Below are 72,089 nucleotides of genomic sequence, written 5' to 3' on the forward strand. Positions count from 1 at the left end.
TACTTAATTCTATATATTTTAAACTTAACTATGAACCTTAGTTGTCAAAGATCAAAAAGAAGAAAAATGTTAGTGCAGGGTGCACCAGAATCAAACCTGAGTTTTAATGTTTTCAAAAGTTTAAGTTAAGTTATATTGTGATATGATGATTTAATTAAGTGTATAGGCTATTTACTCATCCGGGAAAGCTCTAGTCGTAGCTAGGAAGTAAAGTCTAAACAAATCTAGAGAACTTGATATTTGACAGGTATATTGAGGTAAGCAACTAGAGTTGAGCGACGGAGAGTGTTGGGGCAGGTAAGCCGGTAAGAGGGGGTAAATTGCCTAAAAAAGAGTTAAAAGAATCTCAAGCTAGTTTTAGCAGAGATATAATATTAGTTAACCAAATATGACATAATAAATAATAACTTAAAAAGAACTAAGTAAGAGGCTAGGATTTTACTTGGTTAGAACCTAGGTGGTTGTTAATCCAAGGTGGTTACAAAGCTTCACTAAAAATATCTCCTTTGATGAAGGCAAAGAAGCCTTTTACACTCTTTGAAAAGCTCAGAAAGTTGTTAGGAGATTAATACAGAAATTGAATATTTCCTAGCTCCAGGGTTTTTTTTTATAGTCCATGGAAAACTCTTTCTGAAGCTGGAAAGCACCTTCAATAGGATTCAAGATGCCTTCAATTAGAGAAATCTTATCGCCAAAGATAAAACTTTATCTTCAGCTAATGGCCACTGGAAGACACCTTCTATAGGCTGGAAGGTGCATTCAACATTGTTCATTGAAGGCGTCTTCCATGAGATAGATCAACTTCTTAGATGATATCTTTACGTGGGTGATGCTTCGGCTAACCAGAGTTGAGCTCACCCAAACCCAACTCCGACCTTCTCATCGAGCAAGCTTCCTTCCTGGCTTCTAGTCCCTCAAATATCGTGCACATCGTTCTCATCCACCGGTGTACTTTTCCGCAGCACCTCATTCTTCGGATGCACCGAGCCCGTCGGCTCCTTTCCCATGTCATGTTTCTCGTTAGTTACGTCTTCTGCTTGACTTATTGTGTTTCTAAGCTCTTGCACACTTAGACACAAGGATCAAATATAAATAAGACCTAACTTGACTCGGTTGATCACATCAAAATTAACTTGGGGTACTTACAATCTCTTCTTCTTTTATGTGCATCAACCTGAGTTAAGTTAGAGTTTAAACAAACATGAATTAAAGTATAACAATCGAAATTGCAATGGTATAATCAAAATTAATGCAAGTAAAAATGTACTAAAATTAATGTAATTTAAGTAAATATTTCTAAACACATGTATGTCCTCCTTTGATCACATTAGAAAAAAATTAAGAAAAAAAAACAAAAAATATAAATAAGTCTAAAATAATTTTGCCAGGTGTTTTAGAACAATATTCCATATAATTTGTATTTTCATTGACATTATTTTATTGATAAATTAATTTTTAAGAATTAAGTTTCAGATTTCTTAACAAAAATACTATAAAATTTAAAAAAATAAAGAAAATTCTTATCAATGTCAAACATAAGGGTTCAGATTAGTACAAAAGTTTTCATGAGCACGTTATTTTATTTTATTTTCAAGATTAATATTTTATGTCAGAAATATAATTTTTGAAAATATAATGATTACAAATGATTTATTATGTTAAAAATTATGCTATTTTTTTATTATGTAAAATATGATGTTTATCTTTAGAAAATTTAAATTTTACAGAAATAAAAAATTAATAATTTTTTAATAATAAAAACATTGTTTTTGTTAAAAAATTAAAATTAATTTAGATAATGATCAAAAGATCTCGAAATTTTTTTTTTGTGATAGGGAACATTATGTTTTATCACAAAAATAAATTTTTCCAAAAATAGATCTATGAAATATTTTTTAATTTTAACAATACAAATTTTGTTCAAAAATTTTAAATAAATAATATAACAATCAAATATTTTTAAATAAATTTTTTTGTTAGTAGATCAAATCTTCATATAACATGGTAAAAATTTTCAACTTGAAATAAGAGCAGTAGGCATACTAAATAATTAATTTGTTTAAACAATGTAGAAAATAAAACATATTAATTTTAAAGCATGGATGAAATTAATTTAAATTATACTAAGCATGATTTAAAAATCCAATACAAATTTTTATCTACTGGATTTATCAAATAATTTTTAATAATATAATTTCTAGCTATTTTTATAATTTAGCCCTTGTGAAATAGTAAATATCAATTAAGCCTGCTATTATATCTAACATTTGAATATTGAGAGGTATTTGAGTATGCAGAATTTTGTTTGAGTGATACTACTTTTTATCTTAATTTTTCTTTTTCTTTTTTTGATTTTATCAAACAATTCTAATGGACCTGCATTAGCTAATTTTCTTTTCAAATCAACATTTTCCTTCTTTAATTTATTATTCTTAAATTTTAGCTTACATAAGGATTTAGACATTAATGTTATTCCAGAATAAAGTTGATCAGAAGATAGAAGGTATACCTCACTTACCATATCATGTTTGAAGTTGGATGCTCTTTCTTCACTGCTGCTTTCCTTAGATGTAGCTTATCCTTCATCGACGATTTCCTCTTGGTGACTCGCCTTGAGTGCTAGTTCGACATACTCCTCCAGTTCGGACTCCGATGATGACTCATCTCACGTTGCATTCAGATTTTTGTGCTTTGATGCTTAGCCCTTTATTTTTCTCCTTCTTTTTCAGTTTCAGGCAATTATCTTTAATATGCCATTCTTCCTGACAATTATAACATCTTACTTTCCATTTTCCCGGAATAAACTTCTTGGCCTATGACTTGTTAAATTTGTTAGATTTAAAATACTTAGAGAATTTTCTTTCCATGAAGGCTGCTTCATCTTCGTCAATAGATGAGTCTGAATCCAGTTTGCTCTTCTGGGCTTGTAGTACTAGGTTCTAATTTGACCCCTTTCTTTATTCTGTACACCAAGACTTGTGCAATTCGAAAGTAGAAAAAGATTTTATAGTGTACTTACCTCGAGATCTTTGGAGATATAGTAGGAGTCTACTATAGATGTCTATTCTTGTGTTCTCAGGAATGCATTTAAAGCATACCTTTGTAAGTCTCAATTAGTTACCGTTTCTCCGAGGTTCATTAATTTGGTGATTAGCTTCTTGATTCTTTCGTGTAGATGAGCAACTATTTCACTTTCTTCCATCCGAAGGTTGCTGATTTGATTCCAGAGCAGGTCCTGTTTCACGAGCTTTATTTTAGACGTTCCTTTGTGTAGCTCCAGGAACATCTCTCAAAGTTCTTTTACTGATTCATAAGCTTTGATTTGACTGACTTCCTGGGGTGAAAGTATGCTCAGCAGGTGGAACTAGCTCGTCTGTTCGCTATGAAGTCAACTTGTTCTTTTTGGGTCCATTGATATTCCTCTTTTTTAGCTCCTTGTTGGTCCTTGGGAGCTACAAAATCATATTTAATTACTAAAAGTAATTCAAAATTTATTTTGAAAACTACCCCCATGCATTTCTTCCATATCGCAAACTTCCCCTCAAACTTAGGCGAGTAGATGTTGGGTCTGGCCATTGTCTTGGTGATTCAGTCGGCGATTAGTCCTTTTGAGGTGGTTGGACTCTAATACCAATTGTTGGGGGTAGGTAGGGCGGCAAGAGGGGGGTGAATTACCCTGAAAAAGAGTTAGAACAATCTTTAGCTAGTTTTAGAAGGGATATAATATTAGTTAACCAAATGTGACATAATAAATAACAACTTAAAAAGAACTAGGTAAGAGACTAGGATTTTTACTTGGTTATAACTTAAATGATTGTTAATTCAAGACAGTTGCAAAGCTCCACTAAAAATTGTTAGTTAAAGCCCTAGAGCCAATCATTTGATGATTGTATTATGGACTTATTGTATCATATTCTTATATATAAAATAAAGGCATTTGTTTTGGTTATTATACTTACTTGTATTAGTGCCAAATAAACTAAGTATAATAGCGTCCTTGAGTAGAAGATTCTCACCTATATCAATCGGTTAGTTGAACCGATAGTGAGATGATATAGGGAACACTACTCTTAATCATTCCTAGTCGAGTATTAACATTCAGGGACAATGTTAATGCGACGAGACTAGCATGTAGGTCAACTCGATGACTTGATCCCACAAGTCATGGATATGGAGATACCAAGTTGGCACATGGGTATGCATTGGAGAATGTATACTAAATGATCCGCCATGAGAAAGTATCATGGATCATTATATGAGTGTCATATACTTTCTCATGTGGTTATTAGTATGACTACTAGTCCTTAGACCTGAAGTCACCATGGATCCCTACATAAGCAGTTATGTACTTTGGTTTCGTCAAACGTCACCCGTAACTGGGTGGACTATAAAGGCGATTACTGGGTATGTAACGAATTATGCAGAGGGATGTGAGTGATGTAGATGGGATCTATCCCTCCTATATGACGGGAGTGACATCAATATTCTTGATAGAGTGAGACCACAAAGTGCATGACCATGCCCAAATGAGTTAATATGAGATATTGAGCTCATTTGATTTAGTGAGTCTACTTGGAGATCAAGATTTAGATTGATTAGAGGATGACACGGTCTATGCCTCACATTGATCAATCTAGATGTCTTGGATAGAAGGACACTTGTCATATATTGTGAGGAGTCACAATTAGTAGTCACAAGGTGATGTTGGATCTCAACATTCTTGTAACTTGGGTAGTAATGATGTATTGCTAGATACCGCTCATTACTTATGCTTCTAAATGAGTTTAGGGGCATTGCCAACGTTACAAGAACCTACTGGGTCACACACAAAGAACAAGTGGATGGAGATTAGGTTCATATGATGAACCAAGAGAATTAGATTCATGTGATGAATCAAATTGGATTAAGAGTAATCCTAATTGGACTAATTGAGTTGGACTCAAGTTGATTCATGTGTTCAATGAGTCTAATTTAGATTATGACTCATTGAATCAATTTAATTAAATGAATTAGATTCATTATATTAAATTGGCTTGAATTAAATGGTTGGATTAGATCAACCATGAGAGAGATTAAGTCAAGTTTGACTTGACTTGAGAGGAAGAGGAAGAGTCAAGTTTGACTTGACTATTTGCCACATCATTAGTGATTTGGCATTAGGAGGACTAATGATGATGTGCCACATCATCAAAGTGTGCCACCTCATGGGGGTTACAAATCTATTCTCTTTAATGGCCACATTTAATGAGAATGGAGGCTACCTTTTTGGTTTTGAATGAGAATGAATTTTTCATTCACTCACATTCACATCATCTTCTTCCTCAAGCTCTCTTTTTGGCTCCTTCTCTTCTCTTGGTCATGGGTTTCAAGCAAGGGAGAAGAAAGGAGAGTGAGTCTAATCCAAGAAGAAAGGTTAGTGAAAGTCACATAGAGATTTTTTTAGAGGAGTGTGTTCTCTTCTTTTCTTTTCTTCTTCTTCCAATCCCATCCGAGAGCATCAAGAAGTGCTAGCACACTTGTGGTGTTCTCTTCTCCATCCTCGTGTGTTACAGAACACATCTTGTTCGTGTGGATACTTCTAGAGAGTTGTCTACGTTGACAACTTCAAGATCCGGCACCATTTGGACTATCGGGAACGCGAAGGGCTTCGCTTCAAATGTATAACCTTTTCCCTTGTAGATCTAAGTGTAGATCTAAGTAAACTCTTACTCATAGTTTTTCGAAAAAATTTTCTTTGCACGGATCCGTTGGCTAGGGAGTTTCGGGGTTTCCGCGACGCAAAAAAGCGGTTTTCGCGGCCCGAAAAAACCCAACAGTGGTATCAGAGCCACGTGCGAAGACGAATACGAGTTTATTTTGGTTTTTATGAAAAATAAACATTCTATGAATTTTTGTAATTTCATGATTTTTATAGTTTTAAAGGGTATTTTTCTCGTAGAAGCGAAGCACAAGTATTTAGACACTTGTAGGCTTCGACTACCGAGAAGTTTTTTCCGTTACGGCAATGTTTCGACCCAAAACCTTTTGGGACAACGGGCTAAGGCACTGTAGGATCGCTTAGGAGCAACTCGTGATGGTTAGATCACGGGTAGGGGTAATGCCCCTAACCTCGCAAGGGGATTTGCTCCGCGATTGCGCCCGAAATCGCTAATCGGGACCGCCGGGAAAAATTTACTCATAAAATTGTAAAAATTATGAAAAATTACAGAGAATTATGAAAAATATATAATTTAGAATTATATTTTATTTTTGTGATAGTCATGGCCCAAAAAGACCCAATATGATTAGATTTGTGTTGTAATTTATAATACGGAATGCATGTCGTCATGTGTTTGTGTGTGCTGTATTTGATACGCGACCTACGCGTCGTGCCTCCCTATTTTTATTCTGGTTGTAAATTAGATTTAGACTCGAATGTAACTCGAGTTCTAAAATTGTAATGTAAATTTTGAAGCGGTGGAAGGTCCACTCAAGACGGAGTTACGAGGAAGGCGCGAGTAACACAAGGTGGTCAAAAGGAAGGTGCTTGAGAAGCTGTTGACCTTAGGTTGACCATCCGATCTTCTCATTGGCTTGAGAAGATCGTAGTAGGGCCATGACATAATCATAAAATTTAGTTAATTACTTGTGTATGTGATGCATGCTTAATTAAGAAATTAATTAGTGCCTTACGAATTAGATTAGATCTAAATCGTGCACAAGATGCACCTTTACGATTAAATTAGATCTACATCGTGTACAAGATGCACTCTATCGATGAGATTAGATCTATATCGAGTATATGATACAACATCGACATTTAAATTATATCTAAATCACGACAACTCGTAATGCTTACCATGCCGTGATACCTACCACTACCTCGATCGCATGTTGTTGTTGAATCTGCCAAAGCAGAGCAATGCATACTATCTTGGTAGGGTATGGAGGGACAATCTTAGTCCCACCTATCAACGCATGGGTGAGTACAATTCAATTAGATTGAGTAACTAGTTAACTCGGTTGGATCAAGTACAACTATATGCATTCTTCCAACGGTTGGAAAGATAGGACATAAATCACATTTATATTAATTCTTGGGCGTATTAGCCAAAGCTAACTCAAGTTTTAATATAACTGCGGATAATGATCCTATAAACAAGTGTTGCATAGAGATGTAATTGGTAATCGTTACCTACCGATCATACTAAATCTTGGGCGTATTAGCCAAAGCTAACTCAAGGGTTAGTATGATGTGGATCTTGTCCCACATGAATTATAGAATTCAGTGGGAGCATCATTTAGTTAAAGGCCTAATTAAATGATTTAAAAGAATATGATATTTATTTCTGTATTTATTTCTGTTGTAGAATTTCCATGACGTCAAACACGAACAACTTCTCTCTGCGTTCTGTCCTTAAGAAGGACAAGCTCAATGGAGCAAATTTCCTAGACTGGTACAGGAACCTGAGAATAGTTTTCACCCAAGAATGTAAACTGTACGTTCTGGACCAGCCCATTCCGGAGGCTCCTCCTGCCACTGCCACGTGAGCATACCGAGATGCTTACAAGAAGCATCAAGATGATGCATTAGATGTGTCCTGTCTTATGCTCGCGACCATGAACTCTGAGCTTCAGAAGCAACATGAGTTGATGGGCGCTTACGATATGGTTGAACATCTTTGTCACCTATTTCAAGGACAAGCAAGACACTGGAAGAGGAACTCCAAAGAATACCTGTAAGATCTTAAGAAGAAGAGAAATAAGATTTCTACTTCAGGTATACATTTATAGAAGCCAACCTCTCTATTTCTTCATCGTGGGTATTAGATACCGGATGTGCTTCACACATTTGTACTAATGTACAAGTGTTGAGAAATAGCAGGGCATTGACGAAGGGTGAGGTAGACCTACGAGTAGGCAATGGAGCACGGGTTGCTGCTATTGCTGTAGGAACTTACTATCTATCTCTACCCTCTGAGCTTGTACTAGAATTAGATGATTGTTGTTATGTGCCTGCCTTGACTAATAACATAGTTTCAGTTTCTTGTTTGGACAAGAAAGGATTTTCGTTTACAATAAAGAACAAATGTTGTTCCGTCTATTTAAACGATATGTTCTATTGTAGTGCACCTCTGATGAACGGACTCTATATTCTAGACCTTGAGAGCCTTATCTATAACATAAATACTAAGAGGTTCAAGTCAAATGACATGAACCAAACCTACCTTTGGCACTGTCGCTTAGGTCATATAAATGACAAGCGCTTATCCCAGCTCCATAAGGATGGTTTGCTGGACTCATTTGATTTTGAATCCTATGAGACGTGCGAGTCATGCCTGCTAGGCAAGATGACCAAGACTCCCTTTAGTGGGCACAGTGAGAGAGCGACTGATTTGTTAGGACTTATACATAGTGATGTATGTGGCCCTTTCAATGTCGCTGCTAGAGGCGGTTATAGGTACTTCATCACATTTACTGATGACTTCAGTAGATATGGTTATGTGTACTTGATGACACATAAGTCTGAATCCTTTGAAAAGTTCAAAGAATTCAAGAATGAAGTACAGAACCAGCTTGGCAAGAGTATTAAGATACTTCGATCAGATCGAGGTGGAGAATACCTTAGCCATGAGTTTCGTGACTACCTAGCTGAGTGTGGGATTCTATCCCAACTCACTCCTCCTGGAACACCACAGTGGAATGGTGTATCTGAAAAGAGGAATCGTACCTTATTAGATATGGTACGATCTATGATGAGTCACACAGATCTTCCGATCTACCTTTGGGGCTATGCTTTAGACACGACAGCTTTTATACTCAACCGAGTTCCATCCAAGGCCGTAATAAAGACACCATATAGGATATGGACTAGGAGAGATGCCCAGGTGTCTTTCATGAGGATTTGGGGTTGTGAGGCTTACGTTAGACGTCAATTCTCAGACAAATTAGGACCCAAATCCGACAAGTGCTATTTCATTGGATATCCCAAGGAAACTAAGGGATATTACTTCTATATTCCAAGTCAGCACAAGGTAGTTGTGGCAAAGACTGGGGTCTTTCTAGAAAGGGATTTTGTTTCTAGAAAGACTAGTGGGAGTACATTCGATCTTGAAGAAGTTCAAGATGCGAATCCTAGCACTGAAGCCTCGATGGAAGTTGAACTGGAACTACAAAGTGTTGTGGATGATGTTGTTCTACAAAGAGTTGAGGAACAACAACCAGTTCAAGTAGATATACCTCTTCGCAGGTCAGATAGGGTACGTCGTCAGCCTGAGAGATACTCATTTCTCTTGTCTGACCATGATGACGTTGTGCTCATAGAGGATGAGCCTACCACCTATTAGGAAGCTGTGATGAGACCAGATTTCGAGAAATGGCTAGAGGCCATGAGATTCGAAATGGAATCCATGTACACCAACCAAGTATAGACTTTGGTTGATCCACCTGAAGGGGTAAAATCCATAGGGTGTAAGTGGGTCTTTAAGAGAAAGACTGACATGGATGGACTTATCTATAAGGGTCGCTTGGTAGCTAAAGGTTTCAAGCAGATTCATGGTATTGACTATGATGAAACCTTTTCTCCAGTAGCGATGTTTAAGTCCATTCGGATCATGCTTGCTATTGTAGCCTACCATGACTATGAGATATGGCAGATGGATGTCAAAACCGCGTTTCTGAATGGAGACCTACTCGAGGATGTGTACATGACACAACCTGAGGGTTTTGTAGATCCAAAGCATACTAGCAGAGTATGCAAGCTGCATAGGTCCATTTATGGACTAAAGCAAGCTTCTCGGAGCTGGAATCTTCGATTCGATGATGCAATCAAACAGTTTGATTTCATCAAGAAAGAAGATGAACCTTGTGTCTACAAGAAGGTTGTAGGGGATATAGTTGTCTTCCTCATATTGTATGTGGATAACATACTACTCATTGGGAAGGACATCCCTATGCTTCAGTCTGTCAAGACCTGGCTAGGGAGTTGCTTCTCAATAAAGGACTTAGGTGAGGCATCCCGCATTCTAGGGATACAGATCTATAGAGATAGATCTAAGAGATTGCTTGGCCTAAGTCAGAGTATATATATTGACAAGGTACTCCTTCGGTTTGCCATGCAGAACTCCAAGAAGGGATTTCTGCCAATGTCACATGGCGTGAGTCTTTCGAAGACTCAGGGCCCCTCTTCTAGAGAGGAGAGAGACCGCATGGATCAGATCCCTTATGCTTCAACCATAGGATCTATCATGTACGTCATGCTATGTATTCGACTTGATGTCTCATATACTTTGAGCATGATAAGCAGATACCAGTCAGATCCAGGTAAAAGTCACTGGATAGCGGTCAAGAATATTCTTAAGTACTTAAGAAGGACTAAAGAATATTTCTTGATATATGGAGGCAATGATGAGCTAGCTGTAAAGTGTTACAGTGATGCTAGCTTCCAGACCGACCAGGATGACTATAGATCGCAGTCGGGGTTCGTGTTTTGCATTAATGGTGGTGCTGTGAGCTGGAAGAGTTCGAAGCAGGACACAGTAGCTGATTCTACAACAGAGGCCGAGTACATTGCTGCATCAGAGGCAGCAAAGGAGGCAGTTTGGATCCGCAAGTTCATCACTGAACTTAGGGTGGTTCCCAGTATTGCTGACCCTATTGAGCTCTATTGTGACAACAATGGAGCTATAGCACAGGAGAAGGAACTTCGCTCACACCAGCGGACCAAACATATACTAGGACGCTTCCATCTCATTCGAGAGATTATCGAGAGAGGAGATGTGAAGATATGCAGAGTACCTACAGAGGCTAACATCGCAGATACCTTGACCAAGGCTTTGGCACAGAGGAAGCATGATGGTCACACTAAGTCATTAGGGCTTACAGCCTACACTGATTGGCACTAGTGCTAGTGAGAGATTGTTAGTTAAAGCCCTAGAGCCAATCATTTGATGATTGTATTATGAACTTATTGTATCATATTCTTATATATAAAATAAAGGCATTTGTTTTGGTTATTATACTTACTTGTATTGGTGCCAAATAAACTAAGTATAATAGCGTCCTTGAGTAGAAGGATCTCACCTATATCAATCGGTTAGTTGAACCGATAGTGAAATGATATAGGGAACACTACTCTTAATCATTCCTAGTCGAGTATTAACATTCAGGGACAATGTTAATGCGACGAGACTAGCATGTAGGTCAACTCGATGACTTGATCCCACAAGTCATGGATATGGAGATACCAAGTTGACACATGGGTATGCATTGGAGAATGTATACTAAATGATCCGCCATGAGAAAGTATCATGGATCGTTATATGAGTGTCATATACTTTCTCATGTGGTTATTAGTATGACTACTAGTCCTTAGACCTGAAGTCACCATGGATTCCTACATAAGGAGTTATATACTTTGGTTTCGTCAAACGTCACCCGTAACTGGGTGGACTGTAAAGGCGATTACTGGGTATGTAACGAATTATGCAGAGGGATGTGAGTGATGTAGATGGGATCTATCCCTCCTATATGACGGGAGCGACATCAATATTCTTGATAGAGTGAGACCACGAAGTGCATGGTCATGCCCAAATGAGTCAATATGAGATATTGAGCTCATTTGATTTAGTGAGTCTACTTGGAGATCAAGATTTAAATTGATTAGAGGATGACACGGTCTATGCCTCACATTGATCAATCTAGATGTCTTGGATAGAAGGACACTTGTCATATATTGTGAGGAGTCACAATTAGTAGTCACAAGGTGATGTTGGATCTCAACATTCTTGTAACTTGGGTAGTAATGATGTATTGCTAGATACCGCTCATTACTTATGCTTCTAAATGATTTTAGGGGCATTGCCAACATTACAAGAACCTATTGGGTCACACATAAAGAACAAGTGGAGGAGATTAGGTTCATATGATGAACCAAGAGGATTAGATTCATGTGATGAATCAAATTGGATTAAGAGTAATCCTAATTGGGCTAATTGAGTTGGACTCAAGTTGATTCATGTGTTCAATGAGTCTAATTTAGATTATGACTTATTGAATCAATTTAATTAAATGAATTAGATTCATTATATTAAATTGGCTTGAATTAAATGGTTGGATTAGATCAACCATTAGAGAGATTAAGTCAAGTTTGACTTGACTTGAAAGGAAGAGGAAGAGTCAAGTTTGACTTGACTATTTGCCACATCATTAGTGATTTGGCATTAGGAGGACTAATGATGATGTGCCACATCATCAAAGTGTGCCACCTCATGGGGGTTACAAATCTATTCTCTTTAATAGCCACATTTAATGAGAATGGGGGTTACCTTTTTGGTTTTGAATGAGAATGAATTTTTCATTCACTCACATTCACATCATCTTCTTCCTCAAGCTCTCTTTTTGGCTCCTTCTCTTCTCTTGGTCGTGGGTTTCAAGCAAGGGAGAAGAAAGGAGAGTTAGTCTAATCCAAGAAGAAAGGTTAGTGAAAGTCACATAGAGATTTTTTTAGAGGAGTGTGTTCTCTTCTTTTCTTTTCTTCTTCTTCCAATCCCATCCGAGAGTATCAAGAAGTGCTAGCACACTTGTGGTGTTCTGTTCTCCATCCTTGTGTGTTAGAGAACACATCTTGTTCGTGTGGATACTTCTAGAGAGTTGTCTACGTTGACAACTTCGAGATCCGGCACCATTTGGACGAGCGGGAACGCGAAGGGCTTCGCTTCAAAGGTATAACCTTTTCCCTTGTAGATCTAAGTGTAGATCTAGGTAAACTCGTACTCATAGTTTTTTGAAAAATTTTTCTTTGCACGGATCCGTTGGCTAGGGAGTTTCGGGGTTTCCGCGATGCGAAAAAGCGGTTTTCGCGGCCCGAAAAACCCAACAAAAATATCTCCTTTAATGAGTGCGGAGAAGCCTCTTACACTCTTTAAAAAGCTTAGAAAGTTGCTAGGCGATTAATACAGTTGATGGTTGCTTAGAAACTGATTTTGATTTAGGTTCATTCGATCAAAATCAGTTGATGGACCTAGAGAACTCTGAATGAAATGAAACCAGATCCTAAAAGTTCTTCTAGTTCTTATGATTATATCCATGCTCTCAAATATCAGTTTGACCCAATGTATTGAGTGCAGTGATCTTTTATTATGAATATGTCTGAAAAACTAATTCATATTAAAAAAAATCATTGTTCTCGATATATTAGGTCAAATTGATGTTTAATAGTATTTCTGTTCGAAAGCGAAGAAGATGACAAGTTGGAGATGTGGTTGGAAGTTTGATGGGATGAAGACTCCACATGGTTCTACAATACAAAAGCGTCAATGCTGGATCGGGAAGGGGTTCCTGACGTTGGTCCTCTGACGCTCAAGTCAGTTTATGGTGATGTGGAGAATAGTAAGAATGTTGTAGCTAAAGTGTGTAAAAAAATAAAGTTGTGCATACCTCTATAGATAGGAACCCCCTTTTATAGTGCCACTATGGTGTCTGGGAATGCATCTCAAAGCATGCGCATGTTTTCCCAAATGTCCTCAGAAAAGGTAAGTCAAAAAGTATCCCTAACACCTTTTCTTAAGCGAGCATGCATATCTCTAATACGACATGCTGGAAGTTTCAAAAGTACAATTTTCCTGTAGAACATGCTCTATTGTCAGTGACACAAACCTCCAAAAGAGTACAAGGGAATACATGAGTGGGTCTAGTTGTAGGCCGATTGGCGTCCACTCAGCTGGGATACCTTTGCTCGGTCTTATTGACCAGCACAATCTTCCTTCACTTATCTTTTCCATTGTCAGAAGAATGCCTCTCATCCGGATGGACATGCCTCCAACTCAATATGAACGTTGGTTGGGGGAACCACTGCATGTTTGTCTCATAACCTCGAGTTATCCATTTGGCCTTGCTCATCCGCTCAGACATGTCGTCTGCTCGACTGTAACTAACCCGATTAGTCAACTTTGACTCCTTCATTGACTTTGACTTCCATGCCAATCAATCATCCTTGCTTTGACCTATCTTTGGTGGGCCCCTCTTCATCACCGTATCACAAGCCTTCCTCTCAAGTCTAATTGAAGGAGGTTACTAGTCTAACTAATTGGATAGTTAGTGTATTCCAGAACTCTTTCTTCCCGACCAGGTGTTCTAGGGTTTAAAGCCGCCACTCAGCTATAATCTTCACTGTTCAAAGGTTTATAACTGTCGCTCAGCTGTAATCTTCACTACTTAAGGGTTTATAACTGGCGCTCTGCTGTAATCTTCACTGCTCAAGGGTTTATAGCCGTCGGTCAGCTGTAATCTTCACTGCAAGTCTGTACTAGAGTTTATAGCCGTCGCTCAACTTAATCGTGGACCACACTTAGCCATTTTTCAACTTCCTTTTGATCTTTGCCCTGCTCTCTCAGCCCATGTAGTGCCTTTAAATTGTGGTTGACATCACCACAATTTCTTGAAAGTCGTACAAATCCCCGATTATTAATGCCAAGCACGCTTAGCTACAACCTGTAATCATGCTCTCTGCTTTCTCATTAATGTCACTTGTAACTGAATGCCACGTGTCGCCCCTGCATGCCGCCACATGCATGCTGTGACAAGCGGTTGTTTGGGTTTGATGTGATGGCTGCCTTTTCAAATTCAATGGTCATGATGAAGCCCCGTTTTCCAAAGCCCTTGATCAGACGACCCCAGGCGACCGCAGATAGGGTGGTTTTTAAACCCTTAACCTCTCTCTTTGCCTCATTGTCTTCCTCGTCCTCATCTTCTTCTTTCCTATTTCTCAACCTAAGTTCATTGCCAGGGCTTTCCTTCTCAGTAAGCTTCCTCTCTTCTCTCCTTTTCGACCTTCAATTTTATGACAATCTCTCCTTCTCCACCCTGGTCATCCTCGGGCTATGGTACACCTCCACCGAGTCCAAATTCAATGGTGATAAAGTCAACCAAAAGAAACTGACCTATCGTTTCTCTAATGGTTATCAAATCGCCATTCTCTCGGTTTATGACCGCCCTCATACGCCTCCTGATGGTTTTCTTCCCTTCTTCAAATACCAATTTTTTGCCATCCTTCCCTTTCCCATCCATCCTTTTTATTGTGAAATTTACACATACTTTCACATTCTCATGCATCAGTTGGTACCCAATTCCTTGAGACTACTATATGGGATTGTTGTATTATTCTGTCTATACGGAATTCCTCTTGTACCTCACGTTTTCTACTACTTCTATTACCTAAAGATTTCTAAGTCGGGTACCTTCCTCTTCCAAGCCTGAGTGGGTGTTGTATATTTTGACAAAATGCCCTCCTCTAATAAACACTGGAAAGAGCACTATTTTTATGTTCGTTTACCTACTCGGCCAGCCTTTCTGACTGGTTAGCAGATTGAACTATCAAAATCTCCCCCACTCAGGAGGTACTAAAGTGCGTCGGCCTACCTCAAAGCAGCCGCAAGTTTGGCCGGTCACAAATACCATATACATAGAATGTTCTTAGAGGGAGTCTTGTATGTATTCGGGCTAATCCCTATCTGAACACGCCTTCCCGTCCCTCTAGGTATGCCCTTTTTCTTCCTATCATCTTTGAATCTAATTGAGTTCTCTTTCTCTTTTACAGATCAAATTATTAACCACACATGGCTAAGCGGCAAGTGTAGCCTCTCCATGGCCTGTTGCCAGTCAAGCATTCCGACGAGCTGACTAGTGAGATAGGGGGAAGCCGGGTGGCGGCTATCGATGCAGCAGTGACTACTGGTGAACTACCTCCCGAGTGCCCATCCATGGCGCTGATCATCGTTTCATCTAAATTGGCCATGTTGGGCGAGCCATTGATCCAACGTCGCAAACGACACCAAGCAGAATCCTCCTCCTGTTTGGTGACCTCGGCTCTATAGGCTTGAGCTCCAGCAACGACTTCCTAACCTCCATCCTAGCAGGGGGAGTCCTCCACTTCTGCGGTTGCTGAGAGGAAGGCTATCCTGCCGACTCCCCCTTCCTCCAACTGGAGCCCCTCCTTGTTCATGTTGCCGGTCATGGTAACACGAGCTCCACTGAAAGTCTATCTTCCTCCTCCGTCGGTCAGTGCAGAGGCCATCCTTTCCATCATTCGCTCCTCCCCAATGTCCAAATCCAAGGGACTAGCCACCTCAAAGCCTTCCGATATGAGATGTCACATGCATGTCAAGGCAATCCTTCACCTGCTGACTGACGAGTGGTGTCATTCAGATGATACCAACTGGCACTCCCCCAACATCAAATTACAATACAAGGTCCTCTGGCGCAAGCCTGGGTAGACGTTAGAACCCACGCGGTAGCCATCCTGACTGGGGAGCATGTCGACGATTTCACCCAGAAATCAATTGGGGTATGTTTAGCGAAGTCTTTTCTTTACTTTTCTCAATTTGCACTGACTATCTTTATTCAGTTTATAGTTCTAGGTGGAGAGTTTGGCTTTGTACCAAAGGTTGGCCTTCCTTGAACATAAGAACTAGCAGCTTTGAGCACTGATCGAGCAGCCGGAGGCCTCATAACTTGAGTTGAGCAACTAATTGTAGAGTTGACCCAGCTCAAAAAAGACTTAGACACGAGTTCTGAGCAACTTCTCGGGTCTGAACGGGCACTTACAGTCGAAACGAACAAAAATCATGATCAGGCCTTCCAGCTCGACTGACTGACCAAGCAGACTCACCACTTCGAATTGAAGACAAATGCTGCCAATGCTAAGAAACTTTGAGCTATCAAAGATCTGGAGACCAAAAACAAGGAGGCTCGGGTCTTGGCCAAAAAGCTTGAAGAGGCAGAAGCAACACTTGCGGTCGAGCAGGTTAGCTAAACGACAGAGTAGGCGGTGAGTGAGCTCCAGCTCAGGGAAAAAAATCGAACAATAGACAAGCAAGTTGCCGAGCTGGCTACGTTTAAGGTTGAGTTGGAGGCATCAAAAGCTGCATTTGACAAGTTCAAGGGGAGGAACCCGATCGGAAGGAATCTTTCAAGGTGAAGTACCTTTGCTCTCCTGAATTTAATGAAATATTCACCGACCGGACTCTCCGTCTCTTTGACTATGGTATCGATGGGACCCTCCAACAATTGAAGGACTATGGCTACCTCTCGCCCAATCTATCGAGCAAAATTATAAAGAGGGAGAAGATATCAGATTCACTCCCTAATGATGTGCTTGACTACCTCGCTTAGTTTCTTTTATAAGTTTATCAACAATTTTTTGTACCCGCCAAGTGCACTTTGTAAAAAACTTTCTAAGTATGAATCCATGCACTCCCGTTCAACACTTTTTAAGTTCTTTGTTATGGAGCCTTGCGATCCCTTAGCTTATCCTTAGAGTAGTATGCTTGGCTCTTTATATTTGTCCATGTAGTATGCCGAACGAAATTGTAGCTTGGATGAGTGGCTCATGCCTCTTGAGCACTTAGTGTGAATGCCTAGCTTGCTTATATCAAAGCCAAGCGGTGAGTGAGTCTTTGACACTTTAGCGCGAGGGCTTTGCTCGCTTATAATACTGCTGAACGACACATGAGTCTTTAATACTTTAACGCGAGGACTTTGCTAGCTTATAACACGGTCGAATGACACGTGAGTCTTTAACACTTTATTGTGAGGGCTTTTCTTGCTTATAACATGACCGAACGGCTCGTGAGTCTTTGAAACCTTTAACACGAGAGCTTTGCCCGCTTATAACACAGTTGAACGACATGTGAGTCTTTGACACTTTAGTGCGAGAGCATTGCTCGCTTATGACATGGTCAAATGCCGCATGAGTCTTTGACACGTTTAGTGTGAGGGGTTTGCTCGCTTATAATATGGCTGAATGACTCATGAGTCTTTGACACCTTTAGCGCGAGGACTTTGCTCGCTTTTAACACGACCGAACGGCATGTGAGTCTTTCACACTATAGCGCAAGGGCTTTGCTCACTTATAACATGGTCAAATGGCTCATGAATCTTTGAGACCTTTAGCGTGAGGGTGTTTCTCTCTTATAATACGGGCGAACGGCTCGTGAGTCCGACACCTTTAGTGCAAGGGCTTTGCTCATATATAACATGGTCGAATGACTCATAAGTCTTTGATACTTTTAGCGTGAGAGCTTTGCTCGCTTATAACATGGTCGAACGACTCGTGAGTCTTTGACACTTTGGTGCGAGAGCTTTGCTCGCTTATAACATGGTCAAATGACACGTGAGTCTGGGATACTTAGCAAATTTTCGTTTAAACTTTCCTGCATTCTTAGAATAAATATTTTTATATTTTATTGGAATTCAATCTCAAACTTACTATCTGATCCGATAGGGTTCTAGATGATTTTTACTCCAAAACCATTCCAAGTTCCTTCCATTTTCATCTTGTAGATAATAGGATCCCGAATTGAGCTTTTAGATTACTTTGTATGATCCTCCCTACGTGGCCTTTGACTTGGTGACGTCGTCGACCAGTTTGACCTTTTTCCAGACTAAGTCGCCAACCTGGAAGGATCTGGGAATCACCCTCTTGTTGTAGTTTTGTTTCATCCTCTACCGATTTGTCATCAGCCGCATGGCTACTTTGTCCCTGATTTGGTCTATTAAATCTAACTCCATGAGACATCATTTAGGGTTCTCCTCGTCGTAAAGATGCATATGATTTAACTCAATTCCTATCTTGATTTGCACTATTACTTCTCCTCCATATACTAAGTGGAACGGGGTTATGCCAGTAACATCCCTAGGCATGGTGTGGTGGCCCACAGCATACTCGACAGTTCATCTATCCAGCTTCCCCCAATGTGGTCGAGCTAAGTCCAAAGCCCTCAAAGGATTTCTCTATTAGTGACTTCTACCTGGCCATTACTTTAGGGGTAAGCTACTGACGTGAATGCCTGCGTAATATCATAACCTACACACCACTCTCTGAGCTTCCACCCGTGAAATTACCTTCTATTGTCGGAGACAAGTTTGTGAGGGACGTCACCCATTTGGAGAAGTAGTCCACAACCACAAGAATAAATTTCCTTTGTCCGATCACCAATGGGAAGGGTCGCACAATGTCCATACCGCACTAGTTAAACATACAAGAGACAATAGATGCCTTTAGCTCTTCTGTAGATCTATATGGTATGTTCTGATATTTCTGGTAAGACAAGCAGGTTGCTACCATTCGAGCGGCATCAGCTTGGAGACTAGGCCAGAAATAGACCGCCAACAAGATTTTTCTTGCCAATGAAAGGCCACCCGGATGACTGCCACAAGAGTCTTGGTGAACTTTTTACAGGATGTACTGAATGTCCTTTGCTCTGATGCACTTCAACAGGAGTCTTGAGAAAGTCCTTTTATATAAGTGGTTTCCAACTAACGTAAACCATCTGACTCTCCTTTTTATTAACCGAGCCTATTCCTGGTTGGCCTGTATGCTGCCCGATCGGAGGAACTCAATCAAAGGAGTCTGTCAATCGCTTGAGTCCGCTAATCACTTGAAGTCTCCCTTTCAGTTGTCCTCTTAATGTGAGTTACCAACATTACTTGCTTGATTGGTTTATCCAACACCACAGGGGTTAAAGAACTTACTAACTTGACCAGCTCATCTATATATTGATTCTTCATTTAGGGAATTTTATAGATAATCACTTCATGAAACCCGACCTTTAATTTTTCGAACACCTCAACATATAGGCTTAGTCTGACATTATTTATCTCAAAAGTTCCTAACAACTGCTGCACTTCTAGTTGAGAGTCCAAGTGAATAAGGACTTAGATGGTTCCCACATGTCTCACTACTTGTAGACCGGTGATTAGTGCTTCATACTCTGCATCGTTGTTTGTCGCTTGGTAGTCTAGCTAAATGGGCAGTTGTATTCTATCTTCGTGTGGGGATATCAAGAGTATCCCCACTCCGCTGCCTTGCCTGGTGGATGATCCATCCACGTATACCCTCCAAGTTGCCTTCAGCTCGGCGTTCTATACCTCTGTCACAAAATCGACTAAGGTTTGCGCTTTTATCACCGATTTGGGCTGGTACTGCATGTTGAACTTGCTCAGCTTCATGGTCTACTTGATTAGCTGACCGAATACTTCGAGGTTGAGGAGAACTCTTCCTAAAGTGTTGTTAGTTAACACAATTATTGGATGTGATAAAAAGTATGGGCGTAACCTCCGAGCAGTGAGGACCAGCCCATACGCCAGTTTCTCGAGACAGATGTAGCGACATTAGCATCTTTCAATATGTGGCTCAAAAAGTACACTACTATTGTTCAGTGTCATTTTATCGCACGAACACCGAGCCGACCACCCGCTCTGTGGATGACAAATATATCCAGAGTGGCTCACCAGCGATGGGCTTTGCCAATGCAAGTAAGGAAGTTAAATAACTTTTGAGCTCCTCCAGCGCCTTATCACACTCAGCGTCCCATTGAAACTTTGTAGCTCAGCATAAAACCTCCAAAAGAGTATGAGAAGATACATGAGTGGGTCCCGCTGTAGGCCGATCGGTGTTCGCTCAGCTGGGACACCTCTACTCGGTCGTGCTGACTAACACAATCTTCCTTCATATCTTTTTCGTTGTCGGAGGGCTGCCTCTCATCTGGACGGACACATCCCTCGCTCGGTAGGGACAATGGCCGAGGGAAGCGCTGCCTATTTGTGTCTTAATCTCAAGTTATTCGTTTGGCCTTGATCATCCGCTTGGACATGCCATCCGCTCGACCATAACTCGCCTGCTCAGCCGACTTTGACTCCTTTCTTGACTTTGACTTCTGCGTCAGTCGGTCTTTCTTACTTTGACTTATTTTTGGTGGGTCCCTCTTCATCACCATATCAAATAGTATTTTTACAATTAAGAGAACTAGATGAATAAAAAGGAACTGGTTTCATGTCATTTCGAAGTTTCTAGGTCTATTAACAAATTTTGGTTAAAATTGACCGATAGGCCTGGAGATCTCAAAATGATATGAAACTAGTTCATATATGCTAATTTAGTTCTCCTGATTTTAATAATGCTATCAAATATCAATTTGATTCAATATATTAAGAACAATGAATTTTTGAATACGAATTTATTTTTTAAATATATTTATATTTAAAAAATCACTACTAAAAATATATTGGATCAAATTGATATTTGATACTATTTTTACAATAAAAAAATCTAGACGAACACGTAGGAACTTATTTCATATCATTCCGAGATCTCTAGGTTCGTCAATCAATTTTGATCGAAATCGGTTAATAGATTTTTCGAACATATAAAAAAAATCAATTTGACTGAAAAAAAAATAAGTTGACTGATTTTTTTCAATCGAATTAATTTGAGGACTAAGGTAAAATAAAAAGTTGGTAGACAATTTGATAAATTTAAAAATATGATAAATATTCAAAAATTTATCTACTGCGTTAGGTAAAAAGTTATTAATTTAAAATTCAATAGACCATACTCTTTTTATAGATTTAACTCAATAATAAATATGAAAATAAATATTTTAAAGAAAAAAATACTAATGTTAATATTAATAAAAAAGAAAATTTTTTATTTTATTATTAAAAATATAGAAATATTATTTAGCATGATAAAAATTAATTCTAAATTTATTATAGATACATAGAAGAGTTTTTAATTTTATGATCCGGAAAGTAATTTATTTTTATATGTTAATTTGTTTAGTCGTTATTTGAAAAAAAAATCAGATATACTATAAAATAAAAAGAAATTTAAAATACAATTTAAAAAATTTATTATATTATATTATATTATTACAAGCTATCATGTAAACCATTAATTGTCCATATCGAAGCGGGTCATGTACTCATGTTGATGGTTCACATTGATCCCTTTCTCATGGGCACAGCGAGGGCATATCTTCACCCCTACTTCCTCCTCTCGTCTCCTCTTCTCTCCTCTCTTCCACTTCTTCCTCTGCCACCTCTTGACAATTATCTATAATCACGCCTCCCGCTCCGACTTGGCTCTCGTGATCTTTTCCTTTCATATCTAATTCTTCATAATATGTTAGAACTTTCATTATTATCAAATATCCAATTAATCATTATTATTTTAACTTTTTCCTTATTAACTCCTTATGAATTTTAATTATCAAATCTCTAGAAAACTGTAACTACTTTTATTTTACTATTGTTAATTTTTTGTTGGACTTCAATTTTCAAATATCTTGTCGTCTGTCTTAATTCACTTAAACTTCTTTACTATTACACATATGAACAACTGTGACATACTTGATGTCTTATTCAACTATCACATAGATAGTTAAACATCAAAATTCAATTTAAATTTGATCAATATTAATCAAATGCACTAGCACTTGAATTCAAGCATTTACATAATCAAATTCAAATTTTGAGGAAAACATCATATACTAGATTTTAAAATGTTTTGATTACTTTTTAAAGGAAAAAAGTGGGTCTACTCTTCTTTTATAGTGCGCTAATATATTAATTCAATTTTCAAATAGAAAAACATATATAATAATTTCGAATCAAATTACTATATTACTATTTTGAGTTATTTTATGAAAAAAAATGAATGGACTCTAATAGCCTCTTTAGAGTATGAGCATCCATTTAAATTAAAATATCAAGAGAATAAAAATCTCATATAATAATATTAGTTAAAACTCTTAACTACATGTCATTGTTAAGTTATTCTATCACTTAAAAAGCATGAGTGAACTCAAATTACCTTCCAGAGTGATCATAAATTTATATTCAATTTTAAATGAAAAAGATTCAAATGGGTATTTGATTATTTTGAATTTTTTAAATCATTTTAAAAGTATGAACTCCAACTATTAGGGTTCTAGAACTTATATATTAATTTAGATTCAAATTATATAAAAAAATCTAATATGAAAGTTTTGATTAAAATTATTATATAATTATGTAATTAATTATTTTAATCAAAATTGTTAAACGTCTTTATTGTTAGTGGAACAAAGGAAGAAGTGATGAAAAAAGAGGATGATAAAGAAATAGTTATATTTGATGGAGAAAGGAAAAACATCCTTTGTTGGTGTTGCAGTAGAAGATATAAAGAGGGGAAGGGTGAAATATATATTTGTAAGGAGAAAAATTGGCCATGTTAGTAGAGAAGGAGAAGATGCTCATGTGACTCTATCAAACAAATTATATAAATTAGGCAGTCAATCAACACCCAAAATTAAATCATCCAGAACTAAAAACAAAGTTGGTGAAAGAAAAAAAATAATCACCTCCGTATGAAAAAATTGTAGAAAAAATTAAATTAAAATTTATATTGATTTAAAATAATTAAAATATAGAATCATAAACTCATTGGAGATTTTATTTTTTTTAAAAAAATTTACAATTCAATCTGATTTTTTTTTTAAGTTAGTTTTTTTCGTGATATTCGTTTATCTATTATTCGGAGGAAATTTTGAGATAAAAAACACAATTTAAAAGTTTTACATCATTACTATTATTATATTATTATTAATATCATCATCATCTCCTATAAGGAAGCTACGGTGTAAACCATTTGCCCATACCAAAACGGGCCATGTTGATGGTTCAGGTCGATCCCTTCCTCGCGGCCACTGCCGCTGCTTGCCTTCTCCTCCACCTCCTCCTCCGCCACCTGATCGGCAATCGCCGGCCGTCACGCCTCCCCCTACCGCCTGGCCCTCGCGGCTTTCCCCTCCTCGGTGCACTCCCCTGGATCGGGCCCCAGTCGCACGCCGGCCTCGCTCGCCTCGCCAGCCGCTATGGCCCCATCATGTACCTCAAGATGGGCACCTCCGGCTGTGTGGTGGCCTCCGACGCCGGCGCCGCCCGCGCCTTCCTCAAGGCCCACGACGTCAAGTTCGCCAACCGTCCCGACGTCGTCAGCGCCCGCGACGTCACCTACCACCGCCAGAACATGGTGTTCGCCGACTACGGACCCAAGTGGAAGCTCCTCCGCAAGCTCTGCAGCCTGCACCTCCTCGGCGGCAAGGCGCTGGGAGACTGGGCCGACGTGCGCGCCGCCGAGTTCGGCCACATGGTACGATCCATCGGTCGCGATGCCGCGGAGGGTCGCCCCGTGGTGCTGCCTGAGATTCTCGTGTGTGCGCTGGCCAACATCGTGGGGCGCATCGTGGTGAGCAAGCGGGTGTTCGAGGAGCAGGGGGAGGAGTCCAACCAGTACAAGGAAATGATCGTGGAGCTTCTCACCGGCGGCGGGATGTTCAACATCGGAGACTGCGTGCCGGCGTTGGCATGGATGGACCTGCAGGGGATTCAGCGGAAGCTGCGGCGTGTACACGCTCGGTTCGACTCGTTGGTGACGCGGCTGCTGGAGGAGCATGAGGCAAGCAAGGAAGAGCGCAAGGAAAGGCCCGACTTCATCGACGCCGTCATGGCCAACAGGCGCGGCGACAACGACGGCGAGACCATCTCCGACGCCAACGTCAAAGGCATCATCTTCGTGAGTTTACTAATTCACTCTCTCGAAATTTTTTATTTAACTATTAAAATACTTTCCAATGGATAATTAATCGCGTAGTATTTATAAGGGTTAAACTAAATTTTAGATTTAGGTTAGATGAGAAATCAAGTTCATCCCCTGAAACGTTGCGAAGGAGGCAAGCCAAGAAAAGCAGAAGCAGTGCAGCAGGATGAATCCAGCGGTAGCGCAGAACCTACAGCACCTTTTTCCGTAGCAGAAAACAGAAACCAATCAAGTGGATCACAACTGATGAACCACTCATATTATATGTTTGTTGAGTAGAGTAGAATTTAAGGAACTAAGGTCGATCGGTACTTGTTTTAGTAGTTTGCCCAGCAATTAATGTCGTCACCTACCACGGACAGGGCTTTACAAGCATCCATCAGCCACATTTTCGGTTAATTAGATCCTGCGGTGCAGCACTGCAAGCACCTGCACCGGACTCATGGGTGGGTGGGCCCCACTCAAATGATGTCGGTGGGAACCACTCCGGGAGCCTTGTGCAGGCACTAAATCGAATAAGTCCACATTTTCCGGGTGGATGATGGGGGACAAATGGTTGTGACTACAGTGTGGCAAAGAAGGAGAATGCTATCCATGGGCCAAATCATTCTAAGATTAGTTTATCCAACTAGAAAAAACCAAACAAAAAAGTGAGTAGGTGGATCAATTGCTCGTGAGTGGAAGATATAAATCATCGGCACTTTTTTTTTTTTTTTTTTTTCAATTTAAGTGTTTTTTATAGGTGTAAATTAATTATATATAATATTATTATTTTTAAACAAAAAATGGCTGCTTGCAGGACCTGTTCACTGCTGGGACGGACACGTCGGCTATCATCGTGGAGTGGGCGCTGGCCGAGATGCTGAAGAACCCGGTGATCCTCCGGCGGCTACAGTTGGAGATCGACTCCGTCGTGGGACGCGACAGGCTAGTCTGCGAATCCGACCTGTCCAAGCTTCCCTACCTGCACGCCGTGTGCAAGGAGGCGCTCCGGCTGCACCCCTCGACTCCGCTCGGCCTCCCACACTTCAGCTTCGACGCGTGCGAGGTGGAGGGCTACTACATTCCGCCGAACACACGGCTGCTCGTCAACATCTGGGCTATCGGGCGAGACCCCCGCGCGTGGGACCACCCTCACGAGTTCGAACCCGAGCGCTTCCTTGCCGGCGGAAGGGCCTCCGGGATCGACCCGCAGGGAAACGACTTCGAGCTGATTCCGTTCGGCGCCGGGAGGAGGATCTGCGCGGGGAAGATGGCGGGGATGGTGTTCGTGCACTACATGATGGGGCTGCTGGTGCACGCCTTCGACTGGAGGCTGCCGAAAGGGGAGGAGCTCGACATGGGCGAGAAGTTCGGGTTGGCGTTGCCCAAGGTGGTGCCTCTGAAGGCACTTCCCACCGCTCGCTTGCCTCGTTCCGCCTACGTTTGATTGCCAAATTTATCCGTCGATTGTTGGATTGCTTGTGACTGTTTACACTATGTGTGTGTCCCGCCGTGTGATAAGTATGCATGTGTTTTGAGGCAATAAAAATATTATGCTGTGCGTTAGTGATTTTTTTTTTTTAATTTATCATTACAGTCTCTGTTTATTGGAATCGTAAAAAATTCCTATTTATTATTGACGCGGGAAATAATGGATACGATAATGTGACAGTTAAAAGTAAGAGGAAGTAGTGGTTATAGTTAAAAATTACTTGTCTAAGTAGTCCATTCTCTTAATACTAATCAACTTTACTCTTGTCGGACCCTTAAAGATTCAGTTTCCTTCTCCTAAGTACTATTTTGGTCTTATTCTTGGCCGGCCTTAAGCCGATCGGGTCCAATGCTGAGTTTCCTTTTTTTTTATATCATCCCAGTTTTACTCCCGGTCGGTCTCTTAGCCAGGCCCCGTCCACTTCTCCTACGCACCGTCCCAGTCTTGCTTCTGGTCGGCCTCTTAGCCGGGCTCTGCCCCCTTCTCCTAGGAACCATCCCAGTTTTACTCTTGGTCGAAATTTTAGTCGATTGGACCCAAGCTTAGTCGCCTTCTCTTGTGCACCATCCTAGTCTTACTCCTGACCGGCTTCTTAACCGATCGTACTTAAGGCTCAGTCCCCTTCTCTTGGACTCCATCCCAGTCTTACTTCCGGTCGACCTCTTAGCTCATCGGACCCAGGGCTCAGTCCCCTTCTCCTGGGCATCATCCCAGTCTTACTCCCGACCAACCTTTTAGTCTGTTGGACCTAAGGCTCAGTCCCCTTCTCCTAGGCTCCATCCAGTCTTACTCCCAGCCGACCTCTGAGTCGGTCGGACGTAGGGCTCAGTCCCCTTCTCCTGGGCATTATCTTAGCCTTACTCCTGACCGACCTCTTAATCGATCGAACCTAGGGTGCTCAGTCCCCTTCTCCTAGGCTTCATCCAGTCTTACTCCCAGCCGGCCTCTGAGTCAGTCGGACCTAGGGCTCAGTCCCCTTCTCCTGGGCATTATCTTAGCCTTACTCCTGTCCGATCTCTTAATCGACCGAACCTAGGGTGCTCAGTCCCCTTCTCCTGGGCATCGCCCCGAATTTACTCCCGGTCGCCCTCTTAGCTGGTCAAACTCCCAGAGGGACACCAATATTAGAGAATCACAACAACTTGTCAGAAAATAGTAGATATTTATCAGGAAATATTCTAATACTCTACCACAACCAAATTGCTGAACCTTTCACCCGATACCTCTTGACATTTGATATTCTCTGATGTCTTATGATTGCGGAGATTACAAAAAACAGTATAAAAAGGGAGATCCTCTCCATTCGCCAGATACGCGCTAGACAACAATTTTAGTTATACGTATATTTACAATTCTTCATCTTTTTCCGTTCGGCCTCTCTTCTGACTTGAGCGTCGGAGGACTTCCGCTAGAGACCTCTTCTCTAATTTTCACTCTAAAGCTTCCACGTGATTAGTTTGTGGTGTTTGCAGGGCAGTGTGTACCATCGGTGATCATCTCCCCCAAGCTCGTGATTCCTCTCTTCATTAACGTTCTCGCCATCATCACCAGTACCCCCATTTAACTTAGCTCTGAACGGAATCTAACTTGGCATCATCTATGGGAACACATTCACTTACTTCGAAACGGAAAAATGGAGGACATCGATAAAGTCAATGTCACTATGATACTTGGGAATATGAGTTATTTAAGGAGGCTAAGATGCGAGTGGCTTCAGAAAAACAGACTACGGATTTTAATCCACATCACTCACCTATGGCCTCGAAGGATGCCCCCCCCCCCCCCCCCCCCCCCCCCCACCCCCCAAAAACAAAAAAAACCCTCAAATGGGAGGTCCAAGAGGATGCAACCGTGCAAATTCCCGTGGGTTGTATCGAACCCTTAGAGAAGATGGCAATAGAATGGAGCAATTTCAGGCCTCCTTGGTTGGGAATTCGCCCTCAAGAGACCCAAAGAGGGAAAAAGCCCAGCCATTTAGGAGACGCCCGAACAACTCAGTGTTCCTTTCTCCCAGGAAGTGCTAGATGAGAAACTTGTTAAATGTTATACAACCCGGTCTATTAGAGAGTACAGAGATAAAGATGATCAAGAGGATCACCTCCAAAAGTTCCAGAACGCTGCTCTATTGCATCAATACAATGACGCAATAAAATGTCGAGTGTTTCTAATGACAAGCTATCGATCGAATTTCAGACTCTCGCCCATATACGAGTTATAAGTGAGCACGACTCTTGCGTCTCAACGACTATCCGATCAGACTTCAAACTCTCTCTCCTATGCGAGTAATAAGAGAGTAGGGCTCTCGCGTCCCAATGACTTTTCTGTTGGACTCAAGATTCTCACCCCTATGTGAGTTATAAGCGAGCATGACTTTTACGTCCCAATGACTGCCCGGTCAGATTCACAACTCTCGCCCCTATGCGAGTTATAAGCGAGTATTACTCTCATGTCCCAATGATCACCCGGTCAGATTCCAGATTCTCGCCCCTGTGTGAGCTATAAGCGAGCACGACTCTTGTTTCTCAACAGCCTCCCAATTGAATTCCAGACTCTCGACCCTGTGCGAGTTATAAGCGAGTACAACTCTTGTATTCCAACGACCATCCAGTTGGATTCCAGACTTGGCCCCGCATGAGTTATAAATAAGCACGACTCTCATGTCTCAACAAACTCCCGGTCGAATTTCAAACTTTTGCCAACATGTGAGTTATAAGCGAGCATGACTCTCGCGCCCCAATCACCATCTGGTCGAATTTTAGGCTCTCGCCCCCATATGATTTATAAGCGAGTACGACTCTCGCATATCAACGATCGTCTGGTCAGATTTCAGACTCTCGCCCCTATGCGAGTTATAAGCTAGCATGACTCTTGAGTCCCAACTGTTGGTTAGTCCTAGGAAAATCGTATCGGTTCCACTGTACAAAAATTTTGTACAAGTGTCGAACCTCCTTAAATAACCTATTTGTTCTTTAGAAGTTAAATTAGGAATCGCAGACGGAACTTAACATCATTAATTCCAAATTTAACTTATCTGTTCTTAATGGTTTAGATTTGAATTGCAAGCGAAACTTAACACTATTGATTCAAATCCACCTATGTTATTAATTCCATTAAATATTAATTTCCAAAATTGGCTTCCAGGACTGCATGGCGAGGCACATGACTTTCTTGGATATGGGAGCAACCACCACCGCCTAGACAAAGCCTTTTAAGGAAAGCTAATATTTAATTTCCTTAATAACTCTAGGTTAATCAAAAAGAACAATCGAATCACAAATTCGAAAACAAAGAAAACAAAAATTCGAAAAACTAATTCGAAATACTAGATCTAATGCCTCTTGTGTTTGGAATTCATACAAAGAAAAATAACTAACATGTTGCGGAAAACAATTGCTAATTATACATTCTCTTTGTATGCTAATGACCTTGAGATCTTCTGCCGTATTTCTCGCCTCGCCTTGGACGTTGTGTGGGTGACGATCTTCCAAGATGAACACCACCCAAAAGCTTTCTTCCTCTTCCTCTAAAATTCGGCCACCACCACCACCAAGGAGAAGAGAGCAAGGGAAGGGAGAGGGAGAGAGGGGTCGGCCACACCAAGATCTCCAAGCAAGAGAATAAGAATTGTTATGTCTCATGAAGCCTCCTCACCCCTTCTTTTATATTACTTGTCCAAGGCAAATAAGGGAAGAATTTTTATAAAAATTAAATTCTTCCTCTAGTTTTCCCTTTCCCCTTTTATTTTTCCTTTTCTTTCCTCTTGATTGAATCAATCACCAAATCAATGGTTGGATTGATTTAATCTTGGCCGGACACTTGCTTGGGCACCAAGCAAAGGTGGCCGACCACTTATAGGAAGAAATTATTATTTTTTTTATAAAATTTTACAAGAAGAAATTCTCTTATAAAATTTTACAAGCCCTCTTTCCTAAAGTGGATGTTAAAAAAGAAAAGTTTTAAAAATTAAAACCATATTTTAAAATTTAAAACTTCTCTTCAAAAGTTTCCTTTTTTAACATGAATAGAAAATTTTAAATTTTTAAAACTTCTCTTCCTTTTCTCTAAAACCATGAGGATGGTTAAAAAGGAAAGTTTTAAAACTTTTAAAACTCTCTATTAAACCATGTGACCTAATTCAAATAAGGAAAGTTTTTAAAATTAAAATATCTCTTTTAAAACTTATAGTTTTCTACAAAGAGAAGATTTTAAAAATTTAAAACAACCCTCCTTGTTTGATTAATGTGGTCGGCCCGTACTTGCTTGGTCACCAAACAATAGGGCCGGCCCCCATAGAAGAGGATGTGGTCGGCCCTTGCTTGGTCACCAAGCATTGGACCGACCCCCTTCTTGGACACCAAGATGGGCTTATATTTGGATGAACTTGAGGCTTTAATGAGGCTACGACAAGGACCTAGAGGAGAAATTAGTTTTGGCCTTCCGATGAGCTTGAGTATCCTGTGTTCGCCCCGAACACACAATTCAAGTTCATCGATAATAACTTATTCCACTAGAGAGTTATTATCGCACTACCGCACCAATCCCAAATTACATTATGGGCTCCTTCTTATCACGAGTGTGTTAGTCTCCCTGTGTTTAAGATAATGAATGTCCACTAATTAAGTAAGTTACTGACAACTCACTTAATTAATATCTAGCTCCAAGAGTAGTACCACTCAACTTCATTGTCATGTCGGACTAAATCCACCTGCAGGGTTTAACATGACAATCCTTATGAGCTCCTCTTGGGGACATTCTCAACCTAGATAACTAGGACATAGATTCCTTCTATAATCAACAACACACACTATTAGTAATATCATTTCCCAACTTATCGGCCATATTGATTTATCGAGCTAAACCTCACCCTTTGATAAGTCAAAGAAATAAATATTAAATATATGTGCTTGTTATTATATTAGGATTAAAAGCACACATTTCCATAATAACTAAGGTCTAGTTCTTTTATTAAGTCAGTACAAAAAGAACTTACCTAAAATGGTCCTACTCAATACACTTAGAGTGTACTAGTGTAATTTATTAATCAAGATAAACTAATACTTAATTACATTACGACTATTCCGATGGTTTGTTTCTTTCCATCTTAGTCGTGAGCAACTGTTTATAATTTATAAAGAACCGACAATATGATCTTCTGAGTGTGACACACACCATGTTATCTACTTATATAAATTAATTGAACATTTACATTTAACAAATAAATATAGATATTGACCAATGTGATTCTTTTATTTTAAAAATAAATGTTTACAAAAGCTAGACTTTTAGTATACACTCCAACAATGTCCCAACAACCGCCTAGTCGGATCCCAAACTCTCGCATCCTGTGGTTATAAGTAAGCATGACCCTTACGTCCCAACGACCACCTAGTCGGATCCCAGACTCTCGCCCCCCTTGTGAGTTATAAGCGAGCATGACTCTCACGTCCCAATGACCACTTGGTCGGATCCCAGACTCTCCCCTTCGTGTGAGTTATAAGCAAACATAGTTCTCGCATCCCAACAACTATCCGGTTGAATTCTAGACTCTCACCTCAGTACGAGTTATAAGCAAGTAGGACTCTCACATCCCAATAATAATCCGGTCAGATTCCGGACTCTAGTTCCGTGTGAGTTATAAGTAAGCAAGACTCTTGCGTCCCAACAACTATCTGGTTGGACTCCACACTCTCACCCTCGTGAGAGTTATAAGAGAGCAAGGCTTTTGTGTCCAAACGACCATCTGGTCAAACTACAGACTCTTGCCCCCGTGCAAGTTATAAGCGAGTAGGGCTCTCGTTTCCCAATGACAACTCGATTGAAATCTAGGCTCTCGCCCCTGTGTAAGTTATAAGCAAGCAAGGCTCTCGCGTCCTAACGACCATCCGATCATAATCCAAACCCTCGCCCCTAGGAGAGTTATAAGCCAGCAAGGCTCTCATGTCCTAACGACCATCCGATTGTAATAAAGACTCTCGCCCCTGTGCAAGTTATAAGCGAGTATGACTCTCGTATCCTAACGACCATTCAGTCGGATTCTAGACTCTCACCCTAGTGCAAGTTATAAGCGAGAAAGACTCTCATGCATATAACTTCCAGACCAGTATAAAAATTTTCTCGGCACTTATCTCCATAGCCGTTTTGTCCGGCTCTTATCTTTATAGCTGCTTTGCCTAACACTTATCTCTATAGTCGCCCTATCCGGCTCTTATTTCTACAATCGCTTTGTCTGACTCTTATCTCTATAGTCATCCTATCCTGCTTTTATCTTTAAAGTTGCTTTACCTGTCACTTATCTTTATAGTCGCTCTACCTGCACTTATCTTTACAGCCGCTCTACTCGACACTTATCTGTACAACCACTCTGCCCAACACTTATCTGTACAAACGCCATGTTTAGCATTTATCTCTATAGCCTCTCTACTTGACACTTATCTTTACAACCACTCTGCCTGACACTTATCTCTACAACCGCCCTATCCGACTTTTATATCTACAATCACCCTTTCTGGCTCTTATCTCTACAAGCACTCTGCCCGACACTTATCTTTACAGCAAGTCCGCCCGACATTTATCTTTATAGCCGCTCTACCTGCCACTTATCTCTACAGCCACCCTATACGGCTCTTATCTCAAAAGTTATCCTGTCCGACTCTTATCTCTATAGCCACTCTACCTGACACTTATCTTTACAGTCGCTCTGCCCGATGCGTATCTTTACAGCCTCTCTGCTTGACACTTATCTCTACAACCGCCCTGTCTGACTCTTATCTCTACAGTCATTCTGCCCGACACTTATTTATATAGTCGCTCTGCCTGACACTTATCTCTACAACCACTCTTCCCGACACTTATCTCCACAACTGCTCTGTCTGGCTCTTATCTTTATAGCCGCCCTATCCGATACTTATCCCCACAATCACTTTGTCTGGCTCTTATCTTTACAGTTGCTCGGTCGGACTCTTATCTTTACACCTACCCTATCTGACACTTATCTCTACAACCGCTCTATCTGACACTTATCTCAATAGTTGCTCTGCCCTACACTTAACATGATCATGGTGATACTCAGTGATATACGCATGTTGTGACCCTTCAACACCACATCCTCGACCTCATGATTCAATTTAAGTTCGAGAATAAGGGTTAATCACTCATCTATGTGAGAGGAAAAGATTAAATTAAATGATAATTAAGGACAATAAAATTGACACGGAGTTTAATAGACCATCAACAAGCACACAACACAAAGCCTAATTAATCAAAACCCCAAAAAAGTAGTTTCTGGGCTCCCTCCTACTATTCTTTCATGGTACAAAATATTCATCTAATAGACCAGTCGTTAGGCGTCCTTCCTCGCGAGGGTGCCGGACTGCGCCTCCCACCCTAGATATGAATGAGTCACTAAACTACAACCCGGGCAGAAATAGGCCGCTTGCTCTATCCTCAAATGTTTGTTCAATTCACCATTGTAGACCTGCAAGGAAGATGCCAACTCAAATTTGGTTCAGTCTAATTTGGCTCGTAAGGAGCTCAGCTGATAGCTCGCAAGTCCAGGTCCTGCTGTTGTTTCATTATTGTTAGATCCTTAGCTTTTGCCTCCCTAGTCATGCGGGAGCTCACGGAAGCATGTGATATTTTTAGGTCATATAGTTCCATAGTCCTTTATACTAAGTCTATAGAGGCTTTTTTCTTCATGGTAAGTTTGGCTCAGGCTTTGGACTGGGCAATAGATAGATGTGCCTTGAGTTCCTTTCGGGTCAAGTGCTGGAGGTTCAGGACTTGCAACGCTTCCACTAAGGATTCCTCCTTCTCGGCGAGTAGCTAAGTTCATCATTGCACCTCTAGCTGTAGTTGTTGGATCTCTTCAATCAAGGTTCTAGGATGAGACTATGACTCTATTACTTTGAGGGATTCACTGAGAGACAGAAGAATCATAGCGAGGTCATCAAGAGACAAAGAAGTACATTAAGGTCATCGGAGAGACAAGGAAAACGCTCAGTAAGGAGGATGTAACACCTGTAAATTTCCTTTCCTCCAAAAGAGCAAAAAGAAATAGAAGAATAGAAAAGAAAATATATATATATATATATATATATATATATATATATATATATATATATATATATATATATATATAAATGACCTGGCTGGAATTTGAACTCTAGACCTTTGATTTAAGATTGATTTAAGTAGTCATTAGGTGGTGGTAAAGCATCACATTGGAAATAGGAAACCATTCATTATATGTTGATTTGTGTGAAAAGATGCTTCAACTTCCACTTAATATAAAAGGGGAAGGGAAGAGAAGAAAACCTAACTTCTCCTTTTATCTTCTCCTCCCTAGCCGAAACCAACTCCTCTTCTCCTTTCTTTTTGGTTTTCGTCCAAGAACCCTAGGGTTCCAAGGTGCTAAGTTTTTTTCAAGGGGAGAATCTAAGTGGAGGGTTTCTCCCAAGGAAGTAGTACGCGTGTGAGGGGCTATCCGGAGAGTAAGGCATACAAGAGAGGTTGTTCTCCCTAAATCCTAATGGTGTAATAGTAAGAAATAGCAAGAGGAGGTAAGTACTACTCACTTGCAGTATAAGTTGCTTCGATGATGCATATTGTGATATCTTTTATGCCTGATTAAGGAGACACATGTTATGATATATTTTAGAAGATGCATGATATGATATGTAAGATGCCCTCTAAAGTTTTGGGATTAAGAGCATGTTTAGAGTATCTTGAATTGCTTCCCATTTAGTTTTGAGGCTAAGAAGTGTATTCAAGTGCCCTAAAGTGCTTCCCTATAAGTGTGAGGGGATTAAGCGCATATAAGGTGTTTGTTTAAATGACAAATAAGTACAAGTACAAGAAAGCGATATTTAAAAGAAAGTATTTTACTTTAAAATGGCATGTACTGGACACAAGGTCCATGGGTGGGCTCCTAGATCGCCCTTAGGCCCCTAGATCGCCTAGTAGTACCTTAATAGGTTCAGGATTAGGTACCTCGGATCTTATTAAGGATGCACACAAAGTGGTACAATGTCGGACCCAAGCAAGTTTATTATTATTTTCACTAGTTATGTAATACAAAATTTTCAAACTTCGTTGGTTGTCTTAGTGGAAGTTTTCCTAAGGTTGAGAACCTGAGTTATAAAGTGACACATTGATGAACTCTATAATATGCCAAGATTTTAGTTTTCATTACATTACTAACATGCTTTTAAGTTGATGTTTTGCTTGATAAACCTGTTTAAAATTACATGCCATGCACATATTTCCAAATTATGTGTTTTAGCGTGAATTACCGTCAAGTGCATGTTTGTGTTTTCCCCAAGCAATTTGAAAAGTATGTTTCCACTGTTTGTATTTTCCCCAAGCAGTTTTGAAAAAGTATGTTTCCCTTTTAATGCTTGTTTTGTGAGTAGATGGTACTTACTAAGCATTCACTTATAGATTTGCATTTCCTTATACTGCAAATAAAGGAAAATGAAAGCTCGAGTAGGAGGAGGCAACAGGAGCAGTGTTTTGTGTGTGTGTGTGACAGAACAGTGGAAGAAGATCGGGAACTTGTTATTTTATGGAACATGTTGGAACTTGGTGATTAAGTAATTTCTTCTTTTCGCCCTACATGAAATACTATCACTAATTGCCTAGAATAAAGTTGTTAGTTTGATAGTATAAGAGTGGCGAAGAGGGGAGCTCTAGGTTCTCCCCAAAGGGGAGAACAAACCCTTTTGTAGAGTAGGGTGTGACCTCCACACGACCCGTGTCACGATCGTGTGGATTCACACGACCCCCTACTTCCTGCTCTCGGCCAAGGTGACACGGCCGTGTGGATTCACATGGCCGTGCACCTCTTCCTCTCGGTCAAGGGGACACGACCGTGTGGATTCATACGGTCGTGCACCTCTTCCTCTCGGCCAAGGAGACACGACCGTGTGAACGGCCAAGGAGACACGACCATGTGGATTCACACGGTCGTGCACTTCTTCCTCTCGGCCAAGGGGACACGGCTATGTGGATTCACACGGCCGTGCACCTCTTCCTCTCGGCCAAGGGGACACGACCGTGTGAATTCACACGGCCGTGTAGCTCTGCTTGGCTCCAGGTCGTGTCCTATTAGTTGAAACAAGTTAGAGTATATCTATGGACTGAGCAGTACATAATGTGTAAGAATGCCAACATTTAGAACCTAGAAAGGGTAATGTCTGTCTTGATAGGTAAGGGTAAGAGAAGGGCAGGTGTTACAGTTTGGTATCAGAGCAAGTTCCACCCTTCCGCCACATACACATCAAGCATTGATCTTGCAACTTCCAAGTAAGAAATTACTTTCTCACAACTTTAATGCATTTTATTCATGTTATGATTAATAAGAACTGTTTGTTAAGGTTAATTATGCTTATACTTGAAAGTATTGAGGGCAGCAAGTAAGAATGATGGTGGACTGATGTATGTCTCACTGGTTGATTATGAATATGTAGATGGCCAGAGGATGGTCGGTTAGATAGCCGAGAGTTAATTAACCTCAACTAGAGATAAATGAGTCTGTACCACCGGCCAATTTTTTAGAAGTAGTAACTTAGTAGAGATAATTGGCAGAACAACAGCAGTTATAGCCACCCTGACTGCTAACCAGCGAGCTTCTCCTGTAATCCCACCGGAAGCTAATGTGGTGGCACCAATTGTGGCCGAGGTTCCATCAGTTACACCTGCAACCCCTACAAGGGTAGGGAGGCAAGAAGCATACCTTATCCAGTGGAAGAAACTGAAACCAGAGAACTTCTCTGGCACTAACGAGCCGTGGGATACTCAAGCATGGTTCAAACCCTAGAGAGTATAATGGAGTTGCTGGACTGGCAAGAAGTAGAAAAGATAAAGTACGCTTCCTTCTACCTCATTGGTGATGCAAGAATGTGGTGGGAACGGGTCAAGGTGAAAATAATAGTGAATCAAATGACTTGGTCTGGCTTCGAGACTGAGTTCTTCGAAGAGTTCTTTCATATGCGGGTCACGAACAAACATTACGATGAGTTTGTTGGTGCAATCGACCTTCAAGGTTTTAATGTCAGACAAATATGTTTAAGTATGCTTAAGTATGTTTAAGTATGGAGCTTGATCAAGGGAAGTCCTAGTTGTAGGCTAGGCAAGGGGAGAAATCTCGGTATATCATGGAAGCCAGGTGGATAGGTCTGGAGGACTTGATCCCTGGGTAGCCAAAGACTGAGTCTTGGTGAGTGAAACCAAGTGGAGAAAATCCTAGGGGGTGGTAACCTTAGGTCATGGTGAGTGAAGCCAGGTTGAGAAAACCCTAGGGGGTGGTAACCTTAGGTCCTGGTGAATGAAGCCAGGTTGAGAAAATCCTAGGGGGTGGTAACCTTAGGTCATGGTGAGTGAAGCCAGGTTGAGAAAATCCTAGGGGGTGGTAACCTTAGGTAACGAGAAGTCTTGGAGGAGTGAACTCCAAGCAAGGTTGTTCGGATGGTTTCCGATCGACCGTGCGCGGTCGACCGGACCAAGGGATCTCGGTAAATCTAGGTTTAGGTTTACCATTATATTCTGTATTACTATTATTGCTATTGGCTAATGTAGTATTACAGGAAAAGTCTTAGTGGATCGGGCGATCAGACACTGAGCTAGAAAAAGTCCAAACAGGTCTGGAGGACCAATGTTTGGCAGGTAAGTTGAGGTATGCAACTAGAGGAGCGACAGTGAGGTCGAGTTCCTAAAGGAAACAACCTTAGGTCACTGATCCAACTGAAGAAACTAGGAAGGTTTCCAAGTTGAGATCAAGATAGTTCTACTGTCTATGTTACTCATGCATTATATTACTGTGCTAACCTTTGTGTTGTAGGAATATTGTTTAACTCTGTTTTGTAGATTCGGCCTGATCGGTCGACCGAACAGGAGGATCGGTTGACCGAACTAGCTTGACTCAGACCAGAGATCAGTTCAGACCAAGGTGAAGCACAGTCTGATCGAAGCTTGATCGGTCGACCGAACCAGGGGTCGGTCGATCGATCCAATCAGTATTAATGGAGCATTAAATAAAGATCTCAGCAGATTTTGACAAACAGGGAAGGAAGTTGTTCAGTTGACCGAAAAAGAGGTTCGGTCGACCGAACCCTTAAAGAACAGTAAATGCAGAAGATCGAGCTAGCGTCAGACTCCAGTCATGAAGGAAGGGAGCGGGTTCGGTCGACCGAATAGAGGGATCGGCCGACTGAATGATAGTGGTACTTATAAAAAGGAGCTCGAGATCTTAGGCTTAAAATGAACACTACTGATTATCAAAAGGCTCTTCTCCGCACAAGCTGCTCGTACTGCAAGATTCACTACAACTCTTCAAGCTACTTCGGAAGTACCGACCGAGCGTCCATTTCTACATCTTGTCGGTATAATTTTTATAGCTTACATTGTAATTAATTTAAGCAAGATAGTAGGGTGTTACTATCTTGCTCATTTGTACGATCTGCTTCTTTCCGAGGATCTCAGAAAGAAGGGTTATAGTGGATTGCACATCGGTATGATCAAGGATCACGGGCCTTCGAGTAGGAGTCGAGCTAGGCTCCGAACGAAGTAAACGACTTTGTCTCTTTTCTTATTTCTGCTGCATGATTCTGATTTAAAAGTAAAAGAAGAGTTTTAAAACAAACGATATTCACCCCCCTCTATCGCTCACATCCAATCTATCAATTGGTATCAGAGCCTCGTTAGCTCTGAAATTACTTAACCGTTTTTCAAAGCATTTTTTAAAACTTTTTCTTTTCTTCAATTTTTTTAGAATATTTTTCTTCTTATTATTTCTATTTTTCAAGCACTACTAATCCCAAGACAAAAGTCTTGAAAATCGGCTTGTTATTTTATTTTCTTGCAAGAATATCGTCATCCTATCAAGAAGGGAGAAGCATCTATGAACCTCCGTCGTACGATAAAATCTACTTCAACTCCTGGAGGCAAATGATGGAATGCTTCGTTGGAAGCAACAATTTCGACAACTGGATTGCACTAAGACAACCTTCTCGAAACTCAGAATCGAACACAAAGGTAATGAATATGTTGATAAATATTTTGCCTAAGGAAGTCTTGTGTCAATTAGAAGGTTAGAAGAACACATTCGAGATGTGGACCAAATTGATCAAACTTCACGAGACTGCATCGAGTCTAGAAGATCAAGAAGAAAGTGAGTTCGAATCCAAGTCCAAATCCGGAGAGCTATTCTCAAAGCTAGATCTAGAAGAACAAGACCAAATTAACTTTATCGCACTAGTGGCTGAGGAGGAGGCTGATGGATCCGAACTCGAGTCAGAACAAGTGTCCAAACGTGAACCTGAGCCCAACCAAATGTTCGAGTCTGAATCCGAAGTGGCAATGGTCAAGGGGGAGAATCCTAATAAGTATTCAGAAGGTAATATTGTAAATTCAAAATTTAAAGAGCATATAACTGTTGGGTTCTTCGGGCCGCGAAAACCGCTTTTTCGCGTCGCGGAAACCCCGAAGGACCCAAAGCCGTAGATCCGTGCAAAGATTCGTATACAAAATTCGAAAAACTATTTCTTGTACGAGTTCAAAAACCGATCTACTACTTAGATCTACGAGAAAAAGTGTTTACCCTTGTAGCGAAGCCCTTCGCAATCCCGCAAGGTCCAAAATCGTCGGATCTCAAGATTGTCAACGTAGACAATCCTCTCTCGGTATCCACACGAACAAGGAGGGTTCTCTAACTCTCAAGGATGGAAGAGAGAGCATCACAAGTGTGCTAGCACTCTCTAGATGCTCTCGGATGGGATTGGAAAGAAGAGAAAGAAGAAGGTACAAAAGAAATCTCATACACTCACTAGTAGTATCCTTCCTTTGTAACCTTCACTCTACCTTTGCTCTTGGATTCACTCAACCACCTTCTCCTCACCAAGGAAGTCACGGCAACAACCAGCAAGAAGGAGGAAGAAAACTAGGAAGAAGATGATCCAATTACCACACATTAAAATCCACACTAAATGAAACCAATTCCACCTTTAGTGTGGCCGGCCACACACAATGTAACCCCCTCATAAATGTGGCCGGCCACATTAAAACCAAAGGGGAGAGTGTAACCCCCATGAGGTGGAGGTGATGTGGCAACTATGTGTCATGCCATGTAGGATGAGTCAACCTACATGATGTGGCAATGCATCAAGTCAAACTTGATGTTTCAACTTCCAATTTGGTCAAGTCAAACTTGACCCAATCTCTTCCTTGTTGAGTTAAATCCAAGCTTTGATTCAAGTCAATTTTAATTTAATGAATCTCAATTCATTAATATAAATTGACTCAATGAATCAAATGTAAATTAGACTCATTCAACAATTGAATCTAATTGAGTCTAACTCAATAAGTCTAATTCGAATCCAATATTTGGTTCATCATATGAACCTAATCCTATTGGTTCATCATATGAACCTAATCTCCATCCACATGTTCTTTGTGTGTGACCCAATAGGTTCTTGTAATGTTGGCAATGTTTCTAAACTCTTTTAGAAACATAAGCAATGAGCGGCATCTAGCAATACATCATTGCTACCCAAGTTACAAGAAATGTTGAGATCCAACATCACCTTATGACTACTAATTGTGACTCCTCACAATATGTGACATTGTCCTTCTATCCTAGACATCTAGATTGATCAATGTGAGGCATAGACCGTGTCATCCTCTAATCAATCTAAATCTTGAACTCAAGTAGACGCATTCGATCAAATGAGCTCAACATCTAATGTTGACTCATTTGGGCATGGCCATGCACTTAGTGGTCTCACTTTATCAAGAATAGCGATGTCGCTCCCGTCATATGGGAGGAATAGATCCCATCTACATCACTCACATCCCTCTGCATAATTCGTTATATACCCAGTAATCGCCTTTATAGTCCACCCAGTTACGGGTGACGTTTGACGAAACCAAAGTACATAACTCCTTATGTAGGGATCCATGGTGACTTCAGGTCTAAGGACTAATAGTCATACTAATAGCCACATGAGAAAGTATATGACACTCATATAACGATCCATGATACTTTCTCATGGCGGGTCATTCAGTATACATTCTCCAATATATACCCATGTGTCAACTTGATATCTCCATATCCATGACTTGTGAGATCAAGTCATCGAGTTGACCTACATGCTAGTCTTATTGCATTAACATCGTCCCTGAATGTTAATACTCGACTAGGAATGATTAAGAGTAGTGTTCCCTATATCATCTCACTATCGATTCAACCAATCGATTGATATAGGTAAGAACGCTCTACTCAAGGACGTTACTATACTTAGTTTATTTGACACTAAAACAAATAAGCATAATAACCAAACTATTGCCTTTATTAATATAAGAATATGATATACATGAGTCCATACAATCATCAAATGATTGGCTCTAGGGCTCTAACTAACAATCTCCCACTAGCACCAGTGCCAATCAGTATAGCCTCTAAGGCCTAAAGACCTAGTGTGACCGTCATGCTTCCTCTGTGCCAAAGCCTTGGTCAAGGGATCTGCGATGTTAGCCTCTGTAGGTACTCTGTAAATCTTCACATCTCCTCTATCGATAATCTCTCGAATGAGATGGAAGCGTTGTAGAACTGCTGTGAACTCTGCCAGCTCATAGCACTACCATTCAAGCAAAACACGAACCTCGACTGCGATTTAATCATCCTGGTCGGTCTGGAAGCTAGTATCACTTTAAGCTAGCTCATCATCGCCTCCATATATCAAGAAATATTCTTTAGTCCTTCTCAAGTACTTAAGAATATTCTTGACCGCTATCTAGTGACTTTCACCTGGATCTTACTGGTATCTGCTCGTCATGCTCATAGCATACGAGACATCAGGTCGAGCACATAACATGGCATACATGATAGATCCTATGGCTGTGGAACTACAAAAACCCTCAGGTTGTGTCATGTACACATCCTCGAGTATGTTTCCATTCAGAAACGTGGTTTTTGATATCCATCCGCCATATCTTGGAATCTGGTCTCATCACAGCTTCCTGATAGGTGTTAGGCTCATCTCTATGAGCACAACGTCATCATGGTCAGACACGAGAAATGAATATCTCTCAGGCTGACGATGTACCCTATCAGACCTGCGAAGAGGTATGTCTACTTGAACTGGTTGTTGTTCCTCAACTCCTTGTGGAACAACATCATCCACAACACTTTGTGGTTCCAGTTCAACTTCCATCGAGGCATCAGTGCTATTGTTCGCATCTTGAACTTCTTCAAGATCGAACGCGCTCCCACTAGTCTTTCTAGAAACAAAGTCCCTTTCTAGAAAGACCCCAGTCTTTGCCACAACTACTTTCTGCTGACTGGGAATGTAGAAGTAATATCCCTTAGTTTCCTTGGGATATCCGAGACTTGACGTCGAACGTAAGCCTCACTGCCCCAAATCCTCATGAAAGACACCTGGCCATCTCTCCCAGTCCATATCCTATATGGTGTCTTTATCACGGCCTTGGATGGAACTCGGTTGAGAATGAAAGCTGCCGTGTCTAGAGCATATCCCCATAGATATGTTGGAAGATCTGTGTGACTCATCATAGATCGTACCATATCTAATAGGGTGCGATTCCTCCTTTCGGATACACCATTCCATCGTGATGTTCCAGGAGGAGTGAGTTGGGATAGGATCCCACACTCAACTAGATAGTCACGAAACTCATGGCTTAAGTATTCACCACCTCGATCTGATCGAAGTATTTTAATACTCTTGCCAAGCTGGTTCTGTACTTCATTCTTGAATTCTTTGAACTTTTCAAAGGATTCAGATTTATGTGTCATCAGGTACACATAACTGTATCTACTGAAGTCATCAGTAAATGTGATGAAGTATCTATAACCACCTCTAGCAGCGACATTGAAAGGGCTACATACATCACTATGTATGAGTCCTAACAAATCAGTCGCTCTCTCGCTAGGCCCACTAAAGGGGGTCTTGGTCATCTTGCCTCGTAGGCATGACTCGTATATCTCATATGATTCTAAATCAAATGAGTCCAGCATACCATCCTTATGGAGCTGGGATAAGCGCTTGTCATTTATATGACCTAAGCGATAGTGCCAGAGGTATGTTTGGTTCATGTCTTTTGACTTGAACCTCTTGGTATTAATGTTATAGATAGGGCTCTCAAGGTCTAGAATATAGAGTCCGTTTATTAGTGGTGCACTACAATAGAACATATCTTTCAAATAAACAGAACAACATTTGTCTTTTATTATAAAAGAGTATCCTTTCTTGTCTAAACAAGAAACTGAAACTATAGCAGGCACATAACAACAACCGACTAACTCTAGTACAAGTCCAGAGGGCAGAGATAGAAAGTAAATCCCTACAGCAACAGCAGCAACCCGTGCTCCATTGCCTTCTCGTAGGTCTACCTCGCCCTTTGTCAATGTCCTGCTATTTCTCAGCGCCTGCACATCAATACAAATGTGAGAAGCACATCCAGTATCTAATACCCAAGATGTAGAAATAGATAGATTGACTTCTATAACATATATACCTGAAGTGAAAGTCTCCAAGTATACCTTGCAGTTCCTCTTCCAGTGCCCGGTCTGACCGCAGTGGAAGCAGGTAGCATCCTTGGCGACCCCTCCTTCAGGCTTCAGTGCCTTGCCTTTGCCCTTGATTTGGGACTTTCCCTTACCTTTGGGCTTGCCCTTGCCCTTGTGCTTCTGAACCATCAGAATGGGCTTAACCTTCTTAAGGTTAATCTCAGCAGTTCGTAACATACTAAGTAGCTCGGGCAGTGGCTTGTCAATCTCGTTCATGTTATAGTTTAGAACAAATTGACTATAGCTACTGCAAGATCAAGTCAGTGGCCAGCTCTTGGCCAAGTGGGAACCCCATCTTTGTAGGTTCTCTATGTACCCAATCATCTTGAGTACATAAGGACCTCAGGAGCCCCGTCGACATCTTGCATCTGAAATCTCTCATGCCTCGCTTGTCCCGATATAGTTGGCGAAGATGCTCAACCATATCGTAAGCACCCATCAACTCATGTTGCTTCGAAGCTCCGAGTTCATGGTCGTGAGCATTAGACAGGACACATCTAATGCGTCGTCTTGATGCTTCTTATAAGCATCTTTGTCAGCTCGCGGGCATTGGCGGAGGAGCCTCCGGAATGGGCTGCTCCAGAACGTACAGTTTACTATTCTTGGGTGCACCAGTCCAGGAAATTCGCCCGTTGAGCTTGTCCTTCTCAAGGACGGATCGCAGGAGAAAGTGTTCGTATTTGACGTCATGGTTATCTACAACAGAAAAATGCAGAAATAAATATCATATTCTTTTAAAATCATTTAATTAGGCATTTAATTAAATGATGCTCCCACTGAATTCTATAATTCTTGTGGGACAAGATCCACATCATACTAACCCTTGAGTTAGCTTTGGCTAATACGCCCAAGGCTTAGTATGATCGGTAGGTAACGATTACCAATTACATCTCTATGCAACTCTTGTTTATAGAATCAATATCCGCATTTATATTAAAACTCGAGTTAGCTTTGGCTAATACGCCCGAGAGTTAATATAGATGTGATATTGACCTATCTTTCCAACTATTGGAAGAATGCCTATAGTTGACTCGATCCAACCGAGTAACTATGAATACTCAATCTAATTGAGTTTGTATTCACCCATGCGTTGATAGGCGGGACCAAGATTGTCCCTCCGATAATATGTATTGCTCTGCTTTGGCAGATTCAACAATACATGTGATCGAGGTAGTGATAGGTATCACGGCACGGTTAGGCATTTTAGAGTTGGTTCGATCTAGATCTAATCTAATCGAGAAGGATGCATCTTGTGCATGACTTAGATCTAATCTAATCGCAAGGGTGCATCATGTGCACGACTTAGATCTAATCTAATCGTTAAGGCACTAATTAATTAATTAACTATTAAACATGCATCATATACATAACAATTAATTAATTAATCTATTTGTGATTTAGTCATGGCCCTACTACGATCTTCTCAAGCCAATGAGAAGATCGAATGGTCAACCTAGGGTCAACAGCTTCTCCAAGCTCCTCCCTTTGACCACCTTGTGTTGCTCGTGCCCGCCTCGGAACTCCGTCTCGTGTGGACCCTCCACCGCTCCAATTTGTACATTACAATTTGAAACTCGAGTTACATTCGAGTCTAAATCTAATTTACAACAAGAATAAAAGATGAGGCACGATACAACAAACACGTCACATCATGTAATATGAATTACAACACAACCAATCATATTGGGTTTTGGGCCATGACTATCACAAATTAATATATAATTCAAAATTATATATTTTTCATAATTTCTATAATTTAAAATTACAATTTTACAATTTCCGAATAAAATTTTGTCGGTCCGTCCGGTTTTGAAGCGGATGTCCGGATCCCTGCCCAGGGCCAGGGCATCGCCTCCCCGCGATCTAACCATCGCGAGAGTTCCTGCGATCACAAACCGTCCCAAAATTTGGGCCAACGAGATCATTGCTTGGAAAAATCTTCCTTCGGAGTTCGTTTGCGATTCGGTGCGAGAGCAAATCCTTCGGGGTTGGGGCTGCTTACGATCTAACCATCGTGAGTTGCTCCGTTGTGATCTAAAGGCACCCGAGTCCTCTGTCCCAAAAGATTTTGGGTCGAAAATGACCGTTTGGGAAAATTCTTCCGATAGCCTACAAGTGCCGAGACACTTGTGCTTGATATAGAAAAATTACCCATAAAACATAAAATTGAATTTTACAGAAAATCACAGAAGCTTTTGTTTTCCAAAGCCAACTAACCTAATTAAGTCTTTGCACAAGTACGATCTCAATTGACCGAGCGCTTTGTCGTGGGGACCGCCGCAATGCAACCAGAGATCCGCGAAAGGTCTACAAAATTGAAAACTATTTTATACGAGTTCAAAACCGATCTACTACTTAGATCTACGAAAAGTGTTTACCCTTAGTGGCAACTTAGCCTTGCAATCTCCAAAGAGTCCAAAATCGTCGGATCTCAAGATCAGCGATCCTCTCTCGGTATCCACACGAACAAGGAGGGTTCTCTAACTCTCAAGGATGGAGAAGAGAGCATCACAAGTGTGCTAGCACTCTCTAGATGCTCTCGGATGGGATTGGAAAGAAGAGAAAGAAGAAGGTACAAAAGAAATCTCATACACTCACTAGTAGTATCCTTCCTTTGTAACCTTCACTCTACCTTTGCTCTTGGATTCACTCAACCACCTTCTCCTCACCAAGGAAGTCACGGCAACAACCAGCAAGAAGGAGGAAGAAAACTAGGAAGAAGATGATCCAATTACCACACATTAAAATCCACACTAAATGAAACCAATTCCACCTTTAGTGTGGCCGGCCACACACAATGTAACCCCTCATAAATGTGGCCGGCCACATTAAAACCAAAGGGGAGAGTGTAACCCCCATGAGGTGGAGGTGATGTGGCAACTATGTGTCATGCCATGTAGGATGAGTCAACCTACATGATGTGGCAATGCATCAAGTCAAACTTGATGTTTCAACTTCCAATTTGGTCAAGTCAAACTTGACCCAATCTCTTCCTTGTTGAGTTAAATCCAAGCTTTGATTCAAGTCAATTTTAATTTAATGAATCTCAATTCATTAATATAAATTGACTCAATGAATCAAATGTAAATTAGACTCATTCAACAATTGAATCTAATTGAGTCTAACTCAATAAGTCTAATTCGAATCCAATATTTGGTTCATCATATGAACCTAATCCTATTGGTTCATCATATGAACCTAATCTCCATCCACATGTTCTTTGTGTGTGACCCAATAGGTTCTTGTAATGTTGGCAATGTTTCTAAACTCTTTTAGAAACATAAGCAATGAGCGGCATCTAGCAATACATCATTGCTACCCAAGTTACAAGAAATGTTGAGATCCAACATCACCTTATGACTACTAATTGTGACTCCTCACAATATGTGACATTGTCCTTCTATCCTAGACATCTAGATTGATCAATGTGAGGCATAGACCGTGTCATCCTCTAATCAATCTAAATCTTGAACTCCAAGTAGACGCACTCGATCAAATGAGCTCAACATCTAATGTTGACTCATTTGGGCATGGCCATGCACTTAGTGGTCTCACTTTATCAAGAATAGCGATGTCGCTCCCGTCATATGGGAGGAATAGATCCCATCTACATCACTCACATCCCTCTGCATAATTCGTTATATACCCAGTAATCGCCTTTATAGTCCACCCAGTTACGGGTGACGTTTGACGAAACCAAAGTACATAACTCCTTATGTAGGGATCCATGGTGACTTCAGGTCTAAGGACTAATAGTCATACTAATAGCCACATGAGAAAGTATATGACACTCATATAACGATCCATGATACTTTCTCATGGCGGGTCATTCAGTATACATTCTCCAATATATACCCATGTGTCAACTTGATATCTCCATATCCATGACTTGTGAGATCAAGTCATCGAGTTGACCTACATGCTAGTCTTATTGCATTAACATCGTCCCTGAATGTTAATACTCGACTAGGAATGATTAAGAGTAGTGTTCCCTATATCATCTCACTATCGATTCAACCAATCGATTGATATAGGTAAGAACGCTCTACTCAAGGACGATTGATATCGATTCCTCCTCTCAGTCCCTATCGTAGCCTCTTAATTATAGAGTACTATACCCACCTATACCCACCTTCTTACCCATCCTATAGGGGTCGGCCAAGCTAGCTTGGAGACCAAGCTAGGGCCGGCCATGGGTATGTTCATGGGTGAATTCATGTGGCCGACCCTATTAAATAAAAAGGAATTTTAAATTTTAAAATTTTTCTTATGTGGATAATATAATTTAAAAGAGAGTTTAAAAATTTAAATCCTTCCTTTTATAAGATTCTACAAAAGATTAAGAGAATAGTTAAAATCTCTTTTCTTATTTGTAGATTAAAAGGTTGATTTTAATTTTGGTAAAAACTTTCCTTTTAATTATATTCATGATTTAAAAGAAAGTTTAAAAATTAAAAAGTCTCTTTTATTAGTTTTTACAAAAGATTAAGAAAAAATTTAATATCTTTCCTTATTTGTAGATTGAAAGGAGATTTTAATTTTTAGAGATAACTTTTCTTTTTGGAAATTATCCACATGTTTAAAAGAAAGATTTTAATTTATAAAATTTCTTTTTATTAACCAATCATGAAGGGATTAAAATTATTGGAGAAATTTTTATAAATTTCTAGAAACAAATTAGGAAGTTTTAATTTTTGTTTTAATTAAAACTCTCCTTGTTTTGGGGAGAAGAGTGGCCGACCATTATAATTTGAAAAGAGAAAATTATTTTAATTAAATAAATTTTTCTTTTCAATGGCAAAAGAATTAAGGAAGTTTTTATTAAATTTTCCTTATTTGCCAAGACCAAGGATTATAAAAGAGGGGGTAGAGGAGGCTTCAAGGTGAACGACTCTATTCTATTTTTCCTCTCTTTTCTCTTTGGGTGTGGCCGGCCCTTTCTTTCCTCTCCTCTCCTTTGTGTGGCCGAAACCTTCTCATGGTGGAGATAGCTTTGGTGGCCGGATCTAAGAAGGAGAAGAAGGAGAGAAAAGAAGCCTCTTTTCTAGCATCCCTTGGAGCATGGTGGTCGTGGCCGAACCTCTTCATCCTAGGAGAAGTTTTGATGGCCGAAACTTGTAAGGAAGAAGAAGGTGCTTGGTGGTTCTCATCTCGGAAGATCTTTGCCCACACAACGTCTGAGGTTAGAAGAGGAATACGGTAGAAGATCAAGAGGTCTATCTAAAAGGTATAACTAGTAATTTTTCTTTCCGCATCATACTAGTTATTTTTGGAAATAATACTAAATACAAGAGGCATAGGATTCTAGTGTTTCGAATTTGTTTTCGATATAGTGTTTCTTTGTTTTTTTTCCTTGTGATTTGATTGTTCTTTTCGGTTGACCTAAAGTTATTTTAAGAAATTAAATATTAGCTTTCTATAAAAGGTTTTGTCTAGTCGGTGGTGGTTGCTCCCATATCCAAGAAGGCCGTGTGCCTCGCCACGTCAGTACTGGGAACCAATTATGGAAATTAATATTTAATGGAATTAATAACTTAAGGTGATTTGGGTCGAACGTGTTAAGTTCCGCAGGAGACCCAAGTCAAAACCTAAAAGAACAAATAGATTAAGTTTTGGATCAAACGTGTTAAGTTCCGCAGGCGATCCAAAATTTAATTTAAAAGAACACATGGTAGCTAGGAAAAGGTTCAGACCTTTGTACAAAATTTTTGTACAGTGGAACCTCTAGGTTTTCCGAGTAGCAACCAACAATTGGTATCAGAGCTAGGGTTTTGCCTCTGTGTATTTGGTATTAGTTTAATTATGCACATGTCATACATAATTTAGGCAGGATAATAGTAGGATGTGCTAACTTTGTGGATGCAGGATCCAACTATTATAGCTTTTAGTTATTATGTGTGTGATTGGACCCTTGGACATGTCAAGGGCATTTATATGTGTGTGCATGATTGTATTATAAAATACAACAGGAGCTGTATTTAGTTTTATTAGGATTTTATTTTTGATCTAGATACATGTACATTCCGTTTATGGAATATAGGATCAAAAATGTAAAATTCTATTTATGTCGCGGATCGAATCTTGCAAAGCGTGGAACCTTCTAAGGACCAGAGGCGCAGCGGAACTAGGAGCAAGATGGATGCGACAGCTAGACCCGGTGGTGGTGGCCAAATATGGCAGCAGCTTGGGATGACAACATACGGAGGACAACTAGAGATAAAAGCCATAATAGTTGAAAATTAGATTTTCTATTTATTGCTTTTATATTGTGCTGTGTGTGCATATTTAGTAGGCTAGCATAGTTAAAATTCCTCATTTATAAATAACTAAGTGGGAGAGGGATTTTTAAGTAAATCCCATGGTCTCCATTACTGGTTTGTAAGTGATGCAAACAAGCTTGCGCGTTGGCTCTGAGTGCCTTCCTCCATAACGGATGAGCTTGTTTGTGGATCACTAGAACAGACTTCCAATTTTGGATGACTATAGGAAGTTAATTAAGAGCGTGTGATCTTCCCCAACGGAAGGGGCATAATCTTATTAATGAACTTAGTGTCAAGTAATGGTATACACTTAGACACATTTAATAGTATCCTCCCCAACGGAGTCACTACTATCACTTGTGTGACCAAAGGGAAACCAACTATTGATTTGTCATAAAACTAGATTGGCAATATAATAAAATTAATAAACCCCTCTTACAAATGTTTGAATTTGTATACGTCCATACTAACGTGGCATACAAGATTCATGGTGTTTGAGGTAATTTTATTTGTCAAAAGTTATATTGACAAGATAGTCAATGGGTAAAACCCTCCTCTTACAAATGATGAATTTGTATACATCCACACTAACGTGGCATGCAAAATTCATGGTGTTTGAGGTGTTGGTGAATTTAAATAATATTGTTTGAGGAATCAATGTTATTTTAAATTCAAAGAGTTTTGACCAAATATTTGATCAAAGACAGATCAACTATTAATTTTATTCGTCATAAAGTAAAGTTGACGAGATAATAAAATTAATGAATAAAATCTCCTCTTCAATTTTGTATACACAAAATTCATGGAGATTTTAAGGAGTTGATCTTGACCAAATATTTTTGTGATTCTTAGGATGTTTGTCAATCCCTAGTAGTCATACTATAGAAAAAGACTTAGTAGTTCCAATTGTAATGATTGGAAATAGGACTTGGACATTAAGGTAGACTGTCTTCTTAGAACTAAGAACAATTTAGGTGTATTTAATTCATTAGTTGAAACATGTCTAGTGGTGTTATCTACCAGAACCTGGAGTGTAGATACAAGATGCCATTAATCATGTCTGCAATTCATTGCAGGGTTCCAGGAAACCCGACAACTAAATGAAAGGTAAATCACCGTCCACATGGGCACTACTGTAAAAGTGGTAGCTGTTGCAGTGGGAGATGTTTATCTTTTGATAAGAATAAAATATGGATTTTAAGTAATTATCTTTACGTACCAAGTTTAGAAAGAACCTGATTTCAGTTTCTAAACTATTATAGATATTGTGTCTATTTTGATAACAAAGTTGTTATCAAGGAAAATAGGGAAGTTATCTATTCTGGTATGATGGTTGACAATTTATAATCCAATAACTCCCACGATGCAACAATGGAAATTAGTAACACATCTTCTAATTTTAAGAGAAAGCAACCTTTAGAAGTGAACCAATTATATCTTTGGCATCTAAAGCTAGGTTATACTTGAGTAGGATTCATTGGTAGCTGATGAACTTTTGGATTCATTAGTAGTGGAAATCTTTCCAACCTGCGAGTCTTACTTGGAAGAAAAATAACCAAGAAGCTTTTAAGTCTAAGGGGTAAGGAATCAAAGATATATTGGAATTGGTTCATTCTGATTTGTGTGATCCTATGAGCATCCATGCAAGAGGTTGTTTCAAATATTTCATCTATTTTATAGACAACTATTTGAGATACGGATATATTTACTTGATGTGCCGCAAGTCTAAGTGCTTTGATTAGTTCAAAGAATACGAGGCTGATGTGGAGAAACGACAAAGTAAAAGTATCAAGACACTACGGTAAGATCGTAGTGGTAAGTACCTCTTGGGAGAATTTAGGAGTCATTTATCAGAAGTAGGGATTCAATCCCAACTAACTGCACCTGGTACACCTCTACAGAATGGTGTAGTAGAAAGAAGGTGTAGGACTCTTATGGAAATAGGTAGATTGATGATGAGTTATTTTACCAAATTCATTTTAAGGATATACTCTGGAAACGGAAGTGAACATAGTACCTTCCAAAGTCAGAACTCTCTACTCATATAAAATTGCTGAATAGGCGTAAGCTTATTTTAAAGCATATTTGGATTCGGGTAGTACAGCACATATGCTGAAGAGAGACAATGATAAGTTGGACAGGAATTCACTTGTTTGTGGGTTATCCTAGAGAAATGAAAGTAGGTTTATAGTCTTAAAAATCAGAAGGTCATTGTTAGCATCAATGACCAATTTTAGAAAAAGGACTATGTAATAAACCATGTGCCCATAAGAAAACTTGTTCTTAAGGAAATAATAAAAGACATGTCTAATCTAGTACCAATTGTACAAGATGAGATACCACAAGGAAACTGCAACACGTATCACAAATGATACACAATTGCAGAAAGTGCCTTGTCGTAGTGGGAGGGTTGTTAGGCAACCTAAAAAGATTCATGTTTTGGGAGAGTTTTTGGACTCGATCCCTGGAGGACATGAACCTGATCTCCGGACATATGACGAAGCACTCCAAGATAAAGATGCAATATCTTGGCAAAGAGTAATGAATAACAGAATTAGAATATATGTATTCTAATAAAATCTGGAAGCTTGTAGAACCACCAAATGGTGTAAAAGCCTTTGGGTATAAAAAGGTCTATAATAGGAAAAGAGGGATAGACAGGAAGGTAGAAACTTTCAAAGCAAGGCTAGATGAAAAAGGAAAATTTTTCACTGGTAGCCATGCTTAAGTCTATCCGGATTCTTTTATCTATTTGGTAAGTGGATGTCGAGACAGCATTCTTTAATGGAAGTCTTGAAGAAAGCATCCATATAAAGCAACCAGAAGGGTTCATTGCAAAGGGCTAAGAGCATCTTGTGTGCAAGCTCAATCAGTCTATGGACTGATACAAAGCTTCAAGGTCTTGGAACATTCAGTTTATCAAAGTAATCCAGACCTTTGGATTCATTTAGTAACTGGATAAGTCTTGTGTATACAAAAGGTGTGATGGAAGCGTGGTGGTATTTCTTGTACTATACGTAGATAACATTTTTGGTAGTTGGAAACAATATCAAAATGTTGTCAGAAGTAAGGGTATAGTTGTCCAAACAATTCGATATAAAGGACTTGGGAGAATGTATATATTCTTGAGATCAAAGTAATAAGGGATCGCAAAAAAAGAAAAAGAAAAGAATATTTTACTTATTCCAAGCTTCATACATCGGAAAAATCCTTGCTCGTTTTAAGCATGCAAAACTCCAAGAAAGGTTTCTTACTTTTTTAGGATGGAGTAACTTTATCTAAAGATATGTCTCTGTAGACATCAAAGGAGATAAAGGAAATAAAGACAGTTCTTTATGCTTCGGCTATCGGAAGCCTAATATATGCTATGCACGAGATCATAAATCTGTTTTGCCAAGGGCATAGTTAGCAGATATCAAAGTAACCCTGGACAAGGACAGTGGACTGTAGTAAAGCATATATTGAAGTACCTTAGAGGCACTAGAGATTATATGCTAGCTTACAAGGCAGTTAATTTGGTCCTAGTGGGTTGCATGGATTTTGGCTTCCAATCGGATAGGGATAATAATAAGTCAACCTCGGGGTTTTGTGTTTACTTTAGGAGGTAAAGTCATAACTATGGAAGAGTGATAAGCATAGGTATTTTTCTGGACTCCACCATAGAAGCTTAGTATATGGCAAGCCTCTGAGGTAGCCATAAAAGCTGAATGACTCAATAACCTCAAGATAGACTTAGATATGATTTCTGGTTTGTCCAAAGATTGTTACAATTTATTATAATAATGTTGGTGCAGTAGCAAACTCGAAGAAAGCATAAGTCTATAAGGCAAGTAAACACAATAGAGCGCAAGTACCACCCAATACGAGAAATCGTATAAACGAGGAGAAGTTATTGCTGCCTAGATTGCATCAGGTGATGACCTATAGATCCTTTCACTAAGGTCCTTAAGGCAAGAGCTTTTGATGGGCATGTTGAAGGGTTGGGAATCAGATGTATGGCAGCAGATATGGCAGCTTAGTCTTTTAGTATAAGTGGGAGATTGTTAGAGTGTATACTAAAAGCCTAGCTTTTGGTATAAACATTTATCTAGAAATAAGAATCACATTGATCAAATGTTTACATTTATGATAAATGTAGTTGCTCAATTAATTTATATTGTAGATAACATGGTGTGTGGTGTCACATACAGAAGATCATGTTATCGGTTCCTTATAAATTATAAACAGTAGCTCACGACCAAGATGGAAAGGAACAAACCATTGGAAGGTCGTAGTGTAATTAGGTATTAGTTTATCTTAACTATATAATTACACTAGTACACTTAGAGTGTATTGAGTAGGACCATTTGAGGTCGTTCCTTTTATACTGACTTTATAAAGGAACAAAGACCTCAGTTATTATGGAAGTGTGTGCTCTTAATCCTAATATAATAACAAGCACATATATTTGATATTTATTTCTTTAATTTATCAATGAGTGAGATTTAGTTCGATAAATCAATAAGCTCGATAAGTTGGGAAATGATATCACTTATAGTGTGTGTTGTTGATTATAGAAGGAAACTGTGTCCTAGTGATCTAGGTTGAGAATGTCCCCAAGAGGAGCTCATAAGGATTGTCATGTTAAACCCTGCAGGTGGACTTAGTCCGACATGACGATGAAGTTGAGTGGTACTACTCTTGGAGCTAGATATTAATTAAGCGAGTTGTCAGTAACTTACTTAATTAATGGACATTTGTTATCTTAAACACAGGGAGACTAACACACTCATGATAAGAAGGAGCCCAAAATGTAATTTGGGATTGGTGCAGTAGTTCAATAATAGTTCTCTAGTGGAATGAATTATTATTGATAAAATTAAGTTGTGTGTTCGGGGCGAGCACGGGATGCTTAATTTTATCGGGAGACCAAAACCAATTCCTCCTCTCGGTCCCTATCGTAGCCTCTTAATTATAGAGTACTATACCCACCTATACCCACCTTCTTACCCATCCTATAGGGGCTGGCCAAGCTAGCTTGGAGACCAAGCTAGGGCCGGCCATGGGTATGTTCATGGGTGAATTTGTAACAACCACCCTTCTTACTACTACTCTCTAAGGGCGACCGTTACCTAACTCCTACTCTACTTACTAGTGTCACTTATGCTATTATTAGCGACACTTAGATTTATCACAGTTCAGAGAAATTCCTACCGAAAAATTTCGGCAGAGTCTCCCCTGTACCGGTGACCAAATCTATAATACACAAGATATATACACAGCCATATGCGGCTGGATCACAATTTATTCACAACCACGCAGTAATAAATCATATCATAATCAAAAACTAATCTAGCAACATGAACTAAACTCAAGCTCCCAGAATGAAGCATAATAAGCTACAATGCACATCAAACTCAATCATAAACTCATAATTTCATAACAGAAATAAGAAAAATAAACTAGACATAAACTCTAAATAAATAAGTCTTGCTAGTCCCCTCTGGACCTCTCCATAGTTCAGTCACCACACACATCCATCATCACCACCACCCTGTCGCCTCCCTTCATATCTTAGCTTTTCCTTTATCTGCAGTAGGAGGAAAGAGAAAAGATCTATAAGCGAAAACGCTTAGTAAGTACTAATCTATCTCACAAAACTCGAAATGCATAAAAAATAATGCAATAATACTGAAACTGAAATGCTAAAGCAAATCCGCATGTGCTCATGGTATACAGAAAATGAAACTGAATACTAAACATACTCACTATCTAACAGGATAATAAGAAATCAACACTGTAAGCTTAGAATTAAAGAAACTGCCTTTTTATTTATTCTAAGCATAAAACTTATTATATTTTCTTATATCCTTGTACCAGAAATTAATCTTTTAATTCCTCGTTTACTTTCTTCTTCTTTCTTTTTACTTTTCTTATACTAGAAATTAATCTTTAATTTCTCTTTTACTTTCTTCTTCTTTTCTTCTTCTTTCTTTACTTTTCTTTTCTTTGGGCCCAGGCTTAGTACCATCTCATGCGCGTTCCCTAATAGGTTGGGGTTGCGAGCCACCAATCCTAAAAGAGCAGACCTCGGTCTACCAGGGCCAAGACCTCGGAAATGGTCACCTGGATTTGTTTAACGACAAGCTCTTGGATGTCGGGTACTAGCCTCTTGCTTGACTTACTTGTTATCTTTCTTATTCTTTTATCTTCCTTATTATCTTTTATTAAAGATTGTGGGAGTCCTTTAAATATACTTAACAAGTATGGGTGTATAATCAACTAACCATGCTATATAACAGAATAAAACAAGTAACTTAAAGCTTACTGATCATGCTATAAGCTAAACTAAAGAAAGCAATTTAAAGCCTTTGAATCATACGGTGAAAACATGGCAAAGGATGCTATTTTAGTGCTTCTAAACATGCTGTAAAATCAAGTATGGAATGATTCCAATCATGCTATAAATAAAGCAAACAGGAAGCTAACTTTGGGCTTTCTAAGTATGCTGCAATAAAAGCAATATATGTAACTCTACACTTTCTATCATGCTGTAGAAACGGAGCATGGAATGCTACTTTAAGGGCTTCTAAACCTGCTATTAAAACATGACAAAGAATACTACTTTAAGGCCTTTAAACATGCTATACAAAATAAGGTAACATGCTACTTTAAACTTCTTAAACATGCTATAAACGAAGCGTAAAGGAAACTAATTTCTTGGCCTTCAAACAGTAATAAGCAATCTATCCCAACATACTAGTATACTAAGTGGTGCATGCTTGTTAAGTAGGAGGGAAAAACTAAACCGTGCATGCTCTAGTTAATGGATGTTCATGTCCATGAAGGTAGCAAACAAAACCCAGAACTACCTACTATTAACTAAGGGCTGTTTATGCCCATTTGCTCGGCCAAAACAAGAAAATGAACTTGCTAGAATTTATGACAGCAGGTGTACATACACGGATACTACAACTAAGAGCTAAACTTCTTCTATACAATTAAACTCAAACAATAAATAGCATGCTCAATAGGTAGGCTACAGAAGGTAAAGAATAAGCAAGAACTCACGGCACAACACTTTGCATGGTAAAATTTGGCACAGCAGCTTCTACAAAGAACTCACATAAAATTCTCCACAACATGCTTCGAATTCACAATGAACAAGAGCACAATTTCTCAATCCTAACATGCTGTGCTCGTATAAAGGAAAGGTCAAACTTGCTGTGCATGCAAATACTAAGATTCTAGGGTTCCTGCTAGGCCTCGGAAGCAAAGGAAGAACCAAAAAGGAGAATAATTGCACTTATACAAGCTTGCTGTGATGTACAACTATTTGTGCCAAATTGAATCGTAGTCAATTGCAGGAAAACTTAACTGTAACTGAAAAAGCTAAGCACCCTAAGTACTCAATGCAACCTAGGGTTCATGTAAAGCTCACGAAAATCTTCAAATTACAGCCGACGGTAAAGGATGAGCAAACCGATTCTAGGGTTCGTGCAAAGCTTCGGAAACCAGAAATTCAGGAAACAAGGAAACGAAACCGAAAGATCGGAGCAACTCCTACCACAGGTGAGTAGTACTTACTTAGCTTCTTGAACTTACAACCGAGAAGAAGAAAGGGGAAGACTTTTAGGGCTCGGCGGCTTGCAAAATCTTGGCTTCCTCTTGTACCCGCGAGCTCATCTCCGTCGGGATAACCACCCACGGTGAAGGATGACTGGAATAAGGCTTCACCGGCGCCGGAGACCCAAGACCTAGCTTCCTCTTGGTTTCCGCCGAGAGAGACGGCGCTGTCGCGAGGGAGAAGGGGAGAAACAATTTCGGGAGAAATTGTTTTGGGTTTTGGAAAATCAAAACCTAATTACCTTTAATATATTAGGGTTAAATCCAAAACTATGCTATAACTTAATTCTTCCCTTATATGGTTAATAAAAATCTTATAGCTTAGCTGGTTAGGCCGGTTTTGGCTTGGGTCAGTCCGACCCGAGCTCGGGGGTTCGAACCTCGCCTTCAACGATTTTTGCCTAAACTTCTTTTGTTTTGTAAACCTACTAAACGACCTCCATATCTCACTTGGTTACCAAGATTCATAAACTCTACTACTTAGCCTGGAGGTCTAGAGTTCGAATCCTGGGGAAGGCAAAAATCCACTACCAGGGGTGGAAAGTCCTAGTGAGTAAGCCGTACGTCGGTCGGACGACACATGAGAGATCGCCAAATGGGCCGACGACATAACGCAAGGGCCATCAGGGCGAGGCAAATGGGCGCCAAATGGGCCAAGAGGGCGGGTCATTACAATAAAAGGCGCTTTTGTTGCCTTTGATTTGAGCGTGTGGCTGAGGCGGTGAGGCCACAGCTGTAGCGCGCCATTGGCGACCTCATACGAGATCGCTGCAGCACGTAATCGAATTTGCGCTTGCTTCCCGGAGAACCACTCCTCTCGACTCGAATCTCGATATCTCACAATTTCATTCTTGGTTGCGGGTTCATAACTCGCTAAACCAACGCTACTTGCACAGAAAGGTCCAGTGGAATCTGAAAGTAAATCCCTGCCGGGTCCTTGAGTGAGTGACCGACACGACGCCAAGGTCGCGGGTGACGATGATAAGAGGGTCACGGTTGGGCAGACAAGCCCCGCCACAAGCCAGGCGCAAAGAGAAAAGGTCGGTCGTAAATTCATGTGGTCACCTATTAAATAAAAAGGAATTTTAAATTTTAAAATTTTTCTTATGTGGATAATATAATTTAAAAGAGAGTTTAAAAATTTAAATCCTTCCTTTTATAAGATTCTACAAAAGATTAAGAGAAGAGTTAAAATCACTTTTCTTATTTGTAGATTAAAAGGTTGATTTTAATTTTGGTAAAAACTTTCCTTTTAATTATATTCATGATTTAAAAGAAAGTTTAAAAATTAAAAAGTCTCTTTTATTAGTTTCTACAAAAGATTAAGAAAAGATTTAATATCTTTCCTTATTTGTAGATTGAAAGGAGATTTTAATTTTTAGAGATAACTTTTCTTTTTGGAAATTATCCACATGTTTAAAAGAAAGATTTTAATTTATAAAATTTCTTTTTATTAACCAATCATGAAGGGATTAAAATTATTGGAGAAATTTTTATAAATTTCTAGAAACAAATTAGGAAGTTTTAATTTTTGTTTTAATTAAAACTCTCCTTGTTTTGGGGAGAAGAGTGGCCGACCATTATAATTTGAAAAAAGAAAATTATTTTAATTAAATAAATTTTCCTTTTCAATGGCAAAAGAATTAAGGAAGTTTTTATTAAATTTTCCTTATTTGCCAAGACCAAGGATTATAAAAGAGGGGATAGAGGAGGCTTCAAGGTGAACGACTTTATTCTATTTTTCCTCTCTTTTCTCTTTGGGTGTGGCCGACCCTTTCTTTCCTCTCCTCTCCTTTGTGTGGCCGAAACCTTCTCATGGTGGAGATAGCTTCGGTGGCCGGATCTAAGAAGGAGAAGAAGGAGAGAAAAGAAGCCTCTTTTCTAGTATCCCTTGGAGCATGGTGGTGGTGGCCGAACCTCTTCATCCTAGGAGAAGTTTTGATGGCTGAAACTTGTAAGGAAGAAGAAGGTGCTTGGTGGTTCTCATCTCGGAAGATCGTTGCCCACACAACGTCCGAGGTTAGAAGAGGAATACGGTAGAAGATCAAGAGGTCTTTCTAAAAGGTATAACTGGTAATTTTTCTTTCCGCATCATACTAGTTAATTTTGGAAATAATACTAAATACAAGAGGCATAGGATTCTAGTGTTTCGAATTTGTTTTCGATATAGTGTTTCTTTGTTTTTTTTCCTTGTGATTTGATTGTTCTTTTCGGTTGACCTAAAGTTATTTTAAGAAATTAAATATTAGCTTTCTATAAAAGGTTTTGTCTAGTCGGTGGTGGTTGCTCCCATATCCAAGAAGGCCGTGTGCCTCGCCATGTCAGTACTGGGAACCAATTATGGAAATTAATATTTAATGGAATTAATAACTTAAGGTGATTTGGGTCGAACGTGTTAAGTTCCGCAGGAGACCCAAGTCAAAACCTAAAAGAACAAATAGATTAAGTTTTGGATCAAACGTGTTAAGTTCCGCAGGCGATCCAAAATTTAATTTAAAAGAACACATGGTAGCTAGGAAAAGGTTCAGACCTTTGTACAAAATTTTTGTACAGTGGAACCTCTAGGTTTTCCAAGTAGCAACCAACAGTTTTAATTGTAGAGAAAAATGACACTACAAAAATAAATGCCTGATGAATTAATCTGCACAACCGGTGGCAAAGGAGGAACCGATGCCTAGAGTCCGAAAAAGGAAGGACCATATCGAATGTTTCAAGTGCAAAAATATGGGACACTACAAATCTCAATGCCCGGAGAGAAGACTCAAGGATTCAGGGGGAGCCAGTATGGTAAATAAATTTAAATTATATGAAAATTTGCATGCTTTAGATCCTTCTTGTTTGAATATGAAATTTAAAATGCATGAAAACCCTACATTAATATTACTTAACAGAAATAATAAAAACTTAATTAATTCAAATATAACTATAATTGACCAAATCAACCCAAACCTTAATCAAGACCTAGATCTAGTTAATCAAAACTTATTTATTCAAGATAATTTGAATTTAAATCAAAATAACAATTATCTAAAATTAACTAACAATAAACAGAACCTAACTAAAAATTTAGAAAATAAAAATAAGAAACAAAACTATAAATTAAATACAAAATCAAATTTTAGAAAACTAGAAAAACAAAATCATGTTTTGAAAAATAAAATTGATAAATTAGAAAACATTATTAATAATTTTATCAACTCACCAAATCTAGATTTAAGTTATAAATCAAAACCAAATATGAAACAAAACTTTCATAAACTTAATTATTATCATGTACCCTTTAATTATGAAACTAATAATAATAATAATAATAATAATAATAATAATAATAATAATAATAAAACAACAATAACAACAACAATAATAATAATAATAAAACAACAACAATAATAATAAAAAAAAAACAACAACGACAATAATAACATTAATAATAATAAAATAACAACAATAACAATACTAATAAACCAACAAAAATAATAAAATAATAACAACAATAATAATAAAACAATAATATTAATAAACAATCTGTATCATGCATGACTTGTTTGAATTGCCATGCATACTTATCTGTTATATATCATGTCATGCATCTTCTCTTAATTTAGAACGATTAGTTAAAAAGGTTTACCAAACCCTAATAACATAGCATCGGAATGGATTGGGATGATAGTACATCAAGAAAACTTTGTCGAAGGTATATCTAGGCTGAATATAGAATTCTACTTGGTGCACTAGACTAAGTGGATCTGACCGAAGCTACCTTAGTCAAACATGGGCTAGTTAGACCAAAATTAGTATTAAGTTTTTTTGGGCAGGAACAGTTTGGAAAGTCTTCAGCAAGTGGTCTACCGTTGATACACAAGAAGGTCATATGCCTCGCCACTGAACTGAAAGCTTATCCTTAGGACGCCTGCTTGATTAACCCAAAGCTAAGTTTAAATCTAACATGGGTTCAATAACCCTTTTCAAGTTTAATCTTAAATAAATTAAATAATCAATTAATTATAATTCATTTTAAACTTAATTAAAATTATTTTAAAACTTAATTAAAATTATTTTAAAACTTAATTAAAATTATTTTAAAAATTATTTTAAAACTTAATTTAAAACTTAATTAAATTTATTTTAAAACTTAATGAAAAACTTAACAAAAATTATTTTAAAACTTATTTTAAAACTTAATTAAAATTATTTTAAAACTTAACTAAAATTATTTTAAAACTTAATTAAAATTATTTTAAAACTTAAGTAAAATTGTTTTAAAATAATTTATTAATTAATTATATTAAAATTATTTTAGAAACTTAATAAACTAAATTAATTAATTAACCCTAATCATTAACTAGTTTAACTTAATTAACTTAATACACTTAATTAATTCTTAATCTCAACTTGAAATCTTAAATCAACAAATAAAGTAATTTAACATTAAACAAAATTAAAATTTCAAAACTAATTCTAAAATCTTTCCCTAATTAATTCCTAAGAAACTAATTAAATTCATAGTCAATTAATCTATAACTATTAATTATGACATTTATAATGAACCTTATTTGAAATAAGTAATAATTAATTATAAATCAACTTTTTAATCCTTAATTAATTAAAAATAAATAATCATACTAAATTAAACTAAATTTAAATTAATCAATAATCAAACAAATCAACCTATAACCAAAATATTTTTTTTAAAAAAATAAAAAAACAAAATTCTTAACCGAGTCAACTTAAGTAATCCTTTATTAATTAGCTAATTATCTTTAACAAATAACTTTACAATTCCTAAACTAAACGTTACCATCAACTTAATTACTAATCCATTTTAACCTAAAATTAATTTAATCAAAGTTCAACTATAACTAAATTTTAACTTAATTACAACGAAACTCACAATCAATAAAGTCATCTCACACAATTATAGGATTACCATACTTGAAAATTTGGAATGGGTGAGATGCTAAGAAAATTAAAATTATTTTTTTTTTAAAAAATGTTTTTGAAAACTTATAATTCTATTTTCTAATGAAATATTTTTCACATCTTGATTGATGATTGATTGAGTGTATTATATATATAAATTATTGTTATTCACCGGCTAAGTCTTTAGAACCTTAAGTCAATCGTGACCCTTAGACACACATAGAAAAGCCTTCCTTGCGGGTAACAAGGATATCTAAAAATAGTGTCTGGTTAAGGTGGAGAGACTAAATTGAAAGACATATTTTTTATTATATTATTCAAAATCATGCTTTTGAAAACATATTTTGAAAAATGTTTCAAAACACTCTTTGAAAAATACTTGATAATACTTCTTTACAAATCTTTTTGAAATTATCTTTAAAATCTCTTAATCAAATACTTCTTGAAAATTACTTTTACAAACTTATTTAAAGAATTCTGGTTTTGACATTAACTTAAAAATATTTTTGAAAAATTGCTTACAAAAGTTTAACTCAAAATCATATTCTTCAAACTCATAGTTTTTTAAAACTTTTTGAAAAATCATAGTTTAAAAAATAGTTTCTTGAAAATAATTTTTTTTTTTAGAGAATTCCTTGAAAATTACTTGAAAATATTTTGAACCCAACTTTGAAATAATCTTTGAAAGCTTGAAAAAACTATTTTCAAATATTTTTGAAAATATTCTTGAAAGCCCTTACTTAGTGCATTCTTCAAAAATATATGAATCGTGGACTGATGCTTTTTCAAAATATCTATGAATCATTTTTTTTAAAAAAAATCCAAATACACATCTTATCTTTCAAAAAGGGTAAGGGAATACCTTAGGAATATCTTGCAAATGTTTAAAAGTATTCCATCATTGTTTGTGCCAAACTTAGGGATCCTTAGTAATTAAAGCCATTTATGAAGAGTTCTTTTTGTTGTATAACAAAAGGGGGAGAAGAAGGGTTTAAGTAAGAAATCTAAATCTTTTTGAATTGACCTAACTTAAACATATTTGTCAAACATCAAAAAGGGAGAGATTGTTGGTGCAATCGACCTCCAAAGTTTTAATGTCAGACAAATATGTTTAAGTATGCTTAAGTATGTTTAAATATGGAGCTTGATCAAGGGAAGTCCTAGTTGTAGGCTAGGCAAGAGGAGAAATCTCAGTATATCGTGGAAGCTAGGTGGATAGGTCTGGAGGACTTGATCCCTGGGTAGCCGAATACTGAGTCTTGGTGAGTGAAGCCAAGTGGAGAAAATCCTAGCGGGTGGTAACCTTAGGTCCTGGTGAGTGAAGCCAGGTTGAGAAAACCCTAGGGGGTGGTAACCTTAGGTCCTGGTGAGTGAAGCCAGGTTGAGATCCTGGTGAGTGAAGCCAGGTTGAGAAAATCCTAGGGGGTGGTAACCTTAGGTAACGAGAAGTCTTGGAGGAGTGAACTCCAAGCAAGGTTGTTCGGATGGTTTCCGGTCGACCGTGTAACGAGAAGTCTTGGAGGAGTGAACTCCAAGCAAGGTTGTTCGGATGGTTTCCGGTCGACCGTGCGCGGTCGACCGGACCAAGGGATCACGGTAAATCTAGGTTTAGGTTTATCATTATATTCTGTATTACTATTATTGATATTGGCTAATGTAGTATTACAGGAAAAGTCTTAGTGGATCGGACGATCAGACACTGAGCTAGAAAAAGTCCAAACAGGTCTGGAGGACCAATGTTTGGCAGGTCAGTTGAGGTATGCAACTAGAGGAGCGACAGTGAGGTCGAGTTCCTAAAGGAAACAACCTTAGGTCACTGATCCAACTGAAGAAACTAGGAAGGTTTCCAAGTTGAGATCAAGATAGTTCTACTGTCTATGTTACTCATGCATTATATTACTGTGCTAACCTTTGTGTTGCAGGAATATTGTTTAACTCTGTTTTGTAGATTCGGCCTAATCGGTCGATCGAACAGGAGGATCGGTTGACCAAACCAGCCTGACTCAGACCAGAGATCAGTTCAGACCAAGGTGAAGCACAGTCTGATCGAAGCTTGATCGGTCGACCGAACCAAGGATCGATCGATCGATCCAATCAGTATTAATGGAGCATTAAATGAAGATCTCAGCAAATTTTGACAAATAGGGAAGGAAGTTGTTCGGTCGACCGAAAAAGAGGTTCGGTCGACCGAACCCTTAAATAACAGTAAATGCAGAAGATCGAGCTAGCGTCAGACTCCAGTCATGAAGGAAGGGAGCGAGTTCGGTCGACCGAATAGAGGGATCGGCCGACTGAATGACAGTGGTACTTATAAAAAGGAGCTCGAGATCTTAGGCTTAAAATGAACACTACTGATTATCAAAAGGCTCTTCTCCGCACAAGCTGCTTGTACTACAAGATTCACCACAACTCTTCAAGCTACTTCGGAAGTACCGACCGAGCGTCCATTTCTACATCTTGTCAGTATAATTTTTATAGCTTGCATTGTAATTAATTTAAGCAAGATAGTAGGGTGTTACTATCTTGCTCATTTGTACGATCTGCTTCTTTCCGAGGATCTCGGAAAGAAGGATTATAGTGGATTATCCATCGGTGTGATCAAGGATCGCGGGCCTTAGAGTAGGAGTCGAGCTAGGCTCCGAACGAAGTAAACGACTTTGTCTCTTTTCTTATTTCTGCTGCACGATTCTGATTTAAAAGTAAAAGAAGAGTTTTAAAACAAGCGATATTCACCCCCCTGACTTAGATAATGACGATGATGAGATAGAAGCAGAGCTCGTCAACCTAGTATACAAGCTCTACAAAAAGAAGAAGGGGCTCACAAAGAAGGATATCAAGAAGGTAGTTCTGTCCAAGAAGGTACAGACAAGTCCAAAGATAAAGTTCAAAGTAACCTACTACGGATGCAATCAAAAGGGACACGTCAAGGCCAATTGTCCCAACCTAAAAGAAGCAAAGAAGCAGAGAAAGAAGAAAGCACTACAAGCCACATGGGACGAGTCCTCTTCAGAAGATTCTAACGAAGAGCTCGAGCAGACGAGCTTCCTTACACTGACGGCTCGGGAACACATCGATGAATCAAAAACCGAGAGCGAATCGAAAGCTAAGTCTGAGCGAAGCCACGGATCCGTATCCATTTTCGAAGGGCAAAAACCCACTGTAAGTGCTTGTCAATTAGATAAATTATATAGTTTAGTTAACTACACTACAACAAAAACCCTCATAGACATCGGTTTTCCACCGGTGTCTATTTCATTTTCGACCGATGTCTATGAAGCCGATGTTAAAAGTCTGTCATTTTAGCCATCGGGTTAAAACCGATGTAGTATCACTTAACGACACCGGTCTTCGAATCGGTTATTAACCGGTGTAGTATCACTTAACGACACCGTTTCATCAACGGTGTAAAATCGATGTAATATTGTATGTTAATAACACCAGTTTTGGCAGCGGTAAATGACTGATGTAATATTAGTTAATAACACCGGTTTTGCAGCGGTGGAAAACCGATGTAATATGTATATTTTTTAACAGCACAAATTTGATTTCCGAAACAATGAAAAACCGACAATAATAAAAAAAATACACAAATATTCATAAATTATACAAATATTATTCATTCAACAATATCCATAAAATACACAAATATTCACAAATTATATAAATAATTTTCTTATAACAGTATCCATAAAATACTCAAACATTCTTTTTACATCAAAAGCTAGCTTATAGATATCAAAATCAAGGTAGAACATTCTTTTAATAACACATCAAGGTAGAACCGCACTTCAAATGTAATCTAGCATGCATTGAACCCACTCGAACCGCACTTCATCAATTTCAACTCTGGAGTACTTGAGATTTGTAAACTGTAAAAACACATAAATAATATATTAGTAAACCAAGACTAAAAATCATAGTTGAAAAAGTAGTAAGAGCATCAGACAACAAGATGACTAATTGGAATGCTTAAAAAGAAAAACATTCATCATTTATCTCAACCACATCATATAGTGATAGATCTATCATTCCTGGTGGCTGCAAGATAACTACAGTCTTATCGGTGTCGTCAACTTCTCTGACATACCCTCTTCAGGGAGCAGCTTCTGCCATGACCCAGCCTTCTGGCATGGCAAAGAGTTATCCATTCCCAAACATTGCTTCGCTCTTCCACCCTTCAGTTTTTTCTAGTGTGGTGTTTCCACTAATCTGTCTCTTCTTCAGGTTTCCTCGCATTCCAAAAGTTCTTGGGGTTCATATCCACTTATCATCTACCATCTCATAAATATGTATTTCAAAACCCTTGTCTGTTATGTATTATTGATATCTGTGTTATGTTGAACTGATCTGCCCAACAACTTAACTTTGGATTGCTATTTTGTTGGAGCCACTCTGATAGTTTGATTACAGGATAGCTTTCTACCACATGCAACATGCACATTTGTCAGCTGGGAACCATGCCATAGCCCTCACTGTCATTATGCAAAAGGCAGCAAAGTGACAAGAGAAAAAAAGAAGACAGATCAGAAAGCACACACAACTCTTTCTGTTCCTTTTCAGTTTTATAAGACTGCTGATTGACATTGATGGAGCTGCCTCTGCTCAAAGTTCAAAATGCTGTGAAAATAGCCACCTCTGAATTGTTGAACCAATAGAGAGACTGAGCCAAAAAGAATCGATAGGGATGGGATACTCTGTGCATTTGAACAATCCACATGATGCATGCATAGCTGCAAAGATACTTAATAACCTTATCCACCACAGATACCTACTAGGCACAATTAAGATTGAAGGATTTCAATGATGCATAAGATTTATCATTTGTGTAACTGATTTGATTACTTTGGCTCAAGATATATCATTGCATCACGAGGCCATAAAAATTTAGCACTTAATCTGATACTGAAACAATAAAAATTTCTCCTGTAATGACACAATGGTAAGTAGTTATACAGGCAAAAAAATAATGAGATTTCTAGATAAGAAAAATGTTGTTATGAAATTGATCTATTCATTACTTTGGATACTGAGATAAGAACTTATATTAATAAACAGTACAAATAAAGGACCATGTGATCATAGACAATAGAGAACTCATTACATCGAATGAAGGGGAAAACATAGATAGTGCAGTGTGCACATTATGATGAGCAAGAACAATACTTAAGTAACTCTGACTATTGTCTGCCATTAGTCTAGTTCTAACCCTAGATCAAGGAAATGGTACTAAAATCTATAAAGTCTCAATTATTTCAAACTACATGCTGAATATTCTTTCATAACATAAAGGAGACACTTGTTGACAAGATGTGTTATACACATAAGCCTTAGCACAAAGGGTCATAGCTCTCTTCAAAATCTCGATAACAAATTGAGGGATCAAAGTGAAAGGACTGCATTCATACAAGAAGTGAAAGATTTTTTACAGCATTAATCAGATGAATCCTTATTAACTCTATTCTTGCTGTTTCAGAAACTTTACAAGTTAAGCTTCAAGACACTCCAATTCGGTATGAATGGTTTTCCATGCTAAAAGTATATGTTCTCAATGTATCGATCTTTGTCACCTTTTTATTTTTTTACAAGGATAAAAATAATGAAGAAATCAGTTCTAAATTAAGGCAAGATAACAAACAGATAAGATCTATACTTTTCGCATCTTTTCAGCAAGCTCAACATGTGCAGACTTTACATTATAATCACTTCCAGTTTTGGTCAGACCCTGCCAAAGAAGGTAGAAAAACTTGAGTTCATACACAAATGTTAAAATATGATCTTATATCACCGAGATGGTAATGTTGTCTGCAGTTGGAAATTGCCTTTGTTATAACCAAAAGAGACAAATCCACATGGTTCATTAAAAGATCTGAAATTGTGTTCTTCACATATTGAACTGCGCCAGGAATATCTCGGTCAATTAGTATCTTGTGTAGGCATTCGTTTACCAGATTCTTTACCAACAAACAGTTGTCTCTTCTGACTGTCTCGATGCCTGTTGTTAAGAAATTGAATGCCACTAAATCATGTTTTTTCAATAACTATTAAATAGTTCAAATACTTACCTTTTGTGTCCATTTTGTCTCCCAAAGCTGATAGAGACTTATTGATGAATTGAGATTCCTTCAGCTTCTCTCCTTCTACTTCAATCTTGCCAAGACGCTCACTACCAGCTAAAAATGTCAGGCAGAAATCTAACAATCTTTCTATAAATGACAATGTAAAGAAGGATCATAATCAAACAAAAAAGCATAATTTGAATGGAAAACAGGAAGAAACTCACGAGTGAGAGTGGCTACTCAGCATGCTGACCATGGCCTTCCGCATGAGGCTGGCCAGCGGCGTGCGCATGAAGCGTCTGGGCGTCCTCGGCATGCGCGGACGCCCAACACAACTTCATAAATATTATTCTTTAGATATGCATCCCATCTTGATGGCCATCTGATGTCACTTTTGATAAATACAACTTCATAGGTAAAAGAAATCTTCTCCTGCTCCCGAATGGTCTGAGACTTGTCAAGCTCCAATGGACAGCTCACAGACTCAACTTTATCATACATGTTCAATTTCAACATTGCCTGTAGATTGTCAAGTATCATGTTCACTTGGTAGAGATCATGTGTCCTCTGCTTCAAAAGTTTAACCTCATGTTCATTCAATGCATTAGTGGTGCACAAGTAAAGTGATTCATTAACATTAACATGGAATCGGTATGGAGAGTTATCAATCTGGTCACCCATGAGAAACTCACCCAAATTCTCTGCACTCCTTTTGATTCCACCTTGTGGATGACAATATGGAAGGTTGTAATAGCTATATGGGAGCTCAGTCTCAATGGAGGTGAGGGAATTAACTTTGGCATATATTCTCTCACCAGGTATGTAGGAAAATAACTCCATAAGTTTTCATATGATGTATGCCAATAGATTAAAAATATATAGTTCAGACTAACATGTGTCTACTTCAGCAATTAGCAGCCATTTTTACTGCATAAGGTAACAACACAACAACAGAAAATGGAATAGGAAAAGAGAAACTATACCTGCAAACATAACTAAGATTCAGTGAATGCTCCTATTCGACGAAGATGCGCAACAATCCGCAGACATTCAGGCAACTGTATGACATTTTTGTTTTCAAGAACTTAGTTATGTGATTCCAATGAAAAGAATTGTCTTATAGGAGATATGAGACAAGTAAAATGGAATGAACCAGCATGATGCACTATAAAACACTAGAGAGATCTTAAAATGTTTAGACAAAACCTGAATGTTTGAACGAAGTTTCTGAAGAAGCTGGGATAGCATAGATTGCATCGTCTTTCTAACTTCTGCTTCCAATGCCTGAGTGACAGGTAACCTTCATTCCAAATATCAATGCATAGGTATTATCATGAATGAAACCAGCAGACTATTTCATTACCCAATAACAATGGTGCAAGTTTTGGATCAGAGAGAGACTTACTCGACATGCATTTTTGAAAACTTGCTGACGGAAGCTTCAAGGTCAAGGGCTTCCTCATAGTTGCCATTCCTTATACATCTGGATCACATGAATGCATGATTACATTTTACAACAATTAACATGGATTCACCAAATAAGCGTATGATTAGAGTATGGGTGATTGGCTTACAAAGACAAAATCCTTATGTTTTCATGAAATATAATCCTTTTTGCTCACAAATAGATTAATAATGAAGAAGCTGCAACAGAAGGGATTTGAAGCAGCCTGCATTTATAGTTATTTAGACATTGAAGTAGTAGTCAACAAGCTTCATTATTTTATATGTGAAAGTAAAATAAAATTGCAGAAATGATTTGGATTAAAAGAATATTCCTACTTGCATACTCAACCTGAAATCTAAATTATCTTCCTTTTTCATGCAACAGAAACATAGAATTCTAAGTATAACAGAGCATTAATATAGACATTGGGAACCAATACCAAGATGATAGGTAAGAAACAGAGAAGATTTGTCGATTAAATGAGATACAGACTACACATTGTTTCTTCAAAAGCTTAAAATTTCCGATATAAGAACTAGATATCTTGTTCTTAATGTTCAGGTTGCTAGTACGGAATGAATGCCTTAAAATTGCCAAAGCAAAGCTACCGATAATCAGGTGAAAGAAGAGGACTACTTCAATACCCCTTTTCGAGGAGGAGAAAGAGGAGGCTTGGGAAGAAGAGAGGGCGAGTCGTCTCACAGCTGCCTGCATCTGTGCTCCTCGACGAGTGGCACATGAAGATCATAGACAAACAGCGGTCATAAGCTGAAAGAGCATCAGCATGAGAGCACACTGGTGATGGAGATCCACGCGAAAAAGAGACTATTCCCTGACGCCGACTGGAGTTGCCGTTCGCCGCCGCTAGTTGGAGGGAGAACGATTCATAGCAAGCTAGATAAATTGAAAAGCGAAGTGCTGGAGGCGAGGGGCAGCATGGCGTAGGTCGACGATTCGTTTCTCCTGGAGGCGAGCAGAGGAATGGAGGCCGAAGAAGGAGGACCTAGGGTTTATGGAAGAAAGTAAGGAAAAATTACCGGAATGCGAAGAAGGACTCCAGCGGTGGCAATGAATGTTGGATCGGAGATGGATGAAGGAAAAACTACCGGAATACGAAGAAGAGCTCCTCTTCTCACCCAAAGGGAGGAGTTGGAGGAGATGCAATGTGGTTGGACGGAGAAGCAAGGGCGTCGTGTCAACCAAAGGGAGGAGTTGGATGGAGAACCAAAGGAAGAGGCGTCGATCTAGGAAGGGGGAAGAGGGAGATGAGGTTGAGAGAGATGGTCGGAGGTTTAGGTTTAGGCGAGAGGTCGCGCGGAGGAAGGGGCGCGATATAGATTTAGGTTGGAGGGAACTTCACAGTGTTGCAAATTTTGGCTGTGGGAATATTAAAATATTTTATTTTGGTTCTTTAACACCAGATTTTAAAAACCGCGGTTAAAATCGGTGTCTATTAACGAAAAAAAGGACGCTCATAGACATCGTCTAAAAAACCGATGTCTATGAGCTAAAATCTACGCTCATAGACACCGATTTTTGGAAAAACCGGTGTAAAATACTCAAATACATCGGTTTTTGCTTAAAACTGTTGTTGTTCCACTGATGTCTATGAGGGTTTTTGTTGTAGTGCTATTTGTTACATAAGCTAGCTAAATCAAATGTTTGGGTCAAGTCACTTCGAAAGGAAGTAACATTCCTTAAAGAAGGGACCAACCCAAGCTCCTTGACTGATCTTGATCAGACTGGAACCTCAACACAAGTCCAAAAGCTTGAGGAAGAGAATTCTAGCCTGAAAAATCAAGTCAAGGAACTAAAGGACACATTGGAATGGTTTACTCTGGATTCCAACAATCTTGATCTAATTCTTGGAAAACAACGAGCCATTTACAACTGATTCGGACATGGATTCAAGACTAAAAGAAAATACAAGTCGTATTTATCTCTGGTTAACAAAAATAATAACAAATTAGTCAAAGCATGGGTCCCCAAGTCGAACTTGAACTTGGTTAATTAAGTTGGACTTGAACAATATTGGGTCCCCAAGGATTAAATTCATTACCTTGATAGACCATATCGAGACTATGATCCAGGGGGAACCAGTAGGAAGACCATTTTTAGAATTGTTTGATGATTGCGTTTATTACTTTTATTATACATGCTTAGATTAGGCTAAATAAGGACCTAGGCGTAATTTACACTTGACTAGTTAGACCTAGGGATTTCAAAAGGAAAATTAAATATCCAATTTTTTTGAGTGGCTTTGTCTAGAAGTGGTGGATGATCCCATACCCAAGAAGGCCTAGTGCCTCGCCAAAGCCTGGAAGCTAATCTTTGAAATGTGTATTTAATTGA

The 72,089-nt window shown here is 38.9% G+C and overlaps 1 protein-coding gene across 1 annotated transcript; it reads left to right on the plus strand.

Moving 5' to 3' along the window:
* The first annotated feature begins 23,446 nt into the window (after positions 1-23,446).
* On the plus strand, positions 23,447-25,949 carry LOC122009883 (flavonoid 3',5'-hydroxylase 1-like). Its single transcript, XM_042566190.1, has 2 exons — positions 23,447-24,373; positions 25,197-25,949. Exons 1-2 carry the CDS (start codon positions 23,468-23,470, stop codon positions 25,824-25,826), a joined length of 1,536 nt encoding a protein of 511 aa, XP_042422124.1. The 5' UTR covers positions 23,447-23,467; the 3' UTR covers positions 25,827-25,949.
* Positions 25,950-72,089: the final 46,140 nt, after the last annotated feature.

The sequence above is a fragment of the Zingiber officinale genome, chromosome 8A (genome assembly GCF_018446385.1).
Source record: "Zingiber officinale cultivar Zhangliang chromosome 8A, Zo_v1.1, whole genome shotgun sequence".
NCBI lineage: Eukaryota > Viridiplantae > Streptophyta > Magnoliopsida > Zingiberales > Zingiberaceae > Zingiber > Zingiber officinale.

What these genes read in the sequence shown, in the direction of transcription:
- LOC122009883 (XM_042566190.1), top strand. Translation starts at nt 23,468, where the DNA reads ATGTTGATGGTTCAGGTCGATCCCTTCCTCGCGGCCACTGCCGCTGCT. An exon ending in ACGTCAAAGGCATCATCTTC is followed by an intron (nt 24,374 to 25,196) that starts GTGAGTTTACTA and finishes GGCTGCTTGCAG; the next exon opens with GACCTGTTCACTGCTGGGAC.